Genomic DNA, 64,919 nt, shown 5'->3' with positions numbered 1-64,919 from the left:
ATTCAGAATGAATCCAATTCATTCATACAGAGCAACTGAAAAAATATTTCCTAGCTAAGGAAACCAACAGATGGCACCGAACTGGCACTATTTCTAATTAGATATAACTTTTTAATAGTTCTAAGATCATATCTTTCTGGCTTTATTTGCATTTTACAAAGAGTCCCGAGTAATTATGAAAGTGGGGTTTTAATTAGAAGAAAAAGCCTGAAAATAAAGTGATTTTTAGGAGTATGCAGGGATTCATTTCCATCTAATGAACAGGTCAGTTATATTAAACAGTGGGCCGTGTGAGCAGCAATCAGGGGAGTAAGGAGTTCACAGATCATAGACAGAGGCAACCGTCCAACTATTCAAAGCCTTTAAAATGAGTAATAAAATCTGACAGGTAACCAGGGAAGGAAGTTCTTTAATCCTGGAAATATTCTCCAGGTGATAGTCGGCTGACTTCCTAACTGACCTGATCTGGCTGCTGAAGCTCAGCTCTGAGTCCATAATAACAGCTAGATTCCTGCTTGGTTTGTGCTTTTTAACATCACAGCCTGAAGCTGAGCTCAGATTTTTAACAGCTGACAATGACCTCTGTTTTATCTTTGTTTAGCTGCAGGAAGTTCTGGATCATCCGGTTGGTTATTTGTTGGAGGCTCTTTGCTGGGCCAGTTATTCCTCTGTGCCAGCAGATGAGCACCAGTTCTGCCAAAACTAACAGGAAACATCATCCTGCACCGCTGGATTATCAACAAGTAATACTGACCAAGTCAGGAGATTAAAAAGGATGCAGAGGATAGTCAACCATCTCCTAAACACGGGACTTGTGTTTGAGACCAGTCTTTGAACTGCTGTGAGACCATTGTTTCCTTCATTCGTTTTTCACCTTTTTTTCCAAAACTACTTGGTCGAAAGGTGTAAAACATTAAAAGTACTGGGTTAAAGTTAGAAAAGCATCATGTTTAGGAAATAAAATACACTTTTGGGGGAAAAATTTGGCCAATAAGACCAGGAGCTCCTGACCTGTCTCATACATTTCAGTAAGACCTCGGGAAATTGTACCAAAAAGGGCAAAACATGTCTCCTTGAAAGGACCAATAAGAGCTACATCTCAGACTCTGCAGGCCTCAGTTAACTTGTTAAATGTGTGAGTGGGTCGGTGTGAAAACTCAACATCTAGGATGTTATTTCCAGCTTCTACGTTTAACTGAAATAAAAAATTTGAGAATTACGACAATTTGGGTAGAGCTATTTTACGACAGTAAAATATTTGGCAGTGACTAAGTTCCTTTAGCACAGACAGGAGGGTGGAGGTGAGAGGAGACAATGAGGCGGATACCAGACCAACCAGATGAGCCTCCAGCGTCCACCTGTCCTGATAGTCCCTCACAAGCAGCTGTCTGTTGTTAGCACGTTAAGCTTTGATTGGTCTGGGCTGGTCTGTGGCATTATTTATAAACCTTCACCCTTGCTTCTTCAGGAGGAAGAAGAAGACGCCTTCACAGCCGCTGAAGATCAAGGGGGAGGTGGTGGAAGAGGTTGAGGACTACAAATACCTGGGAGTGGTGATCGGCAACAGACTGGACTGGGCATCCAACACTGACGCTGTGTGCAAGAAGGGGATGAGCAGACTTTATTTCTTAAGGAAGCTGAGATCCTTCAATGTGTGCAGCAGGATGTTGGAGACCTTCTACCACAGTGTTGTTGCCGGTGCCATCTTCTTTGCTGCTGTGTGTTGGGGAAGCAGCATCAGAGCCAGCGACTCTAACAGGCTAGACAAAATCATAAGGAAAGCTGGCTCTGTACTCGGACAAAAATTAGAGTCACTGGAAACCGTGGTGGAGAGGACACGGAAGAAGCTGTTAGCCATCATGGACAACAAACAGCACCCTCTCCACCACACAGTGGACAGACAGCGGAGCACCTTCTCACACAGACTGCTTCAGCTCCGCTGTCGAAGGGACAGATACAGGAAATCTTTCCTGCCACATGCCATCACCCTGTACAATAACAGTTAAGTGTCATTATGGTATCTCAATACCATAACTGCATAACCGCACAACTGCATTGTTGCACTTTGATGTACATATATTTTTATTCATTTATTTTATCATTTATTTTATATTATTATATTTCTATTCTTATTTTTACTGTCTGTACGCTGCTAATGCAAAATAATTTCCCAGCTGGGATGAATAAAGTAGTTCTATTCTATTGCTGTTTCCTCTCATAGCTTGTTTTCACCATGACAGCTGCTGGGTTCTTCCTGAGGTATAAGCACAAGCTGTCTTTTACAGTTTTTGTTTGATTGGAAACATTAGTTAATATTGCATTCTTACTCTTTGTTGTACATAATTTCAGGGTTTCCCTCTTGGCCTTGTTGACTGCTGCTACATGGGGTTTTCCCACTAAAGGTGTGCTATCATCTGTTGTGGTAAAACATTACATGCTTGCTTGAATCAGCTTCTGCTAAACTTGTTCTCATGCACCCAGGTTCAAAATCAGCAGGCCAGAGCAGCAGCGGCACAAGAGCTGCAGGTAATTTTGGCTCTTACCAGGGAGCAGCCGCTGGCCGCCCGGTGACCGTGCCCAACACTGCTTCCAGTAACACTTATATGGCGACACCTGTTCTGGTCTCTGGTCAAAGTCAACCTGTTCTTCAGGCAGACCCAAGACTCAGCAGCTATGGCTCACTTGTGCCAACACAAACGGTTGTCCAAGCTCCCGGTTTTGTCCAAGCTCCTGGCCATGTCCAAGGTGCTCTTCAGGCAGACCCAAGATTCAGCAGCTCTGGCTCCGTTGTGCCCGTGCAAATGGCTGTGCAAGCTTCTGGTGTCCCACAGGCTGTTCAGACGGGTCCAGCATTGAGCAGCTTGAGCTCTGGCCTGCCTGCAACAGGATACTCTACTGTCACTTATGTGCCTGTTGACGTAGGATCTGACGCTGGGGCTCTGCAACCTGGAGCTGCCCAACCTGGACCACAAGGTAAATCTTCTGCTTGGACTGTAGATGGCCAAAAATATGTTTGGAAGCCTAAAGGTGTCTGTGCGTTTTCATGTTGCCACTACCAAATCTTGCCGAGCTCTATTATGAAGCAGAAACCTGCCGTGTTTCGATGTCAACACTCTGTGCTATCAGAGCTTCTGCTGTGAAAAGGATTAATTGTGAAATGTCTCCACACAGAAACTCAGTGGGCTATCGCTCCCTCAGTCTTTGAGGATCCGTCAGCCCAAGCCCTCAGCCTCACTGACGTTCTCCCTGCAGCCCCTCTGTCACCACCTGGCCCTGTCCTCCAGTCAGGGGAGACCTCCAGTGTCACGAAGGAAGCTGAACTCGGGAATTACCAGCAGCAGACGGAGGAATTCGGCTACCCGGATAATCGCCAAGTGTCTGGACCGGGATCCGCAACCGTACTGGTGCCACGCTTTGGTGTGGGTGGATCTCCTAACTTTGACTACAGGCTTTTGTACGGCTTGCACCTTCAGCCAGCAGCATGAGAAGGGCAAAGACTACTTTCAGGATGTCCACTACTTGAAGGAGCATATTACTGACAGCCATGGTTCTGGGCAGCAGAAAAAGTTCTTCCCAAGTGCCCGCTAGAGCTGAACATGATGTGCAGAGGGTATGTTGAGTGGTACCTGCAAATGATGTCTTAATCGCAATGCTCTAACTAATCTGTTTCAGATTGGAAAGCTCAATCCTACGGCATAAGATTCTTTTTAGTCTTTGAATAAAATCTTATGAAATGATCTCTCTTCAGAATGATTAAGGGAAACGATGTCCTGTGTACACCATCTGGGTTCAAGGCAAATGGCAGGCATCACCTGTCATATTTGACTGGGATGTTCTGCTTTTGGTTTCAAACATGGCTTCTCAAAGCTCTGCATCTTGAGAGGAATTGCTATGAAGGTGTTAAATAGTTGCACCCTTTGCTCAATTGACTATAGCGATCAGCTACAGCATCCTTTACAGCCATTTCTCTACACCTGTACATGGCAGCTAGACACAACCCCTTCTATGCAGTGCATGCTTCAAATTGGTACAACTTTGATCCACCACGTAACTCCGGGCAAAGATTGCTGAGTGCACAGTAGCCAACCTGAAGGCTTGCCAAACATTGTGCTTGAAATACTTGGCTGGATACGCCTATATTCTTCTGCAGTTAAGCCAGTGCTATGTCTTTGGCAGTCTTGTCATATGACCTTGTCTGGGTTTTTCCCCCATTCCCTGCAGATGGAATGCTAAAGTAATCGCAAGCCAGTGGATAATGAACATGATTTCTACTTTTGTCTCTGGGTATCCATATACAGTGGAAACTGCTTAGTGATCACGTTGGTCCAGAGCCAATTTGAACACAATATTTGTGTTTCCTATTTTATTTTTTTTTACTCCCTTGATTCCTTTCTGGACGTCTGCTTCTGCCTCGCTAGCTAACGTAACGAGTTGACACTGGCCAGCAAGCCGAGATGCTGCGGCGACGCTTGGCATTCCTCAGGCTACCTTGTGTAGTCTAAGCAACGAGAGACCGTCATGAATGCTAACGACGGCGCCCGGGAAAAGCACCTGAGGCTTTGCTGCAGCATCTCGTTGGCTCGTTTTTGGTAATTTGTCATACGCCTTGAGGAGACTACGTTTTTCATTCAGAGAACATGACTTCCTTTTTCCAGCCATGATTCGTGCGCCCGGTGTCAACTCGTTACGTTAGCTAGCGAGGCAGAAGCAGACGTCCAGAAAGGAATCAAGGGAGTAAAAAATAAAATAGCTACACGTAGTTTAAAATTATTTTTGCACATGTTTACATTCATAAAATGAACATAAGCGGATTTCTTGATTACTATAAACGAATTATTTAAAGAGCATTTGCATTGAAATGATTCTGTCCCAAGCCTTTTGATCTATGTAAGCGGTTGATTACTATATCCGTGACCACTATAAGCGGTTTCCACTGTACTAGGACTGTCAAAATTGCTTATGTTCAAATATTCCCTCTAAAAAATAAACATCTGTATTTGCGCATCATGTCTGACGCATATACGCATCTGGGGGCTTTCAATCAGCCAGGCGACAACAGCATTGTGTCAATAGCAAGACAAACTATGAGACATGACTACTTGTATAGGTAGTTTAAACATATTTGGCAATGTATTAGAGTTTAATATTATACCATGTTCATTTGGGTGCACATTTTCAATATCCTCATGCTGGTGGTCGAATGATAAGCTAACCGTAGCTTCCATACAACTTTGTCTCGAGGCTCAACAATTTCTGTCAACAGACCAAATTCAGAAGTATTTCCAGAAAGAACTTTTCACATTTTTGGGGGTTAAAATCACTTTCTTTGCGCCTGCAGTCGAGTTGGGCCCTGAACTTTCTGCCATCTTTACATAAGTCAACTTTCAGCAGTGACGCTGTGCCAGACAGTACGACTCCTGTGACCTGTCCCCGTCATGCAGTGTGCCGACTCAAGGCAGACAGCGGCTGCACAGATGTTTTTCCACATTTGAATATTAATTTTCAACTTTGTCTGTTTTTAAAACCTATTTGAATTTAGAATATTCTTTGACAACCCTACCCTGTACCACTCTACTATTGTGCTTTAAAGCTATGGTAGGTAATCCTAGTGAGCTAGCAAGAGAGCTCGCAAGATTTGAAAGTGGCCCCTCCTCTAAGCTAAAACCCCCCTCCCCATTCCGTCAGTGCTTCATCCAAAGCCACGCCCCCACAAACTTGAACGCGCATCTGACGCTGGGACTCTGCCGACATGTCCCACTCGGTCAGCTTTTTCTCAGTCCTGCAGCTGCCACAGAGGTCTGATTATTTTCGTCCCTTTTTCTAAATACATCTTGTATAGATTTCTCTCAGGATTGACGGACCATTTCACCCAGTATTACAAAATGTGTTTCTGAACAGGATTACCAACCACAGCTTTAATAGGCGACTTGTTGCCTTTCCACTCTGTAATGGCAGGTTCTGCAGTTGTGCCAGAACATGCCTATTGATGTTGCATCCTCTGAATTTACAACTTCTAGATGGGAAGTCAGATTTCCTAGTTGGTATCCTGGGTAAGCTTTATACAGTCCTTGTACAGTTGGAAGTGTACATGGTTTACTGAGTAAACGTGAAATCTTTCATTTGCTATTCTGCTCTAACTCACTGAGCAAAGTATTGGTAGAACTAATGGTGCTCTCCCAGTACCCAGCTCCTCATCTAGCTTTCAAATTTCTATCCAGCAGTTTTTGCTCATAAGTGGTCCAGGAAAGATGTTGGAGCAACTCTAAGCGAGAGGATGTGTTGCTGATGCCATTTAAGAAAAATAAAGTTGATTTGAAGACTGGTTTGTCTATGAAAATATAAAAACTATCTTTTGAATTTTAAGCCTCCATAGATTCCTCAATTGGCCTGTTTGCCTTGTTTTAATGTGCTCTTTTCATGTCTTGTACACGGTTTGTTTTTATTGCTGAGTTAATATTTTCCTGTTTTCTGCAAGTGCTTTTATTAGTGTGGTCATTTTACAATCCTTGTATTTTGTTTCATTCCATGTTTGTCCTTTTTAATTGCTATATCAAACATTGAGTTACATTTTGCTTGAAAAATGCTCTATAAAGTCACAAGCCCTGCAAATCCCTGAGATGCTCAGAGAAAATCTTAAATTGGACATATATGGAAAAATAACTTTTGGTTTTTCCCGCCTGTGCTTTTAGAGCATAATTTGGCGGTCTGAAGTCTTCAGAGCTTTATGTGAGAAGAATCTTAAATTTTATTCTGAATTTAACAGGGAGCCAATCAAGCTAAAACTGGAGAAAAATTATCTCTCCTGTTAGATCTCATCTGAACTCTGGCTGCAGCATTTTGGATCACCTGGAGGCTTTTCAGAGAATATGTGTGAAAGTGCAATAATAAAGAATTACAGTAGTCAAATCCTGAAGTAACAGATGCATGGAGCAGTTTTACTGCATCACTGAGACGGGGCGTTCCTGATTTTAACAATATTATGAAGGTGAAAGAAGGCAGTCCTAGAAACCTGTTTTATATGTGCTTTGAATGATTAATTCTGGTCAAAAATAACTCCAAGGTTCCTCACTGTAGAACTATCTTACCATCCATTTACTTTACTCAGTGTATCCAGTTTAGGGTAGTGGAAGCCTTTAGCCCAGTGATAGTATTTTTTTCACAAGAGCCACATTGGCAGAGCAAAATCAAGGGAAGAGCCACTTTTATGACAACATACTAAGTCCCCTTTTGCAAATAGCATTGCTACATATAAAACCTCCCACAAAAAAAGAAACGCAGCCAATACATTTTCAATTAAGACCACATTTACCTTAATACTGGAATACTTAATACTCAATACTGGAGGCCGGCATGCATGTCCTTGACTTTCTTCATGTTGTATTTGTAGTTTGTTGTAATCATAGTGAGACATTCAAGATGAGCATGGTTTTTGTCCTTTTTTTAATTTAAAAACCGACCCATTGTGCCTGCATCTCGCGCTGGCTAAAGGAGCTAGCATGCACTGCGGTCAAGTGTGACGGTGGTTTAAGCGGGCTGCGTTGCCAGGTTTAACAGAGCCCCCTTTAGGAAACACCATTAAAGGTAGGGTAGGAGATCCTGGATTTTGAAAATACACAGGTCAAAAGTCCCAACACCTTTCTTCAGACTTCCCCCCAAAGTCACGCCTTTAGAGTACATGAACGCGCACGAGCACGAAGGTGCACGAGCGCTGTTCTGACAGCAAGCATCGATTGGTTTGGCTAACTTTTGCCAACTTTATATATACTTTAGTATATGCTAACTATACGTTTAATAATGCTAGGTGCTAGCCAAGCTGGCTCTTGTTTAGCTTCCTGCCAAGCTTCTGGACGCGTAATTCGTTCACGAAGAAGGGTACGCGCACAGGGTGAAGGAGGGGGAGGGAGGAGCAGATTGCGGTTTGATAGACGCATCAGAATCCAATCATCGTTAACAGTCCGTTCAGTATGATTGGATAGTGTTTTTCCTGGATTGTTCGTTCTAGAGGCCACTAAAACTTTCCTTTTTTGTCAAAACTTTTAATTAATTGGTTGCAATGGGGGTGTGAAGAGTATTTCAAGCAATATGTAAAAAATGCTCCAGAAAAAGAACCCCCACCCAACCTTTAAGCCTTAATTAATACTTAGTACTGTGCAGTATTCGCCATATGTTATTTGAAAAAAATGTAATTGTTACCATATTGTTATAAGCAACTATGTGAGTGCGAGCCGCCAGTTAAAGGTTGAGGAGCCGCATAATGAGTAGCTCTGCTTTAGCCTTTCCCTGCTGCCAATTGAAAGAGAGTCAGGGTACACCCTGGACAGCTCACCAGTCCACTCAGCAAAAGGTCTAATAATTTCCACACTTCCATTCACTGGGACTCTGCTAGAACTGTTTGGAGACCTTTTCTAGAGAGCCGTATCAGAACCTAGTGTGGGAGTACTTTGAAAGTGATCTGAAACTAAGTTAGAAAATATATCATGTAGCTTTGCGCTCGATGGAATTCGAAAATGCATCTTCCACATATGGTAGAATCAGGAAAACAGAAGCAGAGGAGATATTCAAGTCTTGTGTAGGATGAAAAACATGGGAAGATGTGCAATGTCACGTTAAGGACCGAGTCTGTATGAAGCAGTGGCCTCACACACAGAAGGCAAGTCGAGACAAAGTTGGTTAAGAGGGATGTATGGCTCTGTTGAGGCACACAGAAGACACCAAGCAGAGGAGGGGCAAAGATACGTAGCACAGGCTAATGAGTCACATGCAATTAAAGCTTGGAAAAGGCCAGCGAGTGCAGATTTAACTGAGGCACCTTCATTGTGCAAGGGCAAGCAGGGCCACTGTATTGAGCTTCAAGTTATTTTGGTCTGGGTTTGTGTAATGCAATTCAACCATGAGGAGAAGGAAACATGTAGTGGTAGAATTTAAAGCAGAAGTATTCAGTTTGCCCTTCAAAAGCAGAGTCAGCCTCAGTGGGTGTGGTGAAGACTCAAATCTTCTATGAAGTGAAAACAAACCTTGAGATCAAGTATTCAATATACAGACCACATTTTATTGGTCATGTTTATTTTGCCAGAGCTCAGCCACATGTTGGAATCTCCATGGAAGTGTCCATGAGAGTCACCTGCAGAAAACAGAAGGGGTCAGTATTGATACAGGAGTCTCAATACTTCAGACACTAGTCCAGCTTTACCTTACTACAACTTCTGCCCTTTAGACCCAGTCTTGGCATCAACGTGGTCAAAAGCATCCTGGGAGTATTTGGCGTACGAACTGGAGTCGCGGGCTCGTTGGTAGCCATTGCTGGACTGGACGATGTGGGATGAAGGGTATACAGTGCGCATCTCAGATGTGTCCTTAGGGACCTGGTCGGAGGTCCAGGCAGACTGTGGGAAAGAACGGTCGATCTTCAAGTTCATTAGGGCAGCAAGGAAACGAGCAAAGTCTGCGTCCTGCGCAGTAAAGCCAGCATTAGACCCAGAGGAGCCGCCGCTGCCGTAGCCAGAGCCAGAAGAGACGCCGCTGCCGTAGCCAGAGCCAGAAGAGACGCCGCTGCCGTAGCCAGAGCCAGAAGAGACGCCGCTGCCGTAGCCAGAGCCAGAGGAGACGCCGCTGCCGTAGCCAGAGCCAGAGGAGACGCCGTAGCCAGAGCCAGAGGAGACGCCGTAGCCAGAGCCAGAGGAGACGCCGTAGCCAGAGCCAGAGGAGACGCCGTAGCCAGAGCCAGAGGAGACGCCGTAGCCAGAGCCAGAGGAGACGCCGTAGCCAGAGCCAGAGGAGACGCCGCTGCCGTAGCCAGAGCCAGAGGAGACGCCGCTGCCGTAGCCAGAGCCAGAGGAGACGCCGCTGCCGTAGCCAGAGCCAGAGGAGACGCCGTAGCCAGAGCCAGAGGAGACGCCGTAGCCAGAGCCAGAGGAGACGCCGCTGCCGTAGCCAGACCCAGACGTGCTACTACCAGAGCCAGAGGATCCACTGTTTTGACCTGAGCCCAGAAATTAGTTGAAGCAAAGTATGACAGCATGGTTAGTCATGCTCTCAGTAGCCTCTGTATCACTGCCAATATGTTTGGTAACAAGAAATAAAGCTAAAGGAGTATCTGCAGTTCAAGTGGGTCATTAAAACTGAAGTCTAATTTATTGGAAGATTTGGTGCTGCATGATTAATATAGTTGCAGACCCTCTTCCCTCTCATTCCTAAACAACTTCCCATGTTGGCTGCCTTTATATAAACTGCACCTAAATGTTGATATACTTGCTTTTCTGGGGGGGATAACATGTTCCAATGCTGATGAGCAGGACACAAAGCCAGGAAATCCTGTTTGGATTTCAAAAGAAAAGAAAGAAACTTTAGTATATAGGAGAACAAAAACCTAAACCATTAAACATGAAGACTCACCTGAAGAAAACCTTAAACAACATGTTGAACAAGACAAAACAGCAGCAACACAATTCAGATAAAACTGGTCCAAAACAGCAATCTAGGGACTGCTGTTGAGAGAAGATTTGTGCTGTAACTCATCTGAGGCTGCAGCTGACTTTATATTGGTGCTGTACCTGCTCTAATTACACTCATAAACCTCACCTGGGACCCAGTCAGATCGTGCTGCATTCAATTCAGCTCAGAAAATGAACACTTCTGACATCCCATTTAAAAAGGTTTGTTGCAACATGTGAGGAATGAACATGGGATGTTTTAAAGAAGGTGAATTCCGCTTGGTCAGATACGGTGTTAAACATCTGGACCAAAGTCCTGCAGATCACTGTGGGCCCCTAATCTCTGGCTGGGGAGTGTGAGGGGAGTGACAGAGATTTGGTCTGAAGGACTCCAGGTTATAACCTCGGTTCTAATACGTCACAAACACATCACAGTCATGAAATTGGGGTCCAATACATCACTTGTCCACTTCACTAGTGGGAGCTGCTAGTTGGGTTTCAAGGGGAAAAAAGTGAGCTCAGCGTGACATAAGACTGGAGTCTTAGTAAGTTAACCTGCTGAGTTCTGGAAATAACTCTAAAATAATGTTGACTCCTTGGCAGGAATAAGGAGCTCTGCAGCTCTCTCATGCAGAGGATCTAGAAGCATGGATGTGTTTGGAACATAGCAGAGGGTGGATTCTTACTAAAGTCACGCTAACTGCCTTTTGCACACTCTGAGATGTTTAAAGCTCAGATTAATATCTGAGCTGAGATTTAGAAACGTGAGACAACATGATGCAGAGCTGCTCTTTTATTAAGTGATATGGAGGAGATCTTAGATTTATTTCAGATGAACTTGATTAAACAGGACATAACGGAGGTTAAATGTTTAAAGCACCTTGTGCCATCATTTTGTTCATATCTGGAAGTGTTTCTCAAATTTGTCTAGATGATTTCTGTGTATTTCCATCATTCCTCCTTTAAAGTTCTTGCCTTGTGAGAACAACCACAGACTTCCACAGACTCCCTGTGACACAGTAAACTTCCAACATGGGAAATGTGACATTTGAGCACTTTATAGTCTGTAGGCGACTGTTTTCTGTTCTTTGTACTGTGGAGGCTTTAGCAGCCATCAGTGAGGTGGAACTGTACTGAAAATACACTGAAGTTAAAGTTACATTTTTAACTCATTTAAAAGGGAAAATGCATCTATTTGAATAATGCTCTTTTTTAATATGGGTCTAAGTTTCTGAGAAAGTCTTTTTTACTGTAAAATGTTGACTGTCACACCTGAACTTCATATTTTTTTATGAAAATTAGAATATTTATATCCCCAGGTTGTTTTATTTCTGAAAACTAACATTTGTTACAGTAGGTCACATCATCTGTGCTCAGAATTACTTTCATAAAATCCAACAAAGACCAGACTTTATCATGTTCATATTTAAACTGCAACCTGCAGGTTGACAATGTGAGTGACTTAAAGTGTGGAAACAAGTCCACAGAAGTTTTTCTTTTAATTATTAGTAAATATATGTCGACTATCTGCAAGTAGTCCCCACAGGCAGTGTCCTTGCTGCAGGGACGACCAGGTAAGACATCTGATTCTCACATATAGATGGAACATCAATATGTGATATGTGATACATAGATGGATTTGATCAATCTGTCTTTGTTGACAGGGTATGTACCTCAGACTTTTAAGGTTGCTGTAATTAAACCTTTACTTAAAAAACCTACTCTTGATTCAGAGGTGTTGGCTCATTATAGACCTATACCCAATCTCCCTTTTATATATAAAGTTCTTGAAAAAATAGTTGCAGCTCAGCTTTGTGATCACTTACACAGAAATAATCTGTTTCAAGAGTTTCAGTCCGGATTCAGAGTGCATCATAGCACAGAAACTGCACTGCTGAAAGTTACCAATGATCTCCTCTTAGCCTCTGATAGCGGACTTGTGTCTGTGCTCGTCCTGTTGGATCTCAGTGCCGCATTTGATACGGTCGATCACAGTATCTTATTAAAGAGACTTGAACATGTTATTGGGATTAAAGGAACTGCATTAGGCTGGTTTAAGTCATATTTACCTGATAGATTTCAGTTTGTTCTTGTAAATGAAGAATCTTCCTCACACACCAGAGTAAGTCATGGTGTTCCCCAAGGTTCTGTGCTTGGATCGATTCTTTTCACTTTATACATGCTTCCATTAGGTAACATTATTAGACAGCATGGCATAAATTTCCATTGCTATGCTGATGATACTCAGCTGTACTTATCTATAAAACCAGATGAAACCAATAGGTTGGTCAGACTACAAGCATGTCTTAAAGACATAAAGACCTGGATGACTCAGAACTGTCTGCTTCTAAATTCAGACAAAACTGAAGTCGTTATCTTTGGACCTGAGCGTTTCAGGGAGAAATGGTCTAGCTATATAGTTACTCTAGATGGTATTTCCTTGGCTTCTAGTTCTACAGTGAGGAACCTTGGAGTTATTTTTGACCAGAATTTATCATTTGACTCGCATATAAAACAGGTTTCTAGGACTGCCTTCTTTCACCTTCGTAATATTGTTAAAATCAGGAACATCTTGTCTCAGAGTGATGCAGAAAAACTAGTCCATGCATTTGTTACTTCAAGATTGGACTACTGTAATTCTTTATTATTGGGCTGTCCCACATATTCTCTGAAAAGCCTTCAGTTGATCCAAAATGCTGCAGCCAGAGTTCTGATGAGAACTAACAGGAGAGATCATATTTCTCCAGTTTTAGCTTCTCTTCATTGGCTCCCTGTTAAATTCAGAATAGAATTTAAGATTCTTCTCCTCACATATAAAGCTCTTAATGACCGAGCTCCATCATATCTTAAAGATCTCATTGTAAGATATTTTCCTAACAGAGCACTTCGTTCCCAAACTGCAGGTTTACTTGAGGTTCCCAGAGTTTCTAAAAGTAGAATGGGAGGCAGAGCCTTCAGTTATCAGTAGTGATGTTACCTCCAACCCCGAAGCTCCGTAGCACGCTTCTAACTCGACAGGGTAGTTATAGTGAAGCAGCGGGCCGGAGCTTGCTTCATGTGACGTCACTGATGACGTTTGAACCACTTCACTGCTTCATTCAGACCGAGTCAGCTGACTGCATTCCAGTTGATGTGCGGAGCTTTGAACATTTGCCGCGATTCAGTGTATTCAAGATGGCTGAAGCCCCGGTTCATGTCCCCGTTCTACACGTATAATACGTTACGAACAGCTCTCGTTTTTTGACATTCGGAGTTTTGGATTATTCTCTCATGGAGCAACCATCGAGGAAGCGTTCTAAAGTGTGGGAATATTTCCACCCAAACAGTTCCTTCAGCACACCAGCCTCCTCTGTTCCCTGTGACAGAGTATTTTCCAAAGCTGGAGAAATTGACTAAAAAAAAAAGAAACCGTTTGAGTCCTTCTACTGTGCAAACACTACTTTTCTTTAATAAAAACACCTGAAGTAACACAAGCACCCTCTTTATTACACCAAGCACACTCCCAAAGAAAATATGAATGACAAACCAAAAATTTCACATTGTTTTTAAATGATTCCATCCATCCATCCATCCATCCATCCATCCATCCATCCATCCATCCATCCATCCATCATCTTCCGCTTCTCCGGGGGTCGGGTCGCGGGGACAGCAGCTTAAGCAGAGAAACCCAGGCGTCCCTGTCCCTGGCCACTTCCTCCAGCTCTTCTGGGGGGGACTCCGAGGCGTTCCCCTGCCAGAGATCCAACGTGTCCGGGGTCTTCCCCGGGGTCTGCTCCCAGTGGGACGTGTCTGATGGCGCACTGATCCGCCCGTCAACCTCCCGCTGCATTCGTCCCTCACTCGTGAACAAGACCCCGAGTTACTTGAACTCCTCCACTTGGAGAAGGATCTCATTCCCGACCCGGAGAGGGCAAATTATTATTTCATGGGTAAATTAATCAATCTTTAATGAGGTACTACAAACCCATATGTACAACACACATACATACGTGTTATTATTGCTGGGCTTCTTTTGGTGCAACAATCGCTACACCAGTAGATGTCACCCAAGGGAATTGAAGGAAGCTTCGGGTAGTGAACCACTTTATGACACAATGGTTCAAAATGATTCAATGCTTCAAAAAGCCTCGTTTTGCCATCACTAGTTATCAGGCCCCTCTATTGTGGAATAAGCTGCCAGTAAATGTCCGGGAAGCAGACACCCTTTCCACTTTTAAGACCAGGCTTAAAACTTTCCTTTTTGATAAAGCTTATAGTTAGGGATGGCTCAGGTGATCCTGAAACATCCCATAGTTAAGCTGCTATAGGCCTAGACTGTTGGGGGCCTCATCTGTCACACCTTTCCTCACTTTACTCTCTTTATGTATATGTGATATTATTGTGGTCATTAACTCGTGTTTCCCTGTTCCAACAGATATCCTTTGAATGGTGTTACAGTGCCGCCGCCGCGGCCCCCGTCCCCCCCTTTCTATCTTCTCAAACCCCAGCTGGTCAAGGCGGATGGCAGTCTGGTTCTGCCAGAGGTTTCTTCCTGTTAAAAGGGAGTCGTTTCTCTCCACAGTCGCCTCAGGCCGGGATATTGGACCGAAAAACAAAAAGTCTTCAGTGCAATCTTTTGGTTTCCTTAGCTAGGAAATTGTTTTTGAATTGGCTCTATATGACCGAATTGGATTATTTTATGAATAATTATGATTACAATTAATTGAATTCCAATTGGCTTGAATTGGACTTAGTATCTAAGTGCCTTGAGATGACATTTGTTGTATTTGGCGCTATATAAATAAAAATGAATTGAACATTTGATGTTGCATTTTGCCCAGTATTAATCAGACGTGTTTGTTCATGTTCCAGACAGGATAGTGAATGCTTCTTTGCACAGTCCACTGTGAGGTTGTACAGCTCACGACTGAACTGAATATATTCCAACACCTGGCTCGTCTTCTTGCATCCAAATGTAGAACAAAATAGATGTTTGATCTGTAAAATCTTATGTAATGGACAGAATCCATGAGAGTTGTTGGATTTATTCCAACTCTCCCCAGGCTCTGGGGAGGATTCATCCCTCCACCAGACCTGTTGCCACTGATTTTCAGTCCACTTGTGTCATAGCTCAGCCTTTTCCCCTCCTTATGAACGGCTTCTTGACAGCCACCCTTCCATGGAGACCTGGTACCTGCTTCAGGTCAACCTCCTGAACAACCCAACACAAAAGGCCTCTTTCCCTACATGCTAATATTCACAACCAGGTGCTATGCTACTGTCCTGATAGGAAATGATGACCTTCTGGCCACACCTCTGCAATTGAGGCTGAGAGGCTCCTCTCAGTTTCCATGACCCGACCTCAATGGTAATGTATAGATTTAATAAAAATACTCAGCTTTGTGTTTCAGATGTCTTGAACAGGGTCCTCCACTAGATGTTTGCCCCCACAACCTGATCCAACTTACTTCCAGGGAGTGAGTAAGTGACAACATTGAGTCTATACATTTGTTCCCAAGCCACTTCACTAAAAGTTGCTGCCACATCTTTTGATTTGTGTAGCACAAGAGTCATTACAAGTATTCAAAGATCTTTGCAAGAATAGACGATATTATGAAGCCATCCTCGGTCATGGACTGCAGAAGCTACTGTCCAGGTTTCACATGGCCCCAGCATCTGATGGGTCTGCCCTTACCCAGAGCTGTAGGGTGAGGACTGCTACAGAGTGGAAAGGTTTCCCCCTCAGCACAATATGCAGCAGTGGAATCTTCTGATAGAGCTCAAGGCCACACCTTTACCCACTGCTGTCAGAGAGCTGCAGTTGGCTTTTCAGCCATTTTTAGTTGGGAATGCATTCCAAGCTGAAGCCGTCAAGACCTTCACAAGCTAACCTTTGATCAGATACTGTCCTTAAGTTAATGCCAACACCTTATTTATAGGATCAAGTCATGTCAACCTGTCAGGCCCTCAACTATCCCCTCCAACCCAAAACTGGATGACCCAGAGACAGCGAGGAGCCATTTGATGGAGCAACAAGGTATTCAAGTTAAAGCCATTTATTCAAGCGGTAGCAGCAGCGATGCCTCTAGAATATGCAGATCTGCAAGACAAAGAAAGTCAGTCACCTACCAGCAGCTACAGAGAGCACACATGCAGAGTAAAATGAGCCTCACCAGAAAGATCCTCAGAAGCCGCTCTGAACTTGAACCTTGTGCTGAGATGTTTTGCCGTGGTCTGGCTCAGATTCTGTTGGGGTGTAGCGGAACTGGCTGAACAGCACACGCTTCTTGTTGTAGCGGGACCGAGATTTGTAAGCGTAGACTTGATCCTCGTCGGTCACAGGAGTGAAGACTGGCTCGTCCTCGCCGCTGGTGTCAGATGAAAGGCTCCAGCTCCCATCTTCAAACTGGTAATTGCTGCCAGGAGCTCCAGAACCACTGGTTCCAGTTTGTTTCTGATATGTTGGCTTAGATAGATCTTGCCCATAAACTGAATACATGGGTGAGGAAACAGAGAATTAAGATCAGCCTTCCATTTACACCCCGAGTCAATTTAAACTGCTTTTAGTTGCTGAGCTTCGATTGGGATCAGCTTACCGCTTTGTGCAGGAATGCAGGCGATGCTTCCAATCAGCACACAAGAAATCCACAAAACCCTGCAGAAACAGGGACATCTCATATGAAGTTCTGAGTACATTTAGAGACCAGTGGGGTCCGACCACCACCTCCCCTTAACATGCCCAGTCCTGTTGAGCTTAACTGTATATTCATAGTGTAATGGTGCGACCAAATGAGGTTCTGCTTGCCTCAGACATTTAAGGCAGCAGAGGTTCAGTGCCACCACTTAGAAGCACTGGGATAGACTAGAAGTTACTCACCTCATTCTGCTCCAATATAATTAAAGCTTGCCTGGGACCTGCTCCTGCCAAACTGCACTAACACAAAGTTCAGAGCCCTGTGACACTAACCTGAAGCTGCAGGAGCTGCTTTCATGTGATCCTCAGTGCAGAGGGAACTGATTGCTCAGCGGTAACAGCTGCTGCTGAAAGGTGCAAGGCTGCAGTTAACTGGCAACAATGGACTCACATGTGGAGCATCTCAGTGATATGTCAATAAATTGATAATAATCAGGACCTCTTGTGAGTATTATGTATTTTATTTACATGTATAAATATTAAATTATAAATATAAATGATCAAATATTCTGAACTGCTGATATACGTGATAATAATAACAATAACAATGGAAGTCGCTCTCAACACGTGAAATGCCTCTCATAGTTCATTATTAGTAGGCTAATTGATGAATAAACATCCTGCTGCTGAATATGTGTTTAAAAATAAATAAATCAGAAGGAAACCTGCAGAAGAAAGTCTTCTAGCAGCTGTCTCTCTGTGTTTATTGGCATACAGCACGGTTAGTGAGATCCAGATCCATGTGGGCACTCAGGACGGATTTAAATAGCGACTCTGAATGGACGGTAAACCCGCACTGAAGGCCCAGTGAGCCAAAGCACGGCCGCCACTGAAAAATACATTTGAAACCTGTCAACATGTTAACTTTGCGTGTTTACCTCTATAACTGGTGTTATATGTAAAACAGAGCACATGGTCAGTTAGCTTTTTAAAAATGTTTATTTTAAAGAAAATGATCAAAACGAGAGTTTTTCTGGAAGAGATTTAAATAAGTTCTGAATATGCATAGAAGAGAGGTTACATTTGAGTCTATTTTCTTTGTATGTAATATACATAGATAATCCATGAGCCTAGTCAAGCGGTGAAGTTATAAAGCAATGAGATGAAAAAAGTGATCAGAGCTTCATCCTCTGTGGCTGGTTGACTGTTAGAGCTTCCAGCTGCCTCTAACTCCCACACCTCAAAAAACCAATGTCCCTCACAGGGTAGACATCTCAGGTGATGGTCTGACTGGGGTGGTTTATATAATCAATATGTAGAAGTGTTTGTGTCCTACACTGTGTACCTGGAAAATACAATTATTGATCCATCACCTACTAACACTCTCATGCTTTCTCCTTCACAGTGACGGTGCTGTTGTCAACACAACTCATGATTAACTTCCGTCACAGAAATGGATGTTAATGACATGATCTTTATCCACAAGGACAATTCTTTCCAATTCTTAAAAAAATACAGTTATATTTACTTCTGCGCCCTGCATTTCTTTTGTTGAAACATCTGACGATCACCCTGTCACACACACACACACATACACACACACACACACACACACACACACACACACACACACACACACACACACAGACACGAGGAAGTTAACCAGCTTGGGCTGCTGCTGATTGGTTGGCAGACACCTCTGTTTCTATTGGCTCTCAGTCTCCATGTTTCTGATCCTGGACCTGCTGAGATGTCCCAGGCCATTGATGGCTTTGATCCTCATACATTTAACTTTGTCCTGAGAAAGGACAAGTTCCAAAAAGTCAAACAGGGACTGCTTTTGCATTTGACGTAGTCAAACTGCATGCACCTGGAGAAGCCAAAAGGCTTACAGCACCTTGTATTCCCAGGCAGTCTCCCATCCAAGTATTAACCAGGCCCGACTCTGCTCAGCTTCTGAGAAATATTCAAAGTTTGCTTTGTTAGAAGATCCAGAGAGCAAAGATATCAGAATATTTGATGTAGCTATACGCACTTAACGAACAGGAATGTTTCACTATGACACTGGGACCTTACTGCAGCATTTTTCAGAGTGTGGTTGAAGATGTGAGGACCTACAGACTCAGTTGGACCATCTCTGAATCTCTCAATTAAAACTCTGAGACACATTCTGATTCACATGAGAAGACGTTTTAGTTGTTATTTTATTTCATTCAACAAAAAACAAAAACAAAACAATTCAAACATCTCCAGCTTCAGAGATTTTTTCTGTTCATTTACAGCCACTGAATAAAACTCGCTTTCACTTTAATCTTCTTTGTTATTGTTTTTTAATCGGCTCCGGATGGATGAATTGGACTACTATTGAATGAATTGGATTATGATAACAATGAATTGGCGCTTTATAGATAAAATGAAGTGAACTGAATTATTCTTAGGAGCAGTATATGTAGGTGAGCCACAGCTAAAGCGGAACAAGTCAAATATTCTCTCTGCCTTCTGCTTCTGCACAAGAGAAACAACAAAGAAAGCAGAGTGCTGCTGAGATAACAGCAGCTGAGTCCAGAAGTCATTAATACAACATGAATAACAGGAAAGTCTCTGAGGACATTAAACAGCTTTGGCTTGTTGTCAGATTCTGATCAATTCCTGAATTATTAAATATAAATTTCCCTGCCCTAAGAAACAGAGCCCTGAAGGAAAGATATGTGAACACAGGAAGAAGAATGCAGTCATCTCTCATTTCATATCAGCTGCAGGAAGCTTGTTTCTGTCATGAAGTCACTAAGGATGTTTTATTCATTGTGTGAAGCTTCTGTTCCTCAAGTTAAAAAAAAACAACATTTTTTAAAGACTTAAAACAAATATATGTATATATTATTTTTTTCATGTTTTTCAGGCTTGTTGCTCCATCAGTGTTAAAACAAGAATAAGTGTTTCATGTAAAATCTACTGATCATTGTATGGTCTTTATGCTGAGTTGTAAATAAACAGTTGGAATCATAATTCACTGTATCCTGTATATATTTGTTGGGAGAGACTTTAGTCAAGTTTAGATTACAGCAGATTATCAGAAAATATGCAGCTGAACTCAACACAAACAGCTCTGATGGCTGCAGAAGATGCAGTCTGAGGACAGAAGATTTATTTCAGTTCTATACCGATTTATTTATGCTTTACATGCAGGTTTTATCATAATAACTCAGTGACGGCTCCTGGCAGATTTCTCAGGGGGTCAATAGTAGCGATGATGACTAAAGTGACCCGTTCAATGAGTAAATTAACAAGTAACAAGTCAGCTGTCACTATTAGTTTTCTTTCAGGTCAACTCACATCACCAACACCACATATCAGGCTCATCCAGCTGCGCTGCTATGCTAATGTTTCCCAGCACAGCTAGCTTGACGCAGCTTTGCCTATGAACTCTTGAACAAAGCTGCTCACAAAGAGTAGCTCAGGATGATGGGACGCTGCCTGGGGTTGGACTCATCAATAGCCCCTTTCACACTGAGGAATAACCCGCGTTTAATTCGCGAATTTAGCGTGTCCGCTGTTCCTTTCACACTGACGACCTGGGTTGGCGTGTCAACTCGACTCGCCTTTCGACCCGCGTCGAACCCTAGTCTTTTTGCCGAGCCGAGTTTGGTGTGAAAGCAATTGACGCGGGTCGGACGTGGGCGTGGCGTGACGTGAGGAGTTTAAAAGACAGAATGGACAGCTGATTCAGAACAACAGCGACAGATGAGGACAAGTTTCACTCTGTTTTACATCAAGTTCAAGACATTTTTGAAGATGGCCAACTGGGGAGACAAAGAGGTCCGCGAGCTCCTCATTCTCCGAGCAGAGGACGTTATTTACTGCCTCGCCATGTTTTGCCACATATACACAACATGACAGGGTTCATTCGGGGGAGGTGACTTCACTGATGACCATCTGCATACAGGAAGACAGTCCTGCGTAACATTCAGTCGCTACAGCGACTGTCTTGCATTTCTGGTGGCTACTTCCTGTTCAGCCAGGACCGTAGCGCCAGTCGCTAACACACAAAAGTCACCGCTGATCACATCTTTAGGCCAAAGTGGGATTCTGCTGGATGAAATCATATCTCTCACACAGGAAACAGGCAGTTCAAATTGGTGATTTGCCATCTTCATACCTCAATTCTTTGGCTGGAGTACCACAGGGCTCAATGTTGGGTCCTGTTTTATTCAGCCTAAATGTCCATAACTTACCAAATGTCTGTAGAAATATAAAGATGCAACCATATGCTGACGACACTGCATTATAATGTCATGCCAGTTAAATTCAAGAAGCTGCTGGAATTCTCTCAGGAGCCACGGTGCCAGTGTCCCATTGGCTCAAAAACTGTTGTTTACATTTGAATAAAAAAATAAACAGTCTGTATGTTTTACTCCCGGCAGCTAGCAGAGGGACAGCAACCATCAGTCATGGTGGACGCAGAGACACTTGATGTGGTTCAACACTTTAAGTACCTCGGGCTAATCTTTGATTCTAATCTCAATTTTAAGCAACACGTTAAAAAAGTCACAAATACAATTAAATCAAATTTCAAACATGCGAGACCCTTCCTGACTATGGAGTCAGCAAAGACTTCTACGCATGCAGTGATACTTCCTCGTATTTCCTGCTGTTATACAACATGGTCACATACATCAGTGCAAAATCTTGGACTTTGATAGCCATCAGCTGTTTTTGGATGTCTGTCTCATCTTTAAATTTTCCAAAGGATTAGCCCCTCCACTATTACAGGATTTCATAAAGACAGAATCCTCTAGAGTAAACACCACAGCACTAGAGGAGACTGATGTGCAATGATGCAGGACTAAGTTTGGCCATGTGGTGGAGTCCATCAGAGGAACAGTGCTGGAACACACTGCCAACTCGTGTTAGAAACTGGGATAATTCCACCACCTTTAAAAAGACCCTTAAACAGTGGTTGAAAACAGCCAGAGGTGCTCTCATGGGTTACCTCTCCGTCTTTTCTCTTTTGTGTACGGACTCTTAACTTTGATGTGAATCTTTCTTAATATTTTCTGTTTGTTTGTCTTTAGTTTTTTTGTCATGGTGTATTGTCTGTATGTTTTTATGATACCTGCCTGACGACAACGGATGAAATTTAGCAACTGTGCTAACTCCGGCATATTAACATAGATGCTTTGCTGATATGTTGATTAATGTGCAGTGTCCTAACCAAATAAATAAGAAATAAAATAAAAACGTCCTCCACACTGACCTGTGGCCCAGAGGATGAGCGGGCTCGTTTCCTGGTGGAGGGGTACTGCTCCTGGTTCAGTTCCCGGTTCAGTTCCCGGTTCAGCTCCTGGTTCTGCTCCTGGATCAGTTCTTGCTTCTGCTCCTCCTTCTGCTCCTGCTTCTGCTCCTGCTTCAGCTCCTGCTTCAGCTCCTGCTTCAGTTCCTGGTTCTGCTCCTGCTTCAGCTCCAGTTCCTGCTTCAGCTCCAGCTCCAGCTCCTGCTTCTGCTCCAGCTTCAGCTCCTGGTTCAGTTCCCGGTTCAGCTCCTGCTCCAGCTCAGGCTCCTGCTTCTGCTTCTGCTCCTGCTTCTGCTCCTGCTTCTGCTCCTGCTTCTGCTTCAGCTCCTGGTTCAGTTCCCGGTTCAGCTCCCGCTTCTGCTCCCGCTTCAGCTCCCGCTTCAGCTCCCGCTTCTGCTCCCGGTTCAGCTCCTGCTTCAGCTCCTGCTTCAGCTCCTGCTTCTGCTTCTGCTTCTGCTCCTGCTTCAGCTCCTGCTTCTGCTTCTGCTTCTGCTTCTGCTTCTGCTTCTGCTCCTGCTTCTGCTTCTGCTTCTGCTTCTGCTCCAGCTTCAGCTCCTGCTTCTGCTTCTGCTTCTGCTCCTGCTTCAGTTCCCGGTTCAGCTCCTGCTTCTGCTCCTGCTTCAGCTCCAGCTTCTGCTCCTGCTTCAGCTCCTGCTTCAGTTCCTGGTTCTGCTCCTGCTTCAGCTCCTGGTTCTGCTCCTGCTCCAGTTCCTGGTTCTGCTCCTGCTTCTCCATGATAGGATAGAGAGGACAGCTGATTTTTCTTTGTCTGCCTTTTGTGTTGAAGGAGTGACACAGTTTTGTCAACTACTAAATTAAGTCTTTATTCCGTCATTTTTTTAAGTCAACCACGGAGAATATTTCTGTTTATGCAAATGAATTCAAACCTTTTGTTGAACCTGGAAACATCTCTGCAAGTGCTCATTATTTAGTGAGTTGTAGACGTCCTCCTCAGAAGACTACCCAGAAAGCAAATAGTCATTGAAACGATGTTAAATCAACATCCCGCTGTCAACGATAAAGCCATTGAATCAACGTCGAACTTTGATGTTGATTCAACAACATTTTGCTCCCTCCATTATCATTGAAACAACATTGAAGTCATACCTAGAGATCAACAAGATTTCAATGATATTTCGATTACAATGGATATTGAAACAATGTTGAAATCCCAGCACATCAACAAAACTTCAATGGTATTTTAGTAACCTATGCCTATACCACAGGTTTAATCTAAAAAGGTCTAAATTAATATATTAAAAACATTATTATTAGACTATTAACATTAATATCTTGTAAAGCAACCTTGAGTACCATGAAAGGCGCTATATAAAACAAATTTATTATTATTAATCCTGCTATCTACAGCCTGGATGAGCTATGAGCAAAATATAGAAACTCCAGCAGACTGAGCCTGTAGGCTATATCGCCTAACACAAATAACACCCCATGCATTTTTTTAAACAATCAAACAATTGTTTTTATTGCATTTTTCTTTTAATGCGCGAGGCTATCTCCTGCAGTGGCCGTCGTCCAGATCCCCCCGCCCGGTCTGGAGCGTAGCGCAGCCACTTCTGCACAGCTTCTGCGAATTCATGTATTTGCAGTACTCAGTCGTTGAGTCAGGGCATCTAAAATAAAATAAAACAAGCAAAAAATACATTTCAGTTTAGCATAGCAGACTTCTGCCTGTGAAGAATATAAGCATATAGGCCATGTAGACAGAAACATTATGTGTGTGTGGTAGCTATCTTTCCCTCAAACATAGACATAGAATATCCTATCCATATTTTAAGATGAAGCTTATTAAACTGAGGACTTGCTTACTTGACGATGTGGATTAATGATCTGAAAAAAGAGAAAAAATCACAGTGTCAGTAAACAGCAATTTAAAACCACTAATTAATAAAAAAAACGACGAGAAGATAGTGACAGCCACTATCCAGGCATCACGCAAGCTGACGTGTTGCTAGCGCATGCTAACTTATTCATCCAGACAACGTTGAATTCACGTCAATCTTCTGATAGTTGTGTAGCCTATTCAATCGTTTTTTTAGACACCTTGCCTCTTTGATCGCTGATCCTAGCTAAAGGTAGGGCAAGGATATGCAGATATACTGTAACACCCCTTGCTGTAAAATAAACCGGTGAATAAAGCATTGGTAGCTAACTGACTATATCGTCAGGGTGTTTATGAAGCCTGCAGTTAACTTGCTTTTGACAACTTGCAGTGTTGTTGATCGGAGGAATTCTGCTTGATTTATAACAGAATGCTATGACAGTATCTAGCCTATGCACCATGTAAACTATACATTTAACTGTGTAGTGCAGTTCAGCATTCAAAAGATTAAATCAAAGTGCTTTCTTACCTGAAATTGATTCCGAAATGAATGGGATGGGGTGCAGTACCGCCGGTCTACCACATGATGGTCTCCCGGTCAACTATAAATCCATGACTTTTCGATCATCTTTCCCGGTCAACTATAAGTCGATGGCTTTTCGACATTTCCTGATTTCCCGATCAACTCAAAATCAATGACTTTTCAACATTACTATTATCACCCGGTAAACCAAATATCAATGATGCATCAATCATACTAAGGATAACTATGTATCAATGTTGTTTCAATATCACTGAGGTCAACATTATGTTGTGTCGGGTTTTCATCAGTTTGCCAATAGTGATTCAACATTTATTTTCCATCAAGATTTCAATGTCAACCATTCTGATGATTCAGATGGAAAAACAATATCATTTCAATGTCAGCTTGCTATCTGGATTTTGAATTTATGGTCAGACTATGTGCATACAATGTGTAATTAACACAAGTGTAGTGCAATATGGGCAATAACTCAAACATAGTGCTATAACTTATTTTATGTAACTCTCTTTACTTTGTATATCTTGTATAGCCTATATTCTTTTTTACACTTTGTTTTAGATTAGTCTATATTAATTATATTTTTAATTATATATTATATTAATTATTCTATATTATACTGTATTTTAGATTTACAGAGATCCTATGTGTGTGTTTGGAGCTACTGGGGACTTGAATTTCCCTGAGGGAGTCATCCCAAGGGATAAATAAAGTTGAGTCATGGGGCAAATAAACGTGAAATATTTACTTTTAATTAAAAAAAATATATATGGACTTCGTCTGTAGTGTTATAATTAGCTTACTACTTTGATGTTCATAATAACCTAAACATTTGAGAATTAAGCAAGTTATGTCTTGAACGTTTGAATGTTTCACCATCAACACAATGTTGTCAGTGGTAAGATGGCGGCCATCTGCAGACGTTCCACTCCGTTGCCCAGCAACGCGGACGAGACATCTAGCCATTCTATACCTATGAACATAGCAACAGAAAGCTACAAGCAGGTGAGTCCAGAAAAAGAATGAATTTAGCGGTCGGACGTTAGCAGAAATGTCTTCAAAGTGCTCTGTGTCATTGGTTTGATTCCTGCTCCTTGAACACGGTCAGTCAGAACATGCAGCAGAGAGTAAAAAGTTCAAATAACCTAGCTGCTATTCACAGTTAGCACATCCCGCTAATGCTAATGCTAACGATCGTTAACCGTTAACCGCCAAATAAGATGGAGCTTTATCCTTTTAGCTGTGTGTGAAACATACTTCTAGGCCCTTTTCTTCCTCTTTTTTAACCTTTTGGGGCAGTTTTTGACCATCCTGTCACATTTTCCACTAAAGCTGCAGTTTTCTTAACTTCTTTCTGTAGTTTTGCTGAAATCTTTTGTGATTTAAAAAGTTTAATGATCAATGTAAAATGTAGAATGGTTCTTTCCAGACTTATCTGAGTATCATTTGGCTTTTTGATAGAAGTGTGCAGCGATGTGTTTGATGTGTTTAACGTACACAATATGCCATATTTCATGATTAGATCTTAAAATAGGACTTAATTATGGTCAATATAAATACTTTAATTACATTAAGAGTTTAAGTTGTGTGAAGAGGAGTCATAGCATTATTATAAAGACTTGTGGGTGATCCAGGAAAGTATCACGGGAGCAGTAGAAATAAAGTTCTCCTCAGTATCAGTGTGTGATTTCTCAGATTTACACTCAGAAGCCCATTAAAAGACAGTCTGACTGTCCTCTTCAGAAGTGTCTCATGAAAGCTTCATTATTCACTTTACTTTACATATCCAATATTTTCTTTTATCCACGAATCAACAAGGACTGAGCACATGATAAAAAGGTTCTGGAAATGAGAACAGGTTTAGAAACGGAGAGAATCTGAACCTCAGTCTTTGGGATGATATTGGGACCCTTTCCTCAAACAGGATCATTGTCTTAATGTAGTAAAATGATTTAAGTTGATGGTGTTCCACTGACTCAGATGAGATTTATGGGATATTGCACACAGTGGGTGTCAGTTTACAGAGTATATTATTAAATTTTTTTCGGAATTTGATCAAAAAGCTACAAATATTTTGAACTGTGACCTTAGTGGGTCTTTAAAGAAGCATCTTAAAGTAAACAGGGATTTAAACAAAAAGCGCAGTAATGAGTTTAATGGAATGTGACTGGATGGTTAAAAACTGTGCAGAAAGGTTATCAAGAGAAGAAGAAAAGTGGGTGTGGTTTAACACGCTGCACGCCACAGCTGGATCTTATCGTCTGTGCTGACTGTTGCAGAGTCCATCAGTCGGAGAACTAGAATGGAGCAGCAGAACCAGGAGCTGAACCAGGAGCTGATGCAGAAGCAGGAGCAGAACCAGGAGCTGAACCAGGAGCAGAAGCAGGAGCTGAAGCAGGAGCAGAACCAGGAGCAGAACCAGGAGCAGTACCCCTCCACCAGGAAACGAGCCCGCTCATCCTCTGGGTCCACCGGGCCACAGGTCAGTGTGGAGGAGGTTTTTATTTTATTTCTTATTTATTTGGTTAGCACACTCAGTGTTTCCCACAGATGTGAAGGCAATGTGTGGTGGTGGGCCACGGGGGGGTTTAGAAATAAAAATTCTCAAAATAATTCCTTTGTTAATAATTGGTCACACAGAACTTTATTGTATTAATATTCACATCTTCATTGTAAACAAATTAATAACATAGCTAATTACACTGGTCGGACTGTTCAGCTGTTTCAGACTGATACCTCCGGTTCAGGCTGCTCCTCATCCTCAACACGCACGTCTCTTTTTCAATCGCGGAAAATATTTTTCAATACTCATCTGGATTGAAGCAGCAAACATTCAGTGTAAGAGTTTAAAAAACCTACTTTATTTGATTCACAGCTGCTAGTGTTTTGACCTCGACAACCCAACTACTTTTTTTATTTTTTTACGGCAAACTTGCGACTAGTTAACTTTATAAAGAAGGCGTAATCGTTTGTTTGCTATGGGTCGGGTTGGGACAACATTGTATTAAAAATATAAAATATTTTTATAGGACTTTTTAATGTGTGATTTTATAAAGGACGGTGCACGTAATACCAACCTTTTGTGAATTTCGCCAGCCGTCTTCTTTCGGTTGAGCTAATCTAACGCGACACTGAAGCTAGCGATGCTTCCAGAGATGATCTCGCTGATGGAGACACACGCGGTGAGCACGGAGGGGAGGGGCTGTGTGTGTGTGTGTGTGTAGGCTATGTGAGAGAGACGCATGACTGACAGAGACAGAGGGAGAGCAGGGAAAGGAAATGCAGCTTAACGAATACGAGTATTTTTTAAATAGCATTAAAAAAAATAATAATACCGAAATGCAATATGTGGCGGCCGGTGTTTAATCTGTGGCGCACCGCCACAAATTAGTCTATGTGTGGGAAACACTGACACTGCACATTAATCAACATATCAGCAAGGCATGTAAATATGCCGGAGTTAGCACAGTTGCTAAATTTCATCCGTTGTCCTCAGGCAGGTATCATAAAAACATACAGACAATACACCATGACAAAAACTAAAAAATAAACAAACAGAAAATATTTAGAAAGATTCACATCAAAGTTAAGAGTCCGTACACAAAAGGGAAAAGACGGAGAGGTGACCCATGAGAGCAGCTCTGGCTGTTTTCAACCACTGTTTAAGGGTCTTTTTAAAGGTGGTGGAATTGTCCCAGTTTCTAACACGAGTTGGCAGTGTGTTCCAGCACTGTTCCTCTGATGGACTCCACCACTTGGCCAAACTTAGTCCTGCATCATTGCACATCAGTGTCCTCTAGTGCTCTGGTGTTTACTCTAGAGGATTCTGTCTTTATGAAATCCTGTAATAGTGGAGGGGCTAATCCTTTGGAAACCTGAAAGATGAGACAGACATCCAAAAACAGCTGATAGCTATCAAAGTCCAAGATTTTGCACTCTGATGTATGTGACCATGTTGTATAACAGCAGGAAATACGAGGAAGTATCACTGCATGCGTAGAAGTCTTTGCTGACTCCATAGTCAGGAAGGGTCTCACATGTTTGAAATTTGATAAGTTAAATTTAATTGTATTTGTGACTTTTTTAACGTGTTGCTTAAAATTAAGATTAGAATCAAAGATTACCCCGAGGTACTTAAAGTGTTGAACCACATCAAGTAGGTTAAGTGTAAAGAATGTCATGTATTACCACCACTGTTACTTTTATTCCTTTAAACCAGCGGTCATTAACCTTTTTCAGCCCAACCTCTACATGGTGTTTAAGTGAACAACTTGGACAAGACTCTGGTTCCTTCCATCATTTAGAAATATTGTAGCTCAAGTTCCTTTTCAGAGTTTCATCATGACAAAAAGAATTAGTGAAAGAGCAAAAAGCAAGAGTTTACTGCTTAAAAAGCTGAACGTGTGCAGAACACATCAGAGCACAGTGCTGATAGCTGAGGGCACTTATAAACGCACCCTCAGCGTTCACGTTTGATCTGAGATATTGAGACCTGTGTGGCTCGGTCTGTTCAGGTCCAGTTAGAATATGTTGGTTAGCGTAGGTTAGCTTAGAGAAATCTTTTGTGTGAACTTCAAAAGGATCCAAGTCTTCCTCTCTGTCATTGCAGAAACATGGAGCCCAAGAGGGATCCAGATGGCACTGCTGTAAGGACTGTGGGAAAGTTATCAAACGATCAAATCTGAGGTATCATCAGAGGCTTCATACTGGAGAGAAGCCATACAGCTGTGGTCAGTGTGGGGCAGCTTTCACTACATTAGGTAGTCTAAAGACGCACCAACGTATTCATACAGGAGAGAAGCCTTACAGCTGTGGTCAGTGTGGCGCAGCTTTCACTCAATTATCTGATCTAAAGAAACACCAACGTATTCACACAGGAGAGAAGCCATACAGCTGTGGTCAGTGTGGGGCAGCTTTCACTAGATTAGGTAGTCTAAAGAGACACCAACGTATTCACTCAGGAGAGAAGCCGTTCAGCTGTGGTCAGTGTGGGGCAGCTTTCACTAGATTAGGTAGTCTAAAGACACACCAACATATTCACACAGGAGAGAAGCCTTACAGCTGTGGTCAGTGTGGGGCAGCTTTCACTACATTAGGTAATATAAAGACACACCAACGTATACACACAGGAGAGAAGCCGTTCAGCTGTGGTCAGTGTGGGGCAGCTTTCACTAGATTAGGAAATCTAAAGACACACCAACGTATACACACAGGAGAGAAGCCATACAGCTGTGGTCAGTGTGGGGCAGCTTTCACTAGATTAGGAAATCTAAAGACACACCAACGTATACACACAGGAGAGAAGCCATACAGCTGTGGTCAGTGTGGGGCAGCTTTCACTGAATTAGTTAATCTAAAGAGACACCAACGTATACACACAGGAGAGAAGCCGTTCAGCTGTGGTCAGTGTGGGGCAGCTTTCACTGGATTAGGTAATCTAACGACACACCAACGTATTCACACAGGAGAGAAGCCGTTCAGCTGTGACCAGTGTGGGGCAGCTTTCACTCAATTAGGTAATCTAAAGACACACCAACGTATTCACACAGGAGAGAAGCCTTTCAGCTGTGTTCAGTGTGGGGCAGCTTTCACTCAATTAGGTAATCTAAAGACACACCAACGTATACACACAGGAGAGAAGCCGTTCAGCTGTGACCAGTGTGGGGCAGCTTTCACTAGATTAGGTAATCTAACGACACACCAACATATTCACACAGGAGAGAAACCTTTCATCTGTGGTCAGTGTGGGGCAGCTTTCACTGGATTAGGTAGTCTAAAGAGACACCAACGTAGTCACACTGCAGAGAAATGATTGGCTTAACAATCAACAACAACAATTTTTACGGCAGATAAGCAAACATTCACCTGAGAGCAGCTACAGGAACTACCAATCAGAAGCCTTGCATTTGTTCAGATTAAAAATCTTATGTATCCTCTGTATTGTATTGTTCTGCATTTCATTAAAGGTCAGATGTTAACTTTTCTCATGCTTTTCCTGTTCTTGCTACACAGATATTTTTGAAGAAAATGTGTGTTTGGTTACGAGGGAAAGTTGACCCTTATCATCTTCCCCAAAGACCCAGAAATCTTTAACGCAGTCTGAAAAAGGTTTGGAGTTGTTCCCTGTACTTCCCAGACAGCTGTATGATGCTCATGACTGAAGCTGAAAGTTAAGGCTGTTCCAACACTAAAAGGGCACGAGGCTCAACTTCAAGCTGTGAAACTCTTTCAAATGTCTGTTGTGTTGGACTCAGACGTGTGAACGGATTTTAGTCCAAACGTCATGGCTGCACTGAGGGAAAAGGCAGCTAAGCAGGCTAACGATACTTTGAATTGAACCGTTTAACACGAGAAAACTGAACTGATCTGTTTGTTGCTTCTACAACTGCTCAGTTACTCACACAATCAGGTACTGAGCAGATTTACCAAACAGACATTCTGCTGTAATCTCAGATGCTCTCAGTTGCGCTGCTCACATTGTTTTAGTCCACAACTCTTCTTCTTCTTCTTCTTCTTCTGCCCCGACGGCTACACAACTTACCCAGAACACCCGGTGGCAGAGTGTGCACACGACACCCTTATACTTTATTGGATTGTATCTACAAACTCAAACGCTGATGATTTAAACCTGCTTCAGGCTGTTTTTGTTCCCTTTAGTTTTAAGCTGACTGTGTTTGGCGTACCCTGAGCATTTCAGTGGAAAATGTTCAGCACAGACTTGAAGTTGTATTGTGTTCTTGTGGTAACTACGTCCCCACAGCTATTATGTCCTGAAGAGTTTCTTAGAAAGTGCTTTCTGCCGCTCACAGTGGGAGAATCTCACCGACAAATCCCACTTTGGTCTAAAGATGTGATCAGCGGTGACTTTTGTGTGTTAGCGACTGGCGCTACGGTCCTGGCTGAACAGGAAGTAGCCACCAGAAATGCAAGACAGTCGCTGTAGCGACTGAATGTTACGCAGGACTGTCTTCCTGTATGCAGATGGTCATCAGTGAAGTCACCTCCCCCGAATGAACCCCGTCATGTTGTGTATATGTGGCAAAACATGGCGAGGCAGCTGGGGGGCTGTTAGCGTGACAGAGACAGTCCCTCAGTCAGAGACCAACCTCAGAAGTTAAACCCAGTTTGTAACTGAGCTGACTCACAGTGGAAGTCACACGTTAGATCTGGTTCTCAGTGAGTGTTTCCTGCTGAGATCCAGCCGTGTCTGATCAGTGCTGCAGTTTCTTGTTTTGCATTTTTCTCTCCTCTTACTCAGACTACACCTGAAACTAATCAAAATCAGGAAGCAGCATGAAGAATTGTCACATCAGCCAATTCAAAGAAGTAATAACAAGTGCTTGAAAAAGGCAAATGAATGAAGGGACGTAAAAATGAGGGAAATACCCTCAGTCCCCAGAAGTCTTTCTGGGGTTCCTGCTCCCAAAGCACACTGAGCGCTGCTTCTGTGCTTCAGTGTTTTTCAGTAGTTTGTGTTTACTTTTTCCACCTCCGTAATGATCTGTAAAACTGAAGGTTGTTGAAGAACACAGTGCTGGATCCAAACAATAGTGTAATGTTCCAATATGACCTCCTGGTGGCAGTGTCGTCTCACTGGTGGGGATTTCTCATTGATTCTTGAAGCAGGAATCAACGTCAGATATCTGAAGGGGATGAACTCCTGTGCTTCTGCAGAATACCTGAGTTTCCTCCAGTGCGACCATGAAGTAAGTGTTTTTCGCCATATATATTTATATTTACACTAACTTATAGATTTAATCTGCTGTAACTCCTGGTTAAATGGAGGTTTTCCTCTTTAGTTAAAAAAATAAAATAATAAACTCATATGTCAGCTTTAGTTATTTATAAATGTAGATTGATGATACAAATTGGATGGAAGCTTTTGGCTCCGGATGAAATGTTTTGGGTTCAGGTGGAACCGAACCAGGTCAGCACCATTATTCCAGAATTCTTTGCATCTTCTTCAGATTTTCTCTGTGAAAACAGAAACTTCTAAAACATGTTTCTGAGCTGGTGTGGATGCTGCAGGAAGGACTTCTGCTGGTCACTCTGGTAGTTTTTCACATCTGTTATGATGCGTAACCGTAGCAACAGGAAAGTTGTTCACCTGGTGGTGCAGCTAACTGTGGCCATTTCTCAATACCAAGAATGCAAAGAACAGACTTGTGTTCTTGAGGATAATGTTCTTGCTAGTCAACCTCGGAAGAATGAACTCGGGAGATCACAAGTACACATGCTCCGTTTTCAGTTTTGAGACGATGCGTTCTTCGTGCCCGAGGCAGCCAGCTCTGATTAAACAGCTGAGCTTTTTCATCCAAGCGCTGACAAGTTTGAGGTGCAGAATTCTTCCGAACAAAATTGTAAATAGCTGGTATTAAGACAAATTAACGATAAAATCGGGATCTAAAGGGCTACTTTCTCGCCTCAAAATGTTTTAAACGTGGATAAAGTGATATATTTAAAGAGTTTAGAACTAAAATGAAATCAGCTTCAGCCTGTTGATTTCGGCTCGGGTAGGAGCGCAGTGCATTGTGGGATATTTGCGCTGACAAGTTAGCACAAGTTAGCTACCGATGCATCCTCGGTAAAATGGGCGTGTCGAGAACACATCTGGGAACTTTCACCGTTCTCGGCGAAATGCGAACTTGTGTATTGGGACAGTACTTGGGTTGCGACTGATAACGTTTCACAAGAACACAAGAACACAAGTACGGACAAGAACGTATATTGAGAAACGGCCTGAGCTTCACAAAAGCCCAAGAAATGGCTGGAAAAATACCCCAAATCTGGATGAGCTGAAGAGGAGACGTCTAGGATGCAGAGCAGGAACAACATGGAGGAAAAGAAGGAGGAAGTTTAAAGCATTTCTTACCTCGATCATCAGGGGAAATGTGAGGTCACTGGTGGATAAGACAACTACATGGATCAACCACACACTGAAAGGTTGAATCCTAAACTTTCTATTTTCATTTTCTTTTCATAGGGACTGAGTTCAAGCCTTTTCCAGATTCCACTCAATTTTTTCAGTCTTCAAAGTTTGAAACCAACAAGTCGGAGACTTTATTGGGATACAGAGCATGAGACAGAACACCAAGCAGCTGAACAAACCAGAGACAGTTGATGAGCAAAGCTGCTTCACAAGAAACATGTTGGAAGACTAAAAGATAGTGTCTGTGGTCATCAGTCTCAGGTAAAAAGTGCCAAGAAAGCAGCACAAAGCAGCAGAGGCATCGCTCAGAGGGTCAATAAACTGCTTTGGGACTCGGAGATCATATGTTCAAGTCCTGTGAGAGCTGCTTAAAGAGTTTAAATGTCTCCAGGTTTTAGAGGCCAAAGCAAAGAGTGAAAAGCTTTAAGGTGGAAAGTTTCATTCTTTGATTTAATGGCTCAAACTGGTACTGAGCAGCTTTTAGTTTGTCAGGATGAGGGATGAAAGCTCCTAAAGAAATAAAGTCTTTAGTTCAGCATCCCAACAGAAGAATGGAAGCAGCTCAGAAAGGAGGCTGAAGCTGTGATTGGGCGGTTCAGGCAGATGCAGAGCAGCTTCTGGAAGCAGAGGGAGGGGCTTCAGCTCCTGTGGATGCTGATGGCTGTTAGGAAAGGAAGGGCAGGTTGTTCAGCTCAGAGCAGGCTGGGATTTATCAAGCCAAAATGAAAAGAGAAACTTTAGGATTCAACCCTTGAACAGCTCAGGCTGTCGGCTGAAAGCTTTGAGCCTCAGAGAACGTGGAAACTACGACCAGACGACTTTTAAAGTTCAACAGCACTGCTCACAAGGAGCAGCTCAGGATGATGGGACGCTGCCTGGGGTTGGACTCATCATGGGTTCAGTTCCCTCAGATGCTCTGAGTCACAGCTGTCTTTCGGCTCGCAGCCCAAGCCGTGCGTCCAGATGCTCAGTTATACATCAGTTAAAGGTAGATGATTGATCTGATTATTTTCAACATGTTCATTCAACTTTGGACATATTTCTGGAATTAATGGTTTATGGCTTGTATCTTTAAAAACTTTGCCCCCTGGTGTATGAAGAGAAGAAGAAACCACAGGGACCCACTCAGGAAGAGGGCGGGCTTTATTTGGGGCTTCAACAACCAGCTCAAACTGGCCAAATGAGTGAGAGACACAACACTGGAAACAAGTGTTCAGCAGCTGCTCTGTAAGTAGAGAAGCTGTGTTTTTCTGCTTCAGCTGAAATCCTTTAACTGTTCCTGCTCTGTGGAGAACTTCTGATAGTGGAGGGGACATTAAAACAGCTCAGGCTGAGGTCGGATGGAAAACACATGATGATGAGCTGCTTCAGGAGGAACTTTACACAACTCAGAGCGGACAGAAACTAAGTGAAAAGAATGCAAAATAAATGCTCAGTTTGACCCAAACTCCTGCAGCTGAGCGTGTAAAGAATAAACGGTGTGAGTGGTCTGTGGGGGGGGCAGCAGGGCTTTACCACTGCTCGCCCCACCTTGTTTCAGCTCAGGTGTTTTCTGCTAAAGTCGACAGCAGGAAATGTTTGAGGAACTCTAAGAGACGGTGGTGTCAGATAGAGATGGGCTTTAGGCCACGCCCACACGGAACCTTATCAGAAAGTAGAAATGGACTGTTCCTGTACAGCACTTTTCTGATCTTAATGAGCACTCAGAGCTTCAACACTACCTGCCACATTCAGCCACACTCACACAGCACGTCTTAGTCTGTAAATCATGCTTTCTACTCGCCCTCATGACGTCACACTCAGCGCCTCCCACAGGATCCCTCGGGGGACGTGGTTATACGCCTTCTCTAAGTCAACAAAAACATGTGGACTGTGTGTTCAAACTCCCACGACCCCTTCAGTAACTGCGTTGATGAATATCTGGTCCGTTGTTCCTCTGAACCGCAGGATCAACAGTGGGCTGGAGGCTCCTGGAGTAAACCTTCCTGGGAGGTGAGCTCCTTCTCTAGGCCTGACCTGATTATCCCCCAAAGTGCTGCAACACTTCATTTCAGTCATTTCAGAGGGGGAACATGTCAAGGTTGGCCCGTTCCAGGTGTTGTTTCCAGAGGTGCATCTTTGGGCAGAATCCATTGTCGTGCTTGTGAGCGGGTTTTCATGTCAGTGTTCAGTTCATTCAGATGCTCTAAAACTCCGTCATCAATATGTCTGAAACTGTGTTCTCTGACGGAGGAACTTTAGCTGCTTGTTAAGCAGCGTTAGGCCCGAGCATCTCATTACAAAGGCTCTGCAGGCAGGTAGTATTCACGCCTCTGCTCCTGTGTGGCTGCTTTTATTTGCTTTGAGTTCAGCTTCCACGTAGCAAACATTCAGAGAAACCTCAGAGGTTTTTCTCATGAAAGTTGCCTGTTCCTCAGTGTGTTGATGCAGGCAAACCAAATACTTGGTGTTCTTGTTCTGAAGTGACGGATGTTTAGTTTGGAGATGAAGTTTGAGCTGGTTTGGGACCATGTTAGACGGTTTATTTCCACACAATAAGCAAATGTTACTGTATTGCCTAAAGTTGTATTCTGAACTTTGCCAGAATAGTCCTGTGGAGTTAGAAAGTGTGCATGTGAAAGCACAGCTGCAGCTTCCTCCTGCAGATGCCCGTCTGTTCTCTGATGCTGAGACTTCTCTCTGCAGAGAGCTCTGCTGTGGTTGCTGATAGTGTGACAGCAGATCTGTTTTCCACCCTGTGCTCAAAGCTGTTCTCTTGTAGAAACAGAAGCTGCAGCTTCGTGGTCGTCCACTCTCCGCTTTCAGGCTGATTCTCACCATCTATATTTGGTTATTTACTGCTCTCAGCAGAGGTGTTAAGAAGAGGAGCAAACTGTGCAAAAGTGTTGCTGTTTGTCCCGTCTTCTTCATCCTGCTGCAGGAGGAAAATCTAATGTTTTCCCCAGCAGCAGTGATGTTAAAGTTTTACCTGCAGGGATATAATCTGGATGTATTTCATGTTGCAGAAAGCCATCCAGCTGCAGTCTACTCTGCAGTCAGGACAGACCACCTCACTTCTGGACAAACAGTCATCAGATCCAACAGGACCAGAGGTACAGCTGCTCTTTATTCCCAACTCTGCACAGAAGCAGCTCAGCTGTTCACCCTGCTTCCAGCCTCTATGCTCAGATAACCCAACCGGACTCCAGCTCTGCTGCAGCTCCACTGCTGGACGTGTCCCACTGCTTTATCCACCATCAGTGCATCATTTTCACACTCACCAGGTTCCCAGGACTTGGGATGGGAAATGTTAGAAATTGACCAATTCCGGTTCCATTATCGATGTCGCTTATCGATTCTCATCCAGTTATATAAAGTGCAAATATAGTACAAATGTCTTTGGCTGCAGAAACACTTTCATTTCAAGTATGCAGCAACATCTGATGTATTTGGCCTCTGTCCTTTGGCTTTTCCTGCCTGGATGAAAGGGGGAGCTGCAGGTATGCGGGAGCCTCTGATCCTGAACGTCCCAGAGATAATCAGCTTCAATCCTTTCTCCTGGAGTTGTGTTTCCTGCAGCTGGAACTGTGTGTGTTTGTTTTCAGAGTCTCCAGCAGAGCCAGATGTCCTCTACTCTTCACTGAGGTAGTCCACCAGTCCAACCACTGATGTCCAGCTGCTGGGACCAGTTTGCTGCACCAAACCACCAGTTTAGCTTCATGAATGGATCAGAATCTGACAACAAGCCAAAGCTGTTTAATGTCCTCAGAGACTTTCCTGTTATTCATGTTGTATTAATGAGTTCTGGACTCAGCTGCTGTTATCTCCGCAGCACTCTGCTTTCTTTGTTGTTTCTCTTGTGCAGAAGCAGAAGGCAGAGAGAATATTTGTCTTGTTCCGCTTTAGCTATATCCCAGACCATAATTATCCCTACTCAATAATTCCACTTTGCATTCCATATTTTGAAAATACTGGCACCTAAAGGCTGAAAATTTGGGCTAAAAAGTTCAAATTGGCACCTAAAGGGTTCATTTTTTTTTAAATAATTGAAAACTTGGTAGTTATGATTAGAACTGAAGTGGAATAAAAGGTTTATGAAAAATAAAGTGGAAAAAATATTAATATATGATGTTTTTAGGTGGTTTTAAAAGGGGACAAAAATGTCCCTTTTCTGAAATTAAGTTGTGTTTTAAATCAGGTATGAGGCTTATATTATAAGTATTATATTAGCTGTCAATAATATTTTATGAGGAGAAACGTCCAATATTGAGAAAAAATAAAGTATTTGGAAAAAGTCATTATCCGATTCAGTTAAATATCAATAGCATATTTCAGCTCTTCAGATTTTGTGATAAAACTTTTCTTATACTTTTCTGAAGAAAACATTATTATCTCTTCACCAAAACTACGAACTTCAGGCAGTAATTGTTTACATTTGTCATGATTTTTAAGACTCAGCGACCTCTTCATGGTTCCCTGGTGGACAGGACACAGAACACTGGGTTGTGATAGCTGTAATACGTTCTCATGACACCTGAGTGGAGACATCGCTGTGGCTGGGAAATGAAAATAAGGTCAAGCAGCGTGTTCCTGTCTGTGGTGGCAGAGGTGATCAGCTGTACATATCCCTTAGACTGAAACACATCTACAACTGGCTTTGTTGACCTGAGTACCTGATTCTCATTGAAGTCTCCACACACAATAACAGGGTGACAGTCCATCCAAAAGGCTTCCCAGGTTCTCCAGGAACGGTCTCAGACTGTAGTCAGGAGGTCTGTACACAGCTGCAATCACTGCACAGACTGGAGCCTCAACCTTCAAAGCCACAAACTCCAGATCAGTCACATTATGCAGATACTGTCTCTCACGCACCTGAATGTGCTTTCTCACATAGACAGCAACTCCGCCACCTGCTCTGCTGGCCATCTGAGGATACTGAGTGTAGGACGTGTGTCTGTTGCGCTTGAACATGTTGTAGCCGTCCAGATGCAGCCTGTCTGCAACAAAGGAGCCCTGCAGGTGAGTTTCTGTCAGACACAGGACATCTGCCAGGCACAGCTCATGATGTCTCCTGATGTCACCGATGTGAGATGGCAGTCCCTCTGTGTTGTGCTGAACAAGGCTCAGAGTGTCGGGCCTGTGTACTGTTTCTCTCACCTGAAGAAGAGGCATCATGTGATCCACATCGGCTTTTCTCATGGTCTGGAGCGCTGCGCTCACTTCAGCATTGGCGTATATTTTCTTTTCATCCAAATCCAGTAAATCCAGCCCACTGAGAGACGTCCCCCTGCTGAGAGCTACATAAGCCATACCTGCTTCAGAGACTTTCTGCAGGGACACCACGGCTGCATGTGTTGTGAGGCCCTGGGTTTTATGGACAGTGCAGGAGAACGCCAGCCTCACAGGAAACTGTCTGCGTAGCACTCCGTTCTGTTTCAGCTTCTCCTCTGCTCTCTCCATGTAAACCAGATTGGCAGATTCTGGAGCTCCACTCTGGATTCTTGCTACACCTGTCTGATTATCCATCCTCAGGCCCAGCTTAGTGATGTGTTGATCATCCTCAGAAGTCACTATGCACATCAGTGTGGCAGAAGCCCCGTTAACCAGACCGTTCTGAATGTCAAAGTTTCTGGTGAGCATGACACGAGCCCCTTCAGCAGCTTTCAGAGTGTGGGCAAAATCATTTCGGCCTCCCTTACATGGTGTGTCTTTACGGGCCATTCTGCCTGTTCGGGATCTTTCTGGAAGTCATCTGCATCCATCGTGATAATGTTGGAATGGAACAAAGCCAGTGTCGCTGAGTTGTGTTCATCAACCAACTTATTGGTGGGAAAATGTGCAGAAGCTCAGTGGGACAAAGAGCTGGTTCAGTGATGGCCTGTGACAACAAATCTCTGTCAGCCTGAGACAGCTCGTCTGCCTTTGGTTTCACCCCGATCCTGTTCAGCACGTCTGCAAAGGCAACATCATCCTTCTGTCTCATGATCTCAGTCAGAGTGATCATCTGAAAATGTTCCTGCCACAGGTCAGTATCTGCTGGGTCGTGTACACACAGAGGTTTAGACTGGCGCACAGGCGGCAGCTGATAGAAATCTCCAACAGCTAAAACTGACATTCCACCAAACGCTCTCTGGTTGCCTTTGATCTGTTTCAGTCCTGCGTCCACATAAGCAAAAAGAGGCTTTGAAACCATGGAGATCTCAGCGATAATGATGATTTGAGCATTAAAAGGTTCAGATGTGAGTTCATCCAGTTGGTTAGCGAGTCCTTGGATTGGTGCTTTCAGACTGCGTGGAAGCTTCAGCAGAGAGTGCAGTGTTGTGCCACAGATGCTGAAAGCTGCAGTTCCAGTGAAAGAAGAGAGTAAAACAGTTGGCTTTGATATGGCAAACTCCTCTGCATGTAGCTGCAGTTTGCTCAGTATCTTAGATGCCTCTGAGTAAATGCATTTCATCAGGTGGGACTTTCCTGTTCCTGCATCACCGTTGACATAAAAGAAAAACTGCTCTGGATTTAGGCCACACACAAGTTTAATGCAGCAGTCTCTGATAGCATGGAACACACAGGCCTGCTTCTGCTTCAGGTTCTGATACATCTGCCGCAGCACAGCTGGATCCACAGCTGGGGGTTCTCTGATGGCTCTCATTTCTGTCACAGCAGCAGACTGAGGACAATAGTCGGGCACATTTTCCTGCTCATCGTCTGGCTCTCTTTGCTGCAGCTCATCGTCACAACTTCAGATTCAGGAGCCAGATTCCACCATTCATCCATCACATGCTCTCTGCTCTCCTCAAACTCTACAAGTGCATTCTCAATCTCCTCAGTGTGTTTCTCATATTAGTCTCTGTGTGTTTGTATAATGTTTTTCACGCTCTCAGGACGGTTTGAGCCTGGGAGCTGCACCCAGCCAGAGTTGTACAAAGACTCGTAGGTTGGAAGATGGGCACTTGGTATTTCATACTCGGATCGGTGAGGAAGGTACAGTCTCAGTAATCTGGCATAAAACTGCTCGGGCTGTTTCTCCTTGGAACATTGGTAATATCTGATGACAGAGGGCTTATCATTTTTCCGCCTTTGGACAAATCCCAGCTCATTCAGAAGTGGTGAAACACCATCACGCTTTGAGTGGTCTGCACTGACAAACCTGCAGCTAGCAGCAAAATCAGCCGAGCACATCTCCTCATACTCTGGGGTCTCGGGTCTGGCTTTGTATTTGTCACTCAAACTCGTCATCCAGACATTACGAGACTCTGACGGGGTGTCCTCCAAGAATGACATGGGGCGACTCATTTTCACTGGACTGTCATCAGTAGGAATGAACACAACACTGCGTGAGCACTTCTTCATCTTTATTCCACATGCACGAGTCACACACTCCTGAGCACTGATCTCTCTCTTTCTGGAGTCAGCCTGCATGACAGCTCTCATCTCATCACACTCATTAACTCTGTCCATGTTGGAATTCTCCATGACAGTTTGCAGGTACTCTGACTGACCACTTTCCTTCTTTGGGATGTATTTAGTCAGATACTGTACACACGAGTAAGCAGCTGCCCTGCAGTGAACATCATGTGCTGATTGGCTGCTTTATCTGTCAATCACTGACACTGCCCACAGGAACAGGACAGTATATTCAGCAATAAGGTAATACTTTCTGCTGACATGGCAGACTCGCTTTAACTGGAAACACTTGAGATATTTATATTACATTTACATTATATTACAACAACAGATATTTAGATATAAATATAAATGTATGTTTATCCGTCAAGTTAAGCAGTTATAGAAGTTTGTTGAAATTTTGTTAATAGTACAAAAAAAATTTGTGTCTTACAATGAAATCAAGTGACAGGTTTAGGATTATTACAACTTCCATCTTTCAAAGTGTTTTTCAGCTGAAATCCTGTCAGTTTTAGCCCTGTTATATGTGTAACCTGGACGTCTTGTAGCTGTTGTACTGTTATTTAAGAGTCGTAACCTTTAATTTTATCACAGTAACATGGTGTGTTAGACTTAAATGTTATAAAATGTAATCTCAGCAAGAGACATTATTAAAACTTTAATCAGAGTTCCCCAAAATGACTAATACGGTGCATGATTCTATCATAAGTTCAATGGATACAGTCAAATTTGCATGAGCTATGTACTGACCGAGGGATCGGACCTGTCCTGCATAATGTTAATCTCCCCCTTTTGTGTAAATGGCAGAGCAGAGCCTTCCGTTATCAGGCCCCTCTCTGTGGAACCAGCTGCCAGTTTGGCTTCAGGAAGCAGACACCCTCTCTACTTTTAAGATCAGGCTTAAAACTTTCCTTTCTGATGAAGCTTATAGTTAGGGATGGCTCAGCTGAGCCTGAAACATCCCATAGTTCTGCTGCTATAGGCCCAGCCTGCTGGGGGAGCTCCCATGATGCACCTCTCCTCTCCATGTACATGTGACATCATTGTTGTCATTAACTTGTTCCTCTCTCTCAGCAGGTGTCCCTGGCCTGGTGTTCCGCTGCTTGTTGTCCCCTCTTTTCTGTCCTCTCAGCCCCAGCTGCTCCAGGCAGATGGCCGCCCTTCCTGGTTCTGGTTCTGATGGAGCTTTCTTCCTGTTAAAACTCAGTTTTTTCTTCCCACACTTCTGTGCGTGCTCGGGATTGAACAGAAGTTACGGTGCATTTTGTAGGATTCCTTAGCTAAGCTACTTCTTTTAATTGTGTCTGTGTTAATAAAACTGAACTGAAATGACAAATAAATGAACATGTGCATCTGTACTGTTATATGTTACGTTAAAACAGAGTACTGAAATATATCTTTATTGAATAGATGAATAAATCTGAAGTCTGATTCTGTCCAGGGTTTCTTCCAGGTGTCCTCCCTCTGTCACCATCTCACATCTGAAATTCCTCTCAGTAGTATTTCAGAGCTGAGCCTTGGTTGGGAGAGTTTTTATCTTCACTTCATCTTCACAGACTATATTACCACAGCAATACAACTGAGCCAAATGCTGGATTTAAATTCATTTTTATTAGATTTTCAAAGAAACTTCATTAATAAAAATAGAACATAAAACAATATTAACTATGTGTAAACTATATACATATATATGAAATTTATTCTGCCAGAGGGCAGGGTCTTTCCACTGCCTCAATGTTAATGATTTTTTTCCCAATATATTTTATATTTAGAAAGACTTTACCCTTTTCCAGGGCTCCCACAAGTCCTGGGAAATATAAAACACTTCGGTGCTGGACATGAGGAGCTCCAGCACCCCCCTTGTGCTGCTCTCCATCACGCCCATCACCTCCACTCCAGCTGCCTCATCAGTCACAATCAGCACCTGCCAAAACAAACAGCACTTATGTCCCATAATACCTTGCAGCTAGATATTAAACCCCTTTCTTACTCCTTGTTTAATTCTTTAATCTCTTTCTCAATTGTGTCAGATCATTTGCCATTTTATGTCTGTATAATATACACTAGATTGCCAAAAGTATTCACTCACTCATCCAAATAATTAAATTCAGGGGTTCCCATCACTTCCATGGCCACAGGTGTAGAAATGCAAGCCCCTCGGCATGCAGACTGCTTCTACAAGCATCTGTGAAAGAATGGCTCGCTCTCAGGAGCTCAGTGGATTCCAGCGTGGTGCCATGATAGGATGCCACCTGTGCAACAAGTCCAGTGGAGACATTTCCTCGCTACTAAATATCCCACAGTCAGCTGTCAGTGGTGTTAGAACAAAGTGGAAGCGACTGGGAACGCCAGCAGCTCAGCCACCAAGTGGTCGGCCACGTAAAATGACAGAGCGGGGTTTGGAGGTCTGTAGCAATGGACTCTGCAGAAGGTTGGCGACCTTTCTGCAGAGTCAATTGCTGCAGACCTCCAAACTTCATGTGGCCTTTTACATGTTTAAACCAGAGAAAACAACTCCTTGTATGTGCCTACCGACTTGGCAAATAAAGCTCATTCTGATCCTGATTAGAATGTGTTTTTAGATTAGATGAATTAGAATGCTTTTTACTTCTACATTGCTGTAGGGTGTTGTGTGCAGGAAGTCCCCTCCTGCATCCATGTTGGACTTTAAGTGGGTAATCCTGCACTGGCTGCCGAGGTCCAGCTCCTGGACTGCAGCTTCCCGCCACAGCGTGAGGGAGGCAGAAGCTTTATCCTGTACAGAACACAGTATGAGATGTCAGAACTATAAAGGCACCAGAGATTACTCTGTAATGTGCAGCCTACAAGTGACCACAGTAAACATATAAACAACCAGCGCCGCAGAAAGAGACAGTTAGCACACTCCCATAGACTACTAAGGTACTCACAGAATATGAAAGTTATCTTATTTTATCTTCCCTTATCTAGAAACTACAGAGGTTGTCCCTCCTCTCCAATCCTCCCGTTCTCTGGTCTTACCTGCTGCAGCTTCACCTCACGCAGCGGGACCTCCTCTCTCCCACTGCGGACCTTTTTCACAGCTGAGAGCTAAATAAGAACAAGTTCAATCACTTAGTGATCTAATTAGACCTAAACATGTCATTGCAACAGCTTTTCTGTAATAAAACATTTCAAATACTGGTCATTAGACAATAAAGCTGCAGAAAGTCTGTTGTTTACAAGAAAATCACAAATTTTTACTGCATTACTTTGTCTACCTAAAATGTTTGTATCTCTGAATTACAATTAAGCACGGTAATTTATCTGAGTGTATTAGTGTGTTCTTCTGATGAAGACAAATCAACATACCTGAACAACTTTGCCCTCCAGTGTGAGGAGGCCCTTTGTCCCCTTCACATTCTTTATAGTTGTATGCAGGGACGGGGGAAAGAGGAGGGCTTTCCTGCAAAGGGGTCCATCCTGCAAACCTTGCAGCACCAACCCCGCTCCGTGCTGTCAGAGGTGGAGAAGATCATTAGGCTTTCCCTGGCCCTGCCCATATCTGTCACAGCATCTGAGCGCTCTTTCTCAGCCTGAAAACCTGGCTGCGCAGCACCATGACGCAGGAGAGACTAACACATTTGGCCATTATGAACACTCACAGTGACCTTACGGATAAATTGGCTTAAACAATTTATCAAGAACACATCTTCAATTTGGAACTTCATACCGAATTTAATTTTCTCTAAATTAGGAGGCCTAAATTTCTTTTTACTTTGTAATTATAATGTTGAAAAAATCCCCTCAAAACTATCCTACTTTCATAAACAGATGCTTCTTTCTTGGTCATTGATCTGCAAACATAATTTTCCCCCACATAGATACTACATATGGAACAATATTGGTATGAAGTTCCAAATTTAAAATGTGTTCTTGATAAATTGTTGCCAATTGCCAATTTATTTTGAAAATATTAATACCACCTCAAACCAACTGGGTTATGTGTCGCACACGGAGCAAGACACCTGAGCTCAGCCACTCTGCTGGGAAATAATATGGGCACGGAGCGCAAAAAGAGCGAGATGAGGAGGTAACTGGGCTATATAGTCCATCCCACCTGCAGTAAATGGCTATTTACCCTTATTGCGTGTGCAATTAGGGCCGTCATGACTCATAGGGTGCGAAAGCATCTATGCTACTACACCAGCCTTCACCATTTCCCCAAGGAAAGACAGCGCCAGTGCATTATGAACCTCATTTATCCTCCTCTCTGCATCAAACACATTCATGCTGCCTTAACTGAAAACTGTCATTTCCACCTTGCAAATTTGAAAGTCAGGCCAAAATGCCATCGCTGTCAATTTGGGGAAAACGGAAAACTCATGCTACAACATTTCAAATGTGAGACTTTCAAAGTAATTAGGCTTTGGAACTGTTCAAAGGTTTTAAGATAATCACAGGACTATGGTGGGAAACCGCCCAAACTCGCCTTAACCATGGCCTGAACAGGCTAACGTTATGCCTGTTTGGTTCGTTAGCTAGCTAACTAATGCTAACGTTAGCTAGTGAACGCTAACTGTCAGAGCAGTAATTAAAACATATTAACAAACATACTTGCTTGATAACTTACCTTATTTATTCTTCTTCAAAAGAATTAAAAAAACTGGACTCAGCAGGCTGCCCTCAGTGCCCCGGCCTGTGTGCTGGACTGCTGCGTTGCTGACATAGACCTAATATACTTTGCTGAGCGGGAGAGACTGAATGTCGCATGCATGCACACTTCTTCTTCTTTGAATGCGCAGTGGGAGTGAGACTGTGTTGCTACTTATTGTTGAATGAGCTTCACTCTAAATAAAGTCATCTTCACTGTAAACACTAAGTTTTTTGCATTTTTCACCATGCAACTAACTTTTACTTCATAAAAATCAGTCATAAGTGCATATGGTAATTAACCTAGTAAAGTTAAAGAATGTATGTATGTCAGGGCAGCTATTGGACTTTACAGTGAAGATGTATTGTATATAGATAATCCATGAGCCTAGTCAAGCGGTGAAGTTGTAAAGCAATGAGATTGCTGAGATTTTCTTATGAGAATGAGAAAAAAGTGATCAGAGCTTCATCCTCTGTGGCTGTTTGACTGTTAGAGCTTCCAGCTGCCTCTAACTCCCACACCTCAAAAAACAAATGTCCCTCACAGGGTAGACATCTCAGGTGATGTTCTGACTGGGGTGGTTTATATAATCTATGTATAGAAGTGTTTGTGTTCTACCATCCAGGTATAGACAATAGTGATCCCTCAGCTACTATTTATAACACTCTGCTGTCAACACAAATAATTATTAACTTCCGTCACAGAAATGGATGTTAATGACATGATTTTTATCCACAAGGACAATTCTTTCCAATTCTTCAAAAAAATACAGTTATATTTACTTCTGCGTCCTGCATGTCTTGTGTTGAAAAATTTGCCGATCACCCTGTGACACACACACACACAGACGCACAGACACGAGGAAGTTAACCAGCTTCGGCTGCTGCTGATTGGTTGGCAGACACCTCTGTTTCTATTGGCCCTCAGTCTCCATGTTTCTGATCCTGGACCTGCTGAGATGTCCCAGGCCATTGTTGGTTTTGATCCTCATACATTTAACTTTGTCCTGAGCGGGCGGGAGTGCAAAGTTGTACCATCTGAAACGGCTGAAGAGTGCTCACTGCAGCGGGTGGGCGGAGGTGCAAAGTGACGCTTTGTAGGCAAAAAAAGAGCACCGCCACAAGTGCGCATTGTGCCAGGAAGGGCGCTCGGACGTGAAACAGTGGAGGGTTATCGCTTCTCGGCCTTTTGGCTAAGATCAAGTGTAGTATCTGTTCTTATCAGTTTAATATCTGATACGTCCTCTATATGAGGACTACATATTAAATGGATTTTTAGGCACAGGGGTTGAAAAAGGGGCTTGCTCCGTTCACTCCACGCATCGACCCGGTACTGCAGTGCCGCCGGGAACGGTGCACTCTTCCCAACTCTTGTGAAATAACAAAACCAGCTGTACATGGTGGTAGTTTCAGGGAGCCATTGTATTCTGACTTCTAAAATGGAACTATAATCTTTAGAAAAGACGCAGTTTATGAGCACGTCGTGGGATTGAGCTTCCCTGGTTTCTCTGTATGACCATGAACACCAAACTACACACAGAGAACAGAGGAGCTTGACAGACACACACTAAGTTATCTGAGAGTCCCATTTTCAGCTGCAGAGAACAATCACATCAGGGAAGTCGACGTGCAGGCTCAACATCAGCCTCTCAAGCCAACTCTCTGGTAAAATAGGGGCAACGTATGGTTCCAGCACCTATGTAACACATATTTGTCACGGGGACTGTGGCTTACGGCCACACCGCCCTGAACACGCCCGATCTCGTCCGAACTCGGAAGCCAAGCAGGGTCGGGCCTGGTTAGTACTTGGATGGGAGACCGCTTGGGAATACCAGGTGCTGTAAGCATTTTTCTCTCTTGTCTTCTCTTCTCTCTGCATGTCTTTTGTTGAAACATCTGTTGATCACCCTGTGATCCATCTTGCTGATCCTGGATCTGCTAAGGTGTCCCAGGTCATGGTTGCCTTTGATCCTCATACATTTAACTTTGTCCTGACAAAGGAGCAGTTCCAAAAAGTCAAACAGGGACTGCCTTTGCATTTGACGCAGTCAAACTGCATGCGCCTGGAGAAGCCAAAAGGCTTACAGCACCTGGTATTCCCAGGCGGTCTCCCCATCCAAGTACTAACCAGGCCCGACTCTGCTTAGCTTCTGAGATAAAACTCTGGCTTTTAGTCTGCGAAAAGAGAGTGAAAGTGAACTCCACTTTGAGATGGCTCTGGGATTGGGCCGACTGGGAGAATTGCTTGAAAAAAAGCTCTACACCCAATGAGCGGTCAGAACAAAGCCTCAAGACCCCTAGTCTTTTGCACAGAGTAAAAGACAAAGCAGCCATTGAATAGGGCCCGATTGTTCCTACCTGGTCGGCCGAGGAGCCAGCGTCTCAACCAAGCAAAGCTCACCGTGGGGAAGGTGGCTATGCCAACTAGCCTGATGCACTGCTCCCGCAGTGTCAAATTCTCGTTCTCTGGTTTCTCTTCATAACGTACAAGTCTTTCGCCTTTTACTAAAGACTTCCGTGGAGAGCAGCATTAATGAGTTGTTTCTATTTTTGGAAGGCTTTACCTTTGCGGGTGAAGCCCAATCTGTCTGTGCAAAGGAAATCTTCTTGCTGTGCCAAGTGACTTCTCGGAGTAGAGTCACCTTATTTCTTGAGACCGTGCCCGTGTTCAAAGCCTGGAGCGCTAAATTGTTGTTGTTTGAATGGTGCTCAGTGGAGCGGGCGGGAGTGCAAAGTTGTACCATCTGAAACGGCTGAAGAGTGCTCACTGCAGCGGGTGGGCGGAGGTGCAAAGTGACGCTTTGTAGGCAAAAAAAGAGCACCGCCACAAGTGCGCATTGTGCCAGGAAGGGCGCTCGGACGTGAACCAGTGGAGGGTTATCGCTTCTCGGCCTTTTGGCTAAGACTGCGATCGCCTCCTTTGGGTGGACTATTTTATGCCTTTTTGGCATCAAATTTTCTCGCTTTGGAGGTTCTTTTTTGCGTTTGATCAAAGTATTCCAAGTCTATTGTAGTTGGAGTTCTTTGTATTTAAATTTTCTTGTATTACCCTTTTTTCCCAGGTATTTACTTTTTGAAAGAGTTTCAGCTGAAACAGGGTCAGTGGCTTTGTTCCGGTTTTTTTAGAGGAAGGTAAGTATCCATTTTTAGTACCTTTTAATCCACTTTTTATTCTTTTATTTGGTTTTAGTGTGATATTTATTAGTGTTCTTTTAAGCATTTTATTTAAAAACTGTTTGTGGTGCCTCCATCATGTCGGCAAACTATGCTGGCATGAGGAGGCACCACAGCGCTAGATTTTTGTTTAAAGAAAATGAAGGAAAGCCCATAGAGATGTCCAGATTGGACTTCTCTCGGAAGCTAATCCAAAAAACATTGAACTTTAAGCCAGACGATTTAAATTGCATCCTCTCATTGCCTTTTAACAAAGGTTTCGATGTCAGTTTTCGCACTGCAGCTTTGCTGCAGGAGTTTTGGACAAGATTTGAAAATGTGCAAGCCCAGTTTTCTGCGTTTACTGTTGAGAAACTTACTGACAATACTCTGAAGACAGTAATTGTCAGAATGTTCAATGAAATGGTGAACGCAGAAGATATCTGTATATGGTTGGGAAGATTCTGCACTGTTAAAGGCCAGGCAATGAAGGTGAGGGATGTCGACGGCATCTGGAACTGCGCCTGGAGGGTCCCCATCCAACAATGGCAAGACCCCCAGGGCTTCCAGGGCCTGAGACATCTCCCATCAATGATTGTCTTGGGAGAAAACAGAGGCTACATCCACTACCAGGGACAGCCCAAACTCTGCCGCAAGTGTGGGGAGCACGGGCACCTGGTGGAGGCCTGCACGAAGGTGTTTTGTGGCAAATGTAGAGGAATCGGTCACACCTTCGAAGAGTGTACGAATGGCAGAAAGTGCAATCTCTGTGGAGAATCGAACCACCTCTTCAGAGATTGCCCAAAATCTTTTGCCAACAAACTGAAATCCAAAAAAACGCGAGAAGGAAATGGAGGGCAGACCGAGGCAGTTAACGAGCTACTTGAAACAGCTGGGCTGGAAAATTCAAACTTCCCGCCAAAATCCCTGAATGGTGGACAGCAGTCAGGTGAGGCCGAGGAGGGGGAGGGGCCTGCTACACCCCCACCAATGGAGAGCTCTGGAGAGGAGGAGGAGGTGGTGCAGGCAGAAGGCGGAGCTAGTTCAGAATGTGAAGAAGTCCAATCACAGGATGATAGCGAGGATGCCTCCCTCCCCGATGCCCAGCAAACAAAGAGGCTTGCATCAGAATTGTCCTCTGATTCTCCTATAGTCTCAGAGAAGAGGGGAAGAGCTGGGACTACCTCAGACAGTTCATCTGTGGAGGAGCCCAGAGTCTTCCCCTCCAATTCACCAAATGAGGTCTCTTTTTTAAATGTAGTTCTGCAATCAACCCCTAGAGACTCAAAGTTTAACAAAACCTTGCAACAGAGGCCAACCCCCAGAGTCCGACCGGGGAATAGAGCTCAACACCCTCGCCTCTCACCTGTAGAAGTGAAGGAAGAGCTCCGTTCACAAGAAATTACATAACTGCTTTTAAGACATTTTAAATGTTTTTAACCCTCATTTAGTCTTTTAAGATGTCATACCTGTTGTTTTTAACCATACTCATGACACTCACTCTCTCAACTATTAATGTGAGAAGTGTAAAGTTGAAATTTAGAGCCCAGAGTGTTTTATCCTTTCTTAGTTCTTTTAAGTCAGATGTTCTTTTAATACAGGAATGCGGCCTACCGTTTTTAAAGCACTACAGACAGTGGGAGGAGATGTGGCCACAGACATCATTGTGGAGTGGATCCAACCAAAACAAAAATGACGGAGTGGCCATTTTGATCAAAAACCCTCAGGTTCTGGTGAAGGGCAGCACTGTGGTGAGAGACGGACGGGCACTTTTAGCACATTTGACTTTTATGGGACAAGATTTTAACCTCTTAAATATTTATGGCTTTAACGAAAAAAATGACCGGTATGACCTTTTAGAAGACCTGCAGTCCCACATGCTAGGTAGGGCACCACTAGTTTTAGGGGGTGATTTTAACTGTATTTTAAGCAGGAGTGACAGAAAAAGAGCAGGGGAATTTTTTAAAGTTGACAAAACATCGGTTTTATTACAGGGCATATGCAAGGATTTTAAACTTCAGGACTGTTTTAGGACCATGCATCCCAGAGAGGAGGGCTTCACCTGGTTCAGTGGTGATGGCACCAAAGCCTCTCGTATAGACTACCTTTTTACACGGGACTGCCCACCAACCGATGCTAGATTGACCCCCGTTTTCTTTTCTGATCACCTGATGCTTTCCTGCACCCTATCACTCTCTTCGGGTGTGACTTCCGGAAGTGGTCTGTGGAAACTAAACTGCTCCCTTTTAGAAGAAAATGAAATAGTTAGTCAGTACCGGGAGCAGTACCACGAGTGGCAGACCCTTCAAGACTTTTACGATACACGTGCACACTGGTGGGAAATGGTGAAGGAAAAGACCCAGACTTTCTTTAGACAGGCAGGTAGGAGAAAAAAGAATAGGGAAAACAGACGCATGATGGGACTGCAGAAGCGACTACAGCGCTATTTTAAATTAAACCAACAAGGGATGGATTTTAATGATGAACTTAAACAAGTGAAAACAGAGATGTCGATTTTAGCAGATATTAAAAGTAAGGGTGTCATTTTAAGAAGCAGGGAACGAGAAATAGAGGAAGGAGAGAAGTGCACAAGGTATTTTTTTAAGAAAATTGTGAATAAAGGGGGGGCAATTTTAAAGCTAACAAAAGAGAACGGGTGCACAGTTGATTCAATGGAAGAAATTAAAGAAGCTGTTGAACAATTTTATCGTGAACTGTACGAGCAAAAACCTGTTGAAATGGACACCATGACAGAAGTTTTAAATTTCATAGAAAAAACAGTAAAAGACAGTGTGCCTTTAACCCAAGATTTTACAATTTCAGAGTTAAATAAATGTTTTACAAATTTTAAGAAAGGGAAGTCCCCAGGACAAGATGGACTTCCCTTGGAATTTTATTTGACCTTTTGGGATATTTTAGCACCTGACTTGTTTACTGTTTTTATGGAATTTGAGCAACTTGACCGACTTCCTGACAGTTTTAGAGCAGGGATAGTGACTCTTCTTCACAAAAAAAAAGACAAGACTGACTTGAAGAATTGGAGGCCGATTACACTTTTAAACTTTGACTGTAAACTTTTTAGTAAACTTTTAGCCTCACGTATGTCCTTGTTTTTAGAAGACCTGATTCACCCGGATCAAGCCTGTGCCATCCCGGGGAGGAAGATAACCGACAGCCTCGTACTGATCCGAGACACCATCTGTTATGCGAGAGACAGAAACATTCGGCTAGCAGTCCTAAATTTAGACTTTGAGAAAGCCTTTGATCGGGTCTCGCACCAGTACCTTTTCCAGGTACTGCAAAAAATGGGGTTCCCAGAAAGGTTTATAGCTTGGGTGGGTCTGCTGTACCGGGGCATTACCAGCAAATTCCTTGTTAACGGGCATCTGACAAAAGCAGTAAACATCCACTGCGGTGTCCGTCAGGGTTGTCCGTTATCTGCCCTCCTCTACATCATCTGTGTGGAACCACTGGCACAGAGTTTGAGAAGGGACCACCGAATCAATGGGGTGAGAGTCCCGGGGAGCGGGGGACTATCGACAAAGTGTGTTTTATATATGGACGACGTGAATATTTTATGTACAGACCTAATATCCATCAACAGGACTCTGGACTTGACTGACTGGTATGGACGGGCCTCTGGGGCAAAACTAAACAGAAACAAGACCCAAGCCCAATTTTACGGGCCATGGACAGCGACTGAGACTGCAGGACTCCCCGTGACTATAACCCAGACAAAACAGAAAATACTGGGGATTAATTTTGACAAGGAAGGGGGAGGGACATCAAACTGGCCAGACGTGGTAGGGAAAGTAAAGCAAAGACTAGGATACTGGGGACTTAGAGGACTGACCATTGAAGGAAAGGTTTTAATCATCAAAGCCGTGATTTTACCTTTGCTTTTACTAATCAGTTCTGTTTTTATCCCACCTAGGAAAGTGCTTTTAGACCTGGACCGAGCCATTTTTTATTTTCTGTGGGGCTCCAAGTGGGAAAGACTGAGGAGAGATGTAATGAAGAAACAAAAAGAGAAAGGAGGAAAAGGAGTGCCTGATTTTTATTTGTTTTTAGGAAGCAGATACACTACACTGCACATCCTACAGGCCACAGACCAATCCGGAAACCCCAAAACTAAAGCAATGACACGATTCTGGATGGGTTCTTACCTCAGAAGACTGAAGATTTTACCTACCGACCTAAAAGTGCCCGTGTCTTTTAGCCTGCCACCATCCTATGCTTTTATCCAGACGTTCTTAAAGCATTTTAACTTGGAGGCAGAGGAGTTGCATGTTTTAACAAACCACCGCTCTTTGATTTCTGTTGTGCAGGAGCGGGAACCAGTGAGTCCAGTGCGTGGGCTCGCGTTCGGCGAGCCCTCAACAGTTTGGTGCAACGTCAACCATTCCGCTCTCCCAAACAGACTCCGGGACCTGTCGTGGATGGTGGCTCATGAGATCCTCCCAGTCAGGTCCGTTATGCACTCCCGGGGCATGTCAGCGATCTCAACCTGCCCGCGACCTGGTTGTGGCGCGCCCGAGTCGGTGAGGCACCTGCTCTGGGAGTGCAGCGCTGCTGCAGACCAGTGGGCAACAGCCGGCTCCTTGCAATTCCCGTACTTGCCAGCAAGGGAGGTCCTCACAGCACAACTCGTGCTCTATGGGGTGAGCCAAACAAAAATAAAAAAGAATGACTTTGCCAAGCAGTGGCTCACCCTAGCCGCTATGAAAGACGCCATGTGGACCTCCAGGAACTTGCTGGTGAGGAAGCGCATGCAGATCCCCCCCCGTGGCTGTGATCCGGATGGCCGCAGCAGCGGCTCAAGCGGCCGGAGCTGCAGGCGGCGGGCCTAGGACACATCCACAAAGAAGAATCGCCTCTGTGCCCATTCGGATGAAGGAGCCGGAGCTACACACAAAAAGGTCAAAGCAGCGACGGCCTGGCTCTCCGGGTGAGGCAGGTGGGAAGGAGCAACAGGGTGGGGATCTCCTCTGAGCACCACGACAGGATTCCGAGAGACCTACTGTTTGGGGGAGCGAAATGAGTTTCCCTGGGTAGGGACTCACTGCGCTCCTGCACAAAAAATGGACTTGGAAGAGAGCATTTTAACTAATGCACTCCTTTTTAAAGAAACTCAATACAAACTGCTACTCGTATGAGAACTACTTCACATGTAACTTTTACCTTAGACAACATTGACTTTATCTGTAATATCCCACAAAAAACTTGTTTTATTGTTCTTTTAAATGTGGTTATACAGATTACACTTATTTATTGATGTTTTATTCATAGGTAAAACAAATGTCTTTAATATGAAGTTTTTGTGAAAATAGGATGTATTAGTGTCAATAAATTTTTTCAAAAGAAAATCTGTTCTTATCAGTTTAATATCTGATACGTCCTCTATATGAGGACTACATATTAAATGGATTTTTAGGCACAGGGGTTGAGATCCAGGATCAGCAAGATGGATCACAGGGTGATCAACAGATGTTTCAACAAAAGACATGCAGAGAGAAGAGAAGAGAGAAAAATGCTTACAGCACCTGGTATTCTCAAGCGGTCTCTCATCCAAGTACTAACCAGGCCCGCCCCTGCTTGGCTTCCGAGTTCGGACGAGATCGGGCGTGTTCAGGGCGGTGTGGCCGTAAGCCACAGTCCCTGTGACAAATATGTGTTACATAGGTGCTGGAACCATACGTTTCCCCTATTTTACCAGAGAGTTGGCTTGAGAGGCTGATGTTGAGCCTGCACGTCGACTTCCCTGATGTGATTGTTCTCTGCAGCTGAAAATGGGACTCTCAGATAACTTAGTGTGTGTCTGTCAAGCTCCTCTGTTCTCTGTGTGTAGTTTGGTGTTCATGGTCATACAGAGAAACCAGGGAAGCTCAATCCCACGACGTGCTCATAAACTGCGTCTTTTCTAAAGATTATAGTTCCATTTTAGAAGTCAGAATACAATGGCTCCCTGAAACTACCACCATGTACCGCTGGTTTTGTTATTTCACAAGAGTTGGGAAGAGTGCACCGTTCCCGGCGGCACTGCAGTACCGGGTCGATGCGTGGAGTGAACGGAGCAAGCCCCTTTTTCAACCCCTGTGCCTAAAAATCCATTTAATATGTAGTCCTCATATAGAGGACGTATCAGATATTAAACTGATAAGAACAGATACTACACTTGATCTTAGCCAAAAGGCCGAGAAGCGATAACCCTCCACTGTTTCACGTCCGAGCGCCCTTCCTGGCACAATGCGCACTTGTGGCGGTGCTCTTTTTTTGCCTACAAAGCGTCACTTTGCACCTCCGCCCACCCGCTGCAGTGAGCACTCTTCAGCCGTTTCAGATGGTACAACTTTGCACTTCCGCCCGTTCCACTGAGCACCGTTCAAACAACAACAATTTAGCGCTCCAGCTTTGAACATGGGCACGGTCTCAACAAATAAGGTGACTCTACTCCGAGAAGTCACTTGGCACAGCAAGAAGATTTCCTTTGCACAGACAGAATGGGCTTCACCCGCAAAGGTAAAGCCTTCCAAAAATAGAAACAACTCATTAATGTTGCTCTCCACGCAAGTCTTTAGTAAAAGGCGAAAGACTTGTACGTTATGAAGAGAAACCAGAGTACGAGTATTTGACACTGCGGGAGCAGTGCATCAGGCTAGTTGGCATAGCCACCTTCCCCACGGTGAGCTTTGCTTGGTTGAGACGCTGGATCCTCGGCCGACCATGTAGGAACAATCGGGCCCTATTCAATGGCTGCTTTGTCTTTTACTCTGTGCAAAAGACTAGGGGTCTTGAGGCTTTGTTCTGACCGCTCATTGGGTGTAGAGCTTTTTTTCAAGCAATTAAATATTTCAAGCAAAATAAATACAGCAGATTAAATCTATAAGTTAGTGTAAATATAAATATATATGGCGAAAAAACACTAACTTCATGGTCGCACTGGAGGAAACTCAGGTATTCTGCAGAAGCACAGGAGTTCATCCCCTTCAGATTATGAACATCTGACATTGATTCCTGCTTTTAAAAGAATCAATGAGAAATCCCCAGTGAGACGACACTGCCACCAGGAGGTCAAATTGGAACATTACACTATTGTTTGGATCCAGCACTGTGTTCTTCAACAACCTTCAGTTTTACAGATCATTACGGAGGTGGAAAAAGTAAACACAAACTACTGAAAAACACTGAAGCACAGAAGCAGCGCTCAGTGTGCTTTGGGAGCAGGAACCCCAGAAAGACTTCTGGGGACTGAGGGGATTTTCCTCATTTTTACGTCCCTTCATTCATTTGCCTTTTTCAAGCACTTGTTATTACTTCTTTGAATTGGCTGATGTGACAATTCTTCTTGCTGCTTCCTGATTTTGATTAGTTTCAGGTGTAGTCTGAGTAAGAGGAGAGAATAATGCAAAACAAGAAACTGCAGCACTGATCAGACACGGCTGGATCTCAACAGGAAACACTCACTGAGAACCAGATCTAACGTGTGACTTCCACTGTGAGTCAGCTCAGTTACAAACTGGGTTTAACTTCTGAGGTTCGTCTCTGACTGAGGGACTGTCTCTGTCCCGCTAACAGCCCCCCAGCTAGCTCGCCATGTTTTGCCACATATACACAACATGACGGGGTTCATTCGGGGGAGGTGACTTCACTGATGACCATCTGCATACAGGAAGACAGTCCTGCGTAACATTCAGTCGCTACAGCGACTGTCTTGCATTTCTGGTGGCTACTTCCTGTTCAGCCAGGACCGTAGCGCCAGTCGCTAACACACAAAAGTCACCGTGATCACATCTTTAGGACAAAGTGGGATTTGTCAGTGAGATTCTCCCACTGTGAGCGGCACAAAGCGCTTTCTAAGAAACTCTTCAGGACATAATAGCTGTGGGGACGTAGTTACCACAAGAACACAATACAACTCCAAGTCTGTGCTGAACATTTTCCACTGAAATGCTCAGGGTACGCCAAACACAGTCAGCTTAAAACTAAAGGGAACAAAAACAGCCGAAGCAGGTTTAAATCATCAGCGTTTGAGTTTGTAGATACAATCCAATAAAGTATAAGGGTGTCGTGTGCACACTCTGCCACCGGGTGTTCTGGGTAAGTTGTGTAGCCGTCGGGGCAGAAGAAGAAGAAGAAGAAGAAGAAGAAGAAGAGTTGTGGAATAAAACAATGTGAGCAGTGCGACTGAGAGCATCTGAGATTACAGCAGAATGTCTTTTTGGTAAATCTGCTCAGTACCTGATTGTGTGAGTAACTGAGCAGTTGTAGAAGCAACAAACAGATCAGTTCAGTTTTCTCGTGTTAAACGGTTCAATTCAAAGTACCGTTAGCCTGCTTAGCTGCCTTTTCCCTCAGTGCAGCCATGACGTTTGGACTAAAATCTGTTCACACGTCTGAGTCCAACACAACAGACATTTGAAAGAGTTTCACAGCTTGAAGTTGAGCCTCGTGCCCTTTTAGTGTTGGAACAGCCTTAACTTTCAGCTTCAGTCATGAGCATCATACAGCTGTCTGGGAAGTACAGGGAACAACTCCAAACCTTTTTCAGACTGCGTTAAAGATTCCTGGGTCTTTGGGGAAGATGATAAGGGTCAACTTTCCCTCGTAACCAAACACACATTGTCTTCAAAAATATCAGTGTAGCAAAAACAGGAAAAGCATGAGAAAAGTTAACATCTGACCTTTAATGAACTGCAGAACAATAAAATACAGAGGATACATAAGATTTTTAATCTGAACAAATGCAAGGCTTCTGATTGGTAGTTCCTCTTGCTGCTCTCAGGTGAATGTTTGCTTATCTGCCGTAAAAATTGTTGTTGATTTAAGCCAATCATTTCTCTGCAGTGTGACTACGTTGGTGTCTCTTTAGACGACCTAATCCAGTGAAAGCTGCCCCACACTGACCACAGATGAAAGGCTTCTCTCCTGTGTGAATACGTTGGTGCGTCTTTAGACTACCTAATGTAGTGAAAGCTGCCCCACACTGAGCACAGCTGAACGGTTTCTCTCCTGTGTGTATACGTTGGTGTCTCTTTAGATTACCTAATGCAGTGAAAGCTGCCCCACACTGACCACAGCTGAACGGCTTCTCTCCTGTGTGAATACGTTGGTGCGTCTTTAGACTACCTAATGTAGTGAAAGCTGCCCCACACTGAGCACAGCTGAACGGTTTCTCTCCTGTGTGTATACGTTGGTGTTTCTTTAGATTAGATAATTGAGTGAAAGCTGCCCCACACTGACCACAGCTGAAAGGCTTCTCTCCTGTGTGAATACGTTGGTGTCTCTTTAGATTACCTAATCTAGTGAAAGCTGCCCCACACTGACCACAGCTGAAAGGCTTCTCTCCTGTATGAATACGTTGGTGTCTCTTTAGACTACCTAATGTAGTGAAAGCTGCCCCACAATGACCACAGCTGAACGGCTTCTCTCCAGTATGAAGCCTCTGATGATACCTCAGATTTGATCGTTTGATAACTTTCCCACAGTCCTTACAGCAGTGCCATCTGGATCCCTCTTGGGCTCCATGTTTCTGCAATGACAGAGAGGAAGAAGACTTAGATCCTTTTGAAGTTCACACAAAAGATTTATCTAAGCTAACCTACGCTAACCAACATATTCTAACTGGACCTGGACAGACCGAGCCACACAGGTCTCAATGTCTCAGATCAAACGTGAACGCTGAGGGTGCGTTTATAAGTGCCCTCAGCTATCAGCACTGTGCTCTGATGTGTTCTGCACACGTTCAGCTTTTTAAGCAGTAAACTCTTTCTTTTTGCTCTTTCACTAATTCTTTTTGTCATAATGAAACTGAAAAGGAACTTGAGCTACAATATTTCTAAATGATGGAAGGAACCAGAGTCTTGTCCAAGTTGTTCACTTAAACACCATGTAGAGGTTGGGCTGAAAAAGGTTGATGGCCGCTGGTTTAAAGGAATAAAAGTAACAGTGGTGGTAATACATGACATTCTTTACACTTAACCTACTTGATGTGGTTCAACACTTTAAGTACCTCGGGCTAATCTTTGATTCTAATCTTAATTTTAAGCAACACGTTAAAAAAGTCACAAATCCAATTAAATTTAACTTATCAAATTTCAAACATGCGAGACCCTTCCTGACTATGGAGTCAGCGAAGACTTCTACGCATGCAGTGATACTTCCTCGTATTTCCTACTGTTATACAACATGGTCACATACATCAGAGTGCAAAATCTTGGACTTTGATAGCTATCAGCTGTTTTTGGATGTCTGTCTCATCTTTCAGGTTTCCAAAGGATTAGCCCCTCCACTATTACATGATTTCATAAAGACAGAATCCTCTAGAGTAAACCCCAGAGCACTAGAGGAGACTGATGTGCAATGATGCAGGACTAAGTTTGGCCAAGTGGTGGAGTCCATCAGAGGAACAGTGCTGGAACACACTGCCAACTCGTGTTAGAAACTGGGACAATTCCACCACCTTTAAAAAGACCCTTAAACAGTGGTTGAAAACAGCCAGAGCTGCTCTCATGGGTCACCTCTCCGTCTTTTCTCTTTTGTGTACGGACTCTTAACTTTGATGTGAATCTTTCAAAAGATTCCCTGGAAGCGTTGAAGCTTGCTAGCTTCAGCGTCGTGTTAGATTAGCTCAACCGAAAGAAGACGGCTGGCGAAATTCACGAAAGGTTGGTATTATGTGCACCTTTATAAAATCACACATTAAAAAGTCCTATAAAAATATTTTATATTTTTAATACAATGTTGTCCCGTCCCAACCCGACCCATAGCAAACAAGCGATTACGCCTTCTTTATAAAGTTAACTAGTCGCAAGTTTGCCGTAAAAAAAAAAAAAAAAAAAAAAAAAGTAGTTGAGTTGTCGAGGTCAAAACACTAGCAGCTGTGAATCATATAAAGTAGGTTTTTTAAACTCTTACACTGAATGTTTGCTGCTTCAGTCCAGACGAGTATTGAAAAATATTTTCCGCGATTGAAAAAGAGACGTGCGTGTTGAGGATGAGGAGCAGCCTGAACCGGAGGTATCAGTCTGAAACAGCTGAACAGTCCGACCTGTGTAATTAGCTATGTTATTCATTTGTTTACAATGAAGATGTGAATATTAATACAATAAAGTTCTGTGTGACCAATTATTAACAAAGGAATTATTTTGAAGAATTGTTATTTCTAAACCCCCCCCCCCGTGGCCCACCACCACACATTGCCTTCACATCTGTGGGAAACACTGAGTGTCCTAACCAGTGGCGGCTCCTGACATTTTTTTTAGGTAGTGCAATTTCCAGTCTGTGAAAACTGCATCAGAGTGAGCTGTGCGAAGCTGAACCGATTGCACTGATGCAAACCTGTATAATTTGCCAATCAGTTAATATTACACCTTAACCATTATTTATTTATTTTCCTCATATTGTTCCAGGATTCTATGAAATAGGTAAACACACAAGCTCTTAATGATAAGATTCATTCAATTTTCATTCTAAAGAATGTAATTAAAATGACAGCATATAAATCCAAGTCAAGTGTTTATTGAAGTTTTGGAAAATAGGACTTAGAAAAGCATAACCAGTTGTCAAACATGGTTAAGTGCAGCTTACTTATGTGAGATTTCTCTCTTTTTTAAATGTAATACTGCACCATTAACAATGAATGTGTCATTATACATTCTGCTATCACTGTCAACATTATATAAAAGATTTAAATCATTACAAGTCAATGACTGAGCACAAAAGTTATTTAGCTACATCAAATACTACCTGGAAAAATAGCAGGGTTGGTGGAGCCCTCTGTTTCATCTTTGCTTCGCAAGGCGAGCTCGAAAATCCCACAAAATTCTTCCAAACTTCTTCGTAGAATGTTTTTTTTTTTTCTTTATTGAAAACCACAACGTTACAACAACAACGTAGTAGGGCTGGCACGGTATATGTATTCGTACCGAACCGTCACGGTACGGGGGTCACGGTTCGGTACGCGCATTTCCACGCAGAATACACACGGTACGGAAGTTTTCTTATTTTGCAAGAGTTTCCTTCAGGACCCATTTAAACACTGCCACATGCAAGCTCTGATTGGTCCGTAGAGATATACGCTTTCGGACAGAGTAGTTATAAGAACGCAGTTATCAGAACTGTCCTACTCGAATTTCGTTCTGATAACTGTCCTTCCCCAGCGGAGCTGTTTCAGTCTTCATTCGCACATGAGTCGGGACTGATGCGGCGCGCGCAGCCGTCTGCGTCAGTGACGTGTTAGCCGTTAGCCGTTTAGCGCTACATTAAAAAACAAAACAAAACCGGTAAAAGTAGAAAAAACACCACCAAGAAGCTAATATGGAGAGCGGGAAGGCCACCGTGTTCATGGTCTGCATGATGGTGATATTAATCATGGACAATCACATCAGGCGTCTAATATCGAGGCTGGAAGAGCACACAGAGTCTCAGGATCAAGCGCAGGCGATACTTCTTCGTTTCACGAAGGAAGAAAGGAGAGCAGCGCGCCGCAGACAAAGGAGACCGGTGTAAGTTTAACTTATTAAACACGCGCCGGTTCTGTCTGTGTGGTATGATGAAACATTTCAGCCGTGATAGCATGACATGGGGCGTAGCTACCGACCACCACACACCTACGTCAGATGTGTATGTGTTCTATAGAACCATGAAAAGACCCGACCAATTACGTCTCCCAAAGGTATTACAGTAACCCCTGGATAGAATACATGCAGAGCAAAAAAATTATAGAAGCAATTGGAATTTACATCTTATCTGCTATGCGCCCATATTCCACTGTAGAAGAGGCAGGATTCAGATATCTATTACATGTGCTCGAACCTCGCTACACGCCTCATTCGGCACTGTACCGAAAATGTACCGAACCGTAGGGTCCGTACCGAGGTACGTACCAAACCGTGAGTTTTTTGTACCGTTCCACCCCTACAACGTAGAATGTTTATCTTTTCAACGTAGAATGTTCATGGTCCCGCGCAACAGACATATGACGAAAGCACGTTGTGCGTCGTTTGTGCGAGCACATAAACCCTCATAGAAAATGCATTGGGAGCAGGATTTTTGAAAAAAACTGACGGACCATTCATGTCAATGGGAACTTCCATCCATTGTCTATACCGCTGAATCAGTCGATCGGGTCGCGGGTGGGCTGGAGCCTATCCCAGCAGTCAATGGGCGAGAGGCGGAGTACACCCTGGACAGGCCGCCAGTCCATCGCAGGGCCACATAGGGACAAACGGGACAAACAACCATGCACGCTCACTCCTAAGGACAATTTAGAGATGCCAATCAACCTAACATGCATGATTTTTTGGACAGTGGGAGGAAGCCGGAGTACCCGGAGAGAACCCACGCATACACGGGGAGAACATGCAAACTCCACACAGAAAGGCCCCAGCTGGGTGTTGAACCTGGAACCTTCTTGCTGTGAGGCGACGGTGCTAACCACCACACCACCGTGCAGTCAATGGGAACTTCCTGGTGCAAATTCGACCCTGACAGAAATCGCACAAAATGGGCGTAGCAACACCAGGCGGGACCTTAATCTGATTGGACAATGACATATACAACCAGTTTGCCTAGTAGATCAGTCCCGCCTTAGCAACTAGATTAAAAAAAAAAAAAAAACTCCGTGTTTGGTAGTGCGTCGCACAAATCGCCCCTATGGAGGAGCCACCACTGGTCCTAACCAAATAAATAAGAAATAAAATAAAAACGTCCTCCACACTGACCTGTGGCCCGGCGGACCCAGAGGATGAGCCGGCTCTGTTCCTGGTGGAGGGGTTCAGCTCCTGGTTCTGCTCCTGGTTCTGCATCAGCTCCTGGTACAGCTCCTGGTTCTGCTCCTGCTTCAGCTCCTGGTTCTGCTCCTGCATCAGCTCCTGGTAGTCCTCCTGGTTCTGCTCCTGCTTCAGCTCCTGGTTCTGCTCCTGCATCAGCTCCTGGTAGTCCTCCTGGTTCTGCTCCTGCTTCAGATCCTGCATCAGCTCCTGGTTCAGCTCCTGGTAGTCCTCCTGGTTCTGCTCCTGCATCAGCTCCTGGTAGTCCTCCTGGTTCTGCTCCTGCTTCAATTCCTGGTTCTGCTCCTGCTTCAACTCCTGCTTCAGCTCCTGGTTCTGCTCCAGGTTCTGCTCCTTGTTCTGCATCAGCTCCTGGTTCTGCTCCTGGTTCTGCTCCTGCTTCTGCATCAGCTCCTGGTTCAGCTCCTGGTTCAGCTCCTGGTTCAGCGCCTGGTTCTGCTCCTGGTTCAGCTCCTGGTTCTGCTCCTGGTTCTGCTCCTGGTTCTGCTCCTGGTTCTGCTGCTCCATTCTGGTTCTCCGACTGATGGACTCTGCAACAGTCAGCACAGACGATAAGATCCAGCTGTGGCGTGCAGCGTGTTAAACCACACCCACTTTTCTTCTTCTCTTGATAACCTTTCTGCACAGTTTTTAACCATCCAGTCACATTCCATTAAACTCATTATTTTGGTTTTTATTTAAATCCCTGTTAACTTTAAGATGCTTCTTTAAAGACCCACTAAGGTCACAGTTCAAAATATTTGTAGCTTTTTGATCAAATTCAGAAAAAAATGTAATAATATACTCTGTAAACTGACACCCACTGTGTGCAATATCCCATAAATCTCATCTGAGTCAGTGTAACACCATCAACTTAAATCATTTTACTACATTAAGACAATGACCCCGTTTGAGGAAAGGGTCCCAATATCATCCCAAAGACTGAGGTTCAGATTCTCTCCGTTTCTAAACCTGTTCTCATTTCCAGAACCTTTTTATCATGTGCTCAGTCCTTGTTGATTCGTGGATAAAAGAAAATATTGGATATGTAAAGGAAACTGAATAATGAAGCTTTCATGAGACACGTCTGAAGAGGACAGTCAGACTGTCTTTTAATGGGCTTCTGAGTGTAAATCTGAGAAATCAGACACTGATACTGAGGAGAACTGGATTTCTACTGCTCCTGTGATACTTTCCTGGATCACCCACAAGTCTTTATAATAATGCTATGACTCCTCTTCACACAACTTAAACTCTTAATGTAATTAAAGGATTTATATTGACCATAATTAAGTCCTATTTTAAGATCTAATCATGAAATATGGCATATTGTGTACGTTAAACACATCAAACACATCGCTGCACACTTCTATCCAAAAGCCAAATGATACTCAGATAAGTCTGGAAAGAACCATTCTACATTTTACATTGATCATCAAACTTTTTAAATCACAAAAGATTTCAGCAAAACTACAGAAAGAAGTCAAGAAAACTGCAGCTTTAGTGGAAAATGTGACAGGATGGTCAAAAACTGACCCAAAAGGTTAGAAAAGAGGAAGAAAAGAGCCCAGAAGTATGTTTCACACACAGCTAAAAGGATAAAGCTCCATTTTATTTGGCGGTTAACGGTTAACGATTGTTAACATTAGCATTAGCATTAGCGGGATGTGCTAACTGTGAATAGCAGCTAGGTTATTTGAACTTTTTACTCTCTGCTGCATGTTCTGACTGCCCGTGTCAAGGAGCAGGAATCAAACCAATGACACAGAGCACTTTGAAAACATTTCTGCTAACGTCTGACCACTAAATTCATTCTTTTTCTGGACTCACCTGCTTGTAGCTTTCTGTTGCTATGTTCATAGGTATAGAATGGCTAGATGTCTCGTCCGCGTTGCTGGGCAACGGAGTGGAACGTCTGCAGATGGCCGCCATCTTACCACTGACAACATTGTGTTGATGGTGAAACATTCAAACGTTCAAGACATAACTTGCTTAATTCTCAAATGTTTAGGTTATTATGAACATCAAAGTAGTAAGCTAATTATTACACTACAGACGAAGTCCATATATATTTTTTTAATAAAAAGTAAATATTTCACGTTTATTTGCCCCATGACTCAACTTTATTTATCCCTTGGGATGACTCCCTCAGGGAAATTCAAGTCCCCAGAAGCTCCAAACACACACATATGATCTCTGTAAATCTAAATTACAGTATACTATAGAATAATTAATATAATATATAATTAATATAGACTAATCTAAAACAAAGTGTAAAAAAAGAATATAGGCTATACAAGATATACAAAGTAAAGAGAGTTAAATAAAATAAGTTATAGCACTATGTTTGAGTTATTGCCCAA

At 43.4% G+C, this 64,919-nt stretch overlaps 6 non-coding genes and 1 pseudogene across 6 annotated transcripts; 4 read left to right on the top strand and 3 right to left on the bottom strand.

Moving 5' to 3' along the window:
- Positions 1-46,807: 46,807 nt before the first annotated feature.
- On the top strand, positions 46,808-46,998 carry LOC142367661 (U2 spliceosomal RNA). Its single transcript, XR_012767145.1, has one exon. It is a non-coding gene; the product is annotated as a U2 spliceosomal RNA (small nuclear RNA).
- Positions 46,999-47,362: 364 nt separating this feature from the next.
- Positions 47,363-47,481, top strand: LOC142370884 (5S ribosomal RNA). Its single transcript, XR_012767917.1, has one exon. It is a non-coding gene; the product is annotated as a 5S ribosomal RNA (ribosomal RNA).
- Positions 47,482-48,095: 614 nt separating this feature from the next.
- On the top strand, positions 48,096-48,208 carry LOC142374203 (U5 spliceosomal RNA). The gene has a single exon (XR_012768662.1). It is a non-coding gene; the product is annotated as a U5 spliceosomal RNA (small nuclear RNA).
- A 5,924-nt stretch (positions 48,209-54,132) lies between these two features.
- Positions 54,133-54,240, top strand: LOC142370756 (U2 spliceosomal RNA; annotated as a pseudogene).
- Positions 54,241-54,318: 78 nt separating this feature from the next.
- LOC142401101 (5S ribosomal RNA) lies at positions 54,319-54,437 on the bottom strand. The gene has a single exon (XR_012773072.1). It is a non-coding gene; the product is annotated as a 5S ribosomal RNA (ribosomal RNA).
- A 364-nt stretch (positions 54,438-54,801) lies between these two features.
- On the bottom strand, positions 54,802-54,992 carry LOC142367652 (U2 spliceosomal RNA). The gene has a single exon (XR_012767143.1). It is a non-coding gene; the product is annotated as a U2 spliceosomal RNA (small nuclear RNA).
- Positions 54,993-55,296: 304 nt separating this feature from the next.
- On the bottom strand, positions 55,297-55,409 carry LOC142374263 (U5 spliceosomal RNA). The gene has a single exon (XR_012768678.1). It is a non-coding gene; the product is annotated as a U5 spliceosomal RNA (small nuclear RNA).
- Positions 55,410-64,919: the final 9,510 nt, after the last annotated feature.

The sequence above is a fragment of the Odontesthes bonariensis genome, chromosome 2, assembly GCF_027942865.1.
Source record: "Odontesthes bonariensis isolate fOdoBon6 chromosome 2, fOdoBon6.hap1, whole genome shotgun sequence".
In the NCBI taxonomy this organism is placed as follows: Eukaryota; Metazoa; Chordata; class Actinopteri; order Atheriniformes; family Atherinopsidae; genus Odontesthes; species Odontesthes bonariensis.
The sequence above is the reverse complement of the archived record's forward strand: the minus strand, read 5'-3'. Positions and strand labels throughout refer to the sequence as shown.